This window comes from Hyla sarda, chromosome 4 (assembly GCF_029499605.1).
Source record: "Hyla sarda isolate aHylSar1 chromosome 4, aHylSar1.hap1, whole genome shotgun sequence".
Taxonomy (NCBI): domain Eukaryota; kingdom Metazoa; phylum Chordata; class Amphibia; order Anura; family Hylidae; genus Hyla; species Hyla sarda.
The window spans coordinates 150,462,009-150,534,097 of record NC_079192.1 but is presented as its reverse complement, the minus strand read 5'-3'; the positions used below and the strand labels follow the sequence as shown (position 1 = coordinate 150,534,097).

At 43.7% G+C, this 72,089-nt stretch overlaps 2 protein-coding genes across 3 annotated transcripts; one reads left to right on the top strand and one right to left on the bottom strand.

Annotated features, from left to right (window-relative positions):
* Window positions 1–29,372: 29,372 nt before the first annotated feature.
* On the bottom strand, window positions 29,373–36,299 carry LOC130368566 (zinc finger protein 140-like). Its single transcript, XM_056572387.1, has 2 exons — window positions 36,163–36,299; window positions 29,373–30,019 (listed from the first exon to the last, which is right to left on the bottom strand). The coding sequence occupies exon 2, from the start codon at window positions 29,959–29,961 to the stop codon at window positions 29,542–29,544; it is 420 nt and encodes a 139-aa protein (XP_056428362.1). The 5' UTR covers window positions 29,962–30,019; window positions 36,163–36,299; the 3' UTR covers window positions 29,373–29,541.
* A 117-nt stretch (window positions 36,300–36,416) lies between these two features.
* Window positions 36,417–69,412, top strand: MNS1 (meiosis specific nuclear structural 1). 2 transcript variants are annotated; one of them, XM_056572386.1, is made up of 10 exons: window positions 36,417–36,553; window positions 42,339–42,554; window positions 51,761–51,888; window positions 55,746–55,848; window positions 56,763–56,992; window positions 62,447–62,663; window positions 63,945–64,052; window positions 66,725–66,982; window positions 68,165–68,290; window positions 69,088–69,412. In XM_056572386.1, exons 1-10 carry the CDS (start codon window positions 36,548–36,550, stop codon window positions 69,193–69,195), a joined length of 1,500 nt encoding a protein of 499 aa, XP_056428361.1. In that variant the 5' UTR covers window positions 36,417–36,547; the 3' UTR covers window positions 69,196–69,412. The 2 variants fall into 2 exon arrangements, with proteins under 2 accessions (XP_056428361.1, XP_056428360.1); XM_056572385.1 differs by lacking the exon at window positions 36,417–36,553 and adding an exon at window positions 41,753–41,868.
* Window positions 69,413–72,089: the final 2,677 nt, after the last annotated feature.

The following is a 72,089-nucleotide window of genomic DNA, read 5'->3' as shown; positions in this document are numbered from 1 at the left end:
CTGATATAGGTTAATATACCTTAATTTAGCGTATTGTAAACATGGCCAAGTTCTAGAAGTTCTGTAACAATATGACATATACACCATGAAGATCATCATATATCTGCATGCTTAAAATCAATGTATAATATTCAAAACTGCTAGGAGAGACAGTGTAAATATTGAGTTATGGCGCCCTCTGCTGTAAGGCCCTCAGAACTACATTTCTAAGCATCATGTTTTACATTAATTTAATCTAGTACAAGTTTGTACTAAAGCCACGTTCACACAAAGTATTTTGGTCAGAAGTGGTAAATAAACAGAACACTATATTGTAAATATCTGTAGCTGGATATATGTGTTCTGCATCCACTTTTGGTTGACTAACAAAAACTTAGGGGGATAAAAAAGTAGCCATAAAAAACTCTACAAGTGTGAATGAGCCCTAAATTTCTGTTCCTTTACGTTTGAAAGGAAATGATTTTGTGTTTCGGTGCACTGCACTGGTGGATTATGGTAATCTCACATATGACGTTATTACATTAGTATTCAAATATAGATTAACCCCTCAACGACGCCGGACGTAAATGTACGTCCTGGTGAGCTGGTACTTAACACACCAGGACGAACATTTACGCCCTAGGCATAACTGCGAGCATCGGAGTGATGCTCAGGTCATGCACGGCAGGTCCCAGCTGCTGATAGCAGCCAGGGACCCGCCGGTAATGGCGGACATCCCCGATCACGCGGATGTCCGCCATTAACCCCTCAGATGCCGTGATCAATACAGATCACATCATCTGCAGCATCGCGGTCACTAAAATGGATGATCGGATCACCCGCAGCGATCCGATCATCCAGAACGGCAGATGGAGGTCCCCTCACCTGCCTCCGCTGCCTTCCACAGGTCTTCTGCTCTGATCTGCTATCGAAAAGACCAGAGCAGAAGATGACCGATAACACTGATCAGTGCTATGTCCTATGCATAGCACTGTACAGTACTAGCAATTGAATGATTGCTATAATAGTCCCCTATGGGGACATTTAAAGTGTAAAAAAAAAAAAGTTAATAAAAAAGAAGTAAAAAATAAAAAATTTGAAAAGCCCCCTCCCCCAATAAAAATGTTAATTGTCCCATTTTCCCTATTTCACCCCCAGAAAGTGTAAATAAATTTTTTTATATACATATTTGGTATCGTCGCGTGCGTAAATATCCGAACTATTAAAATAAAATGTTAATGATACCGTACGGTGAACGGCGTGAAATAAAAAAAAAAAAGTCAAAAATTGCTGCTTTTTTATAACATTTTATTCCCCAAAAAATGTATAAAAAAAGTATTTAAAAAGTTTTATATAAGCAAATATGGTATCAATAAAAAGTACAGATCTCCACGCAAAAAATTAGCCCTCATACCGCCGCTTATACAGAAAAATGAAATAGTTATAGGTCTTCAAAATAGGGGGATTTTAAACTTACTAATTTGGTTTAAAAGTTTGCTATTTTTTTAAGCGCAACAGTAATAGAAAAGTATATTATCATGGGTATCATTTTAATCGTATTGACCCAAAGAATAAAGAACACGTCATTGTAACTGTAAATTGTACGAAGTGAAAACATTGTAACTGTAAATTGTACGGAGTTGCGCCATACATTTTATGGTAAAGTGAGTGATGGCATTACAACGGACAACTCGTCGCGCAACAAACAAGCCCTCATACTAGTCTGTGGATGAAAATATAAAAGTTATGATTTTTTGAAGGCAAGGAGGAAAAAAACAAAAACGTAAAAATAAAATTGTCCTTAAGGCCCAAATGGGCTGCATCCTTAAGGGGTTAAAGAATGTTAGGATGAAAGATTGCATAAGAAAGGCTCTGTCTTAAAGGGGTATTCTGGAGAATTTATTTGTCCTTAGTCACTGATTGGCTGAGTGGAAAGTTCCCTATGCAGACACTGACACAAGGAAATGCTTGCAGTGAGGACCGAGACAGTAGTGGTGGCAGGGGAGTGGGGAAGGTAAGTATAGTTTTTTTTCTATTTAAAGTGTACCTGTCCTCATCAAAAACTTTTGATATAATGTATGTAATAACATTATATGTATATTTGTAATATGCATTGATTAAAAATTGTATATATTTTTGGATGAAAAAAATGCTGTCCCTGCGGCTGTTGCATGTGTGTCTCCATGATGAGTCCAAAAACAGGAAGTGAGGGAAGACAAGCAGGGATCTGTGCAGACTCCTGGCTTGTCTATCATCCTGAAGTATGAGCTAGGAGCATGTTATAGAGCCTCATTGCACACTGTCCTGCTTTTTCTTAGTGTACAGAGTCCTGCTTGTCCACCCTCACTTCCTGTATTTGGACTCCTCAGAGAGACACACATGCAATAGCTGCAGGGACAAAAATATACACATTTTTTAACCAATGTATATTACAAATAAACATATAATGGTATTATCTACATTATATGAAAAGTTTTTGTTGCCGACAGGTACACTTTAACTGCACCATTAGTACAGGTATTTAAAAAACCCACATAAGACCAACATCAGACAAACCCATTAATTTTGGTGGGACCTACAAAACATCTAAAGTGCATGGTGGTGTCCCATATTTCCCTCATTGGTGATAGAAGGAGCAGGCAAGTGTCTGGCAGTGGCTTACTCCCCTCTCCTCATTTAGGAAACATGTATGGGCAACCAAGTGTGTAATGCAGTGTTTTCAAAACAGTATGCCTCCAGCTTTTGTAAAACTACAACTTCCAGCATGACCGTACAATGTGTTATTCAGCCTGTGCAGGTTATTGATGAGTCTTAAATGTGAGTTCTGCAGTTCTGCAATGAACCAGAGGCTCTAAAAAAAAATGTAGCTAAGGCTCTGTTTACACCGACATTGTGGCTTCCATTAGTACGAAGGCCATAATGGCAGTGCCAAATCTGTTAAACAATGGACATCAGCATCATGCTGCACTTTTTCCCCCCATCAAGTCTGACAGAACTACCAATGGCGGCTGTAAATGGAGCCTCTTATAGTATCATTAAAGAAGATGTCTCATGCCCTATCAGTACAGAAAAACGTATCCCCTATCTGCAGTATTAGATTGTGGGGGGGCCGAGCACTGTAGCCCCCTGCGATAGTCTTTACGGACCCACGGCTTTCCCATAGAGCTATATGGAGGGTGCATGGTGGCCCCCGCTTTGGGCGGGGGTCGTGAGGCGCCACTCTGTATGAGAGCCAGGGCTCCGTACAGATGATCATGAGGGACCACAGTGCTCGGACCCCCCCCCCCCCCCGCCCCCTGCGGATAGGGGATACGTTTTTCTGTACTGATTAGGCATGAGACTTATCCTTTAATGAAGCCTTGGACAGGATATGCAGTGCATGATGAACACATCCCACTTTCTGGTGTAACTTGTGGAGAAGGATCACACAGACTGTACCCCCCCCCCCCCCCCCCAGGGGAGAGATTCAAACGTGTGTTTTTCTTTTCTTCTCATTTCAGATCAGTGTATGCCATTTATGTGTTTTTTTGGGGGGAAAATGCAAAAAAAAAAAAAAAAAAAAACAAGTGGAAACCTAACCTTAACTACACAACTCTTGAATGCTTTTTAGTAATATTTTCTTATTTGGAGACGCAGCAATTATCTGGCTTCTGCTTTCATCTGCATTTATACCTTTTTTCCATTACAATGAGTGCTCTGCTGTTGCTGTCTACATTTAATTACCAATTGCTAACTTCCTGTTTTAAAATGAGTGTCATGTAGATTTTGCAATTACTACCTGTAAACACCAGGGGACCTTATTTGTTATGTGTTCAGATTGCATTGCTACTTAGTAATATAACACAACTTTCATACAGAATGAATGAAAATGTTCTAATTTCCTGGATAGAAAACACATCTTTACACATACCCAAAAAAAAACCACAGTATTTCCTCTATATATATATATATATATATATATATATATATATATATATATATATCTAAAACTCAATGGCCCTCATTTACTATTGCAAACCCGACATGCTTTGTCGGGTTGTGTGCCACATTCTGTCGCATTGCGGCAGAAATTCTGTCTGCGCCATATTTTGCGCCAGAATTGAAAAAACCCAGACTAACTCTCCATTTTGCTAAGAAAACCCAAAAAAAGGGTGTGGCCACCGGGAAAGGGGGCGTGGGCTCCGAAAAGGGTCGGGTTCCTGACATTTTCACAAAAAACCAACATATTTACTAAGGTTTCCACATAAAATGTGGTGGATTTGAGCTGAGGAAAACCAGACAGATCAGAGCATGTGTAAAAAAAAATAAAAAAAAATAAAGTGTAGGGAAAGTGGAAAATATAGGGAAACCTTAGTAAATACCGTGGAAATTTTTTTTAGGGAATTAAAACCCCCAAAGAAACCTACACTCCACTCTTAGGAAATGAGGGCCAATGTGTCTGTGTGTGTATGTTCCAGCATCACGTCCAAACGGCTAAAGATATTAACATGAAACTTAGCACACGTTACTTATATGTCAACAACAAACATAGGATAGATGATTTAACCCTTACTCACCCCCATTTGCCAGGGTCGGGGTTTTTGTTTAAAGTCCCATACAAGGCTATGGGAAATATATGTTACTGCATAACTTCCAAACTGCATAACTTCCAACGACTACTTGGTCACATGTTACTTATATGTCCACTTAAAATATAGGATAATTAATTTAACCCTTAACTACCCCCATTTCTGAGGGTTGGGGTTTTTATTTAAAGTCCCATGCAAATCAATGGGAAATGTATGTTCCCACATAACTTCCGTACGGCTGGAGATATTTCAATACCTGGTACACATATTATGGGTCGGGATATGAGGATGGGATAGGAGGTCGGGATAGGAGGACGGGACAGGAGGTTGAGATAGGAGGAGGGGATAGGAGGTCGAGATAGGAGGTTGGCATAGGAGGTTGGGATAGGAGGACGGGATATGAGGTCAGGATAGGAGGTTGAGATAGGAGGACAGGATAGGAGGTCGAGATAGGAGGACGGGATAGGAGGTCGGCATAGGAGGTTGGGATAGAAGGACGGGATATGAGGTCAGGATAGGAGGTTGAGATAGGAGTACAGGATAGGAGGTCGGGATATGAAGTAAAAAGCTTCCTCTGTTGATTTTCCACCACAACAAGGATTAGGAAGTAAAAACCGTGAAACGCCGGGTACTCAGCTATTGCAGTATAAAGGACAACTGTGAACAAATTTACTAAAATCTTCAAAAAGGGCTCTAGGTCTTCCCCAGGAAACTATAGACCGGTAAGTTTAACGTGCATTGTGGGTAAATTGTTTGAAGGACTTATAAGGGATTACATACAGGAATACATAGAGGATAATAGTATTATAAGTGATAGCCAGCATGGGTTTACTAAGGATAGAAGTTGTCAAACCAATCTAATTTGCTTTTATGAAGAGGTGAGTAGAAGCCTTGACAGAGGAATGGCTGTGGATATAGTGTTTCTGGATTTTGCTAAAGCGTTTGATACTGTCCCTCACAGACGTCTGACAGGTAAGTTAAGGTCTTTGGGTTTGGAAATTTTAGTTTGTAACTGGATTGAACACTGGCTCATGGATCGTACCCAGAGAGTGGTGGTCAATGATTCGTACTCTGATTGGTCCCCGGTTATTAGTGGTGTACCCCAAGGTTCAGTACTGGGCCCGCTGTTGTTTAATTTATTTATCAATGATATAGAGGATGGTATTAACAGCTCTGTTTCTATCTTTGCAGATGACACCAAGCTTTGTAGCACGGTACAGTCTATAGAGGATGTGTATAGGTTACAAGATGACTTGGATAGACTAAGTGTCTGGGCATCCACTTGGCAAATGAGGTTCAATGTGGATAAATGTAAAGTTATGCATCTGGGTACTAATAACACGCATGCCTCGTATGTCTTAGGGGGGATTAAACTGGCAGAGTCACTGGTAGAGAAGAATCTGGGTGTACTTGTAGATCACAGACTACAGAATAGCATGCAATGTCAGGCTGCTGCTTCCAAAGCCAGCAGGATATTGTCATGTATAAAAAGAGGCATGGACTCAAGGGACAGGGACATAATACTCCCCCTTTATAAAGCATTGGTACGGCCTCACCTGGAATATGCTGTTCAGTTTTGGGAACCTGTCCATAAAAGGGACACTGCGGAGTTGGAAAGGGTGCAGAGACGCGCAACTAAACTAATATGGGGCATGGAACATCTTAGCTATGAGGAGCGATTAAAGGAATTACAATTGTTTAGTCTTGAGAAGAGACGTTTAAGGGGGGATATGATAAACGTATATAAGTATATAAATGGCCCATACAAAAAATATGGAGAAAAACTGTTCCAGGTTAAACCCCCGCAAAGGACGAGGGGGCACTCCCTCCGTCTGGAGAAGAAAAAGTTTAGTCTCAAGGGGCGACACGCCTTCTTTACCGTGAGGACTGTGAATTTATGGAACGGTCTACCTCAGGAACTGGTCACAGCAGGAACAATTAACAGCTTTAAAACAGGATTAGATACATTCCTGGAACAAAATAACATTAATGCTTATGAAGAAATATAAAATCTCATCCCTTCCCCAATATCGCGCCACACCCCTACCCCTTAATTCCCTGGTTGAACTTGATGGACATATGTCTTTTTTCGACCGTACTAACTATGTAACTATGTAACTATGTAAAACTGTCAAATACTACAATGTTAACTTAGGGAAGAATTTAACAATGGCAAGTTATCCTGGAACATATACCACTAAACTACACTGCTCAAAAAACATAAAGGGAACACTTAAACAACACAATGTAACTCCAAGTCAATCGCACTTCTGTGAAATCACACTGTCCACTCAGGAAGCAACACTGATTGACAATCAATTTCACATTATATTAAAGTTGGATCAGCCTGTAAAGTGGTTTTCCATTTTGATTTTGAGTGTGACTCCATATCCAGACCTCCATGGGTTGATAAATTTGATTTCCATTGATAACTTTTGTGTGATTTTGTTGTCAGCTCATTCAACTATGTAAAGACGAAAGTATTTCATACGATTATTTAGTTCATTCATTCAGATCTAGGATGTTTTATCTTAGTGTTCCCTTTATTTTTTTGAGCAGTGTATATATAAGTCTGCTCAGCTATTCCTGCTCTATAACATGTTGCCTGCAGTTTGGACTGCATTTACCGACTGGACCTTAACGGACCAGGGCGTACCTGTATCAATAGCCAGAGACTCACTTCAAATGGCGGGCAGTGGCGATCTCCTTAACCCTTTAGATGCTGTGATCAATGTCAATCACAGCCTCTAAAGTAGAATTAAAAGTTGCTGGTAGCTCAGTGAAGCTTATCATAAAACTGAGCCATGGGTCTAGGTGAAGTGTCTGGCAGGCGGTCTCCAAAGCTCCTCCCCACTTCTCTTCCCATACACAAACAGCCCTAATGTCAATGCTAGTCTCAATATGCAGCTACTGATCTGTTTAGTTGGAAATCTTATATTTTCTGCTTTATTTAATATATCATTTCCTACCTTGAGTGCAAACAAAAGTCCACTTGGTAGACATACTTAGGCTACCGTTATGTAGTACACATCTATGGCAGCAGTAACTTTTAAAGGCAATTTACATTTTGCCATCACTTGCAGACTTGAATTAAATATATGTGGTTCATGCTCTGTGTCAGCTAAGTGTAACACAGAAGATTAATGGCCTACCAAACTCCCAAGGCTACTTTATCTACAGACTGACACAATGTTATCTCGGTTGGGGCAGAACCTGTAAAATAGTGCATTATCCTCAACAACATTTAATTATTCATCAACTGCCGCAAATTAAAACTTTGCAATGGTAATCCATTGTTTTGCCAGGGAGAGAAGACATAGTAATAATAATGAGGTCTGGACTATTTAGCTCATTATTCTACCAGTGACAAATTCATTAAGGGACGTTTCCAGATCCACATCAATAGGTGGTAAATAAGTAATGTATATTACATTGTATCGATAATTTGATGCAGTTGTGTGAGCCAAACCATGAAATTATACAAATAGAAGGAAAAGTATAAAGGAAAGCCTGATATGTCTCCTCTCTTTAGAATCCACTCATCTGTTTGTTACAGAAAGCTGCATTTCTGCATCGGTTTCACGGTGGCCAGTCCCGACCTGACCCAAATGGATGGTCTTAAAGAGGTTGTCTCATAGCTATGTTTTTGTGGCTGCGATAGGACCCCACTGGGGCCAATGACTGGCTGAGGGACCACTTCCCTGTGTCAAGCCAGGAGGTGCTGAGCCGCATCAACGGACACCATCGGAATGACAGTGGTGGGGGATTGGGGCAGATGAGTACACAGTTCTTAATTTTTTAGCTCTGCCTGGTCACATTTACACAAAAATTAGTCAAAAATAGACTCGTACAATCAGGAGTCAATTATTGTTTTTTTCCCCCTGCAATTAATGTATAGGATGTAAAACATATAGGACACTACTTTGAACAGAATGAGATCCTTTATGTAAACTTTTTAAAATAAGAACAGGTTAAAGGGGTACTCCACTGCCCGAGCTTTCAGACCATTTAGTTCCCAAAGCTCGGTGCGTGGTCGTGATGTCACGACCACGCCACCTCAATGCAAGTCTATGGGAGGGGGCGTAGGCCCCCTCCCATAGACTTGCATTGAGGGGGCGTGGCGGAACTAAATGGGCTTTTGGAACCAAATGTTCTGAACACTGGGGCAGTGGAGTACCCCTTTAAGGTTATATACACATGTCCCAAATCTGTTGTAGAGATTCTTGCAGCCAAAACCCACCCCCAGCTGGGGTTGTTTTAGGACATGCAAACCCATTTCTGAAAGCCCCATGTTGAAAAATGGGCCAGTCACAAACTTTTCTACAAAAATATCTGCTACATTGGATTCTATCCATTCCTATCCAGGACAAGCCGCCGATTGTTATGGTTGCGCAGCATCTTTGCTTCCTCAGTTATTTTTATACAAATTGTAATAAGCAACTGCAAATAAACAGCAGCATTGCAATAGCACAAAAAGATATGTCTCTCTGCATCACTTGCAATAGCCTAATCTAAATAACAGAATAAAGAGAATGTTCCCTACAAGTACGTAATGAAATAACATTCAAGTGTGTTCTTGACAAATAGCAAATACGCATTTTAAATTGCAAAAATTCTGGTGCAGCTGTTGAAGCGAAAATTATTTTATACACGTATAAAAAGATCGAACATAGAATTAAAATCATCAAAGAGAAAGCATCTCCTATAATAAAACGCTGATATTTACGTGCCACAAGGAAGGCGATGCTCCACAAACTTCAGGAGAGTTGACTACTGAACTAAGGGAATCAGGATGCAGGAAACAGCACATCCTGACAGATCTCCTCCTAAAGGCAGCCATTAATATAAATCCACAGTAGCAATTTGGTTTGATCATTTATTTGCAAGAATCATTAGAGTTTATTAGCATAATTATTCCCTGTGGGGATTCATGTCACTTAAGTGAAAAATGGTGTTATCAATATTTTAAAGATATTATGCAATGCTCATAGCGTGCTTAAAGAGTCCTCTGTAGGTGGGGTCCAGCTGGAGAAAATCACATGATAGGGTTCATTTAGTAAATTAAATGTTAAGATATTTTTCTGCTTATAATAAACTTCTATCACTTAATAAAAGCTGCTTTTGGAGACGACGGACATTAGCACATTCATTCTTTCTGACTTCTGTATACTGCAAAGCAAGTATGGGCTGAGCTACTAAGCAATGTTTGCTCCCACTGTCTGTATTACAGAATACAACGTAAGACGATGGGCCATATAAACTCGGAACCGGCCCTATGTCATGTCTGAACTGTAACGCTCTGAATCCTCCATTACAATGTAGAAGGGGCTGGACCTGATGCATATGGCTGTGGTTTGCGTGATACATGCACCCTTAGGCCATGTTCACACTGCATATTTTGTGCAAAACGTCCACACATTGGAAGAATCCGGACGGCGCTAGGACTGCTCGGAAATGTGTTGTCTCACTTCTGAGCTAAAAATCGCTAGAACAATAGACATATCTATTCTTATTGAGGATGCCGGAATTGGGATTTCCGCGATAAAAAAATTTGCTTTAAGAAATACTACCATGTGAACAGTGCAGCAGATTTAAATTGAATTCAATGGGACTCTGCTGCAGAGGAATGCCTGTGCAGAATATTCCTGTGGAATTCCACACGAACATTCTGCCGAGTGAACATAGCCTTAGATGGAACATACACAGACCAGCCGCATTATTGAAGTAGGATGTAGTTACCGTATTTTTCGCCCTATAAGACGTACCCAATTTATAGGTGCAAAATCTAAAGAAATTAAGATTTTGAACGCAATAGTGGTCTTCAACCTGCGGACCTCCAGATGTTGCAAACATCTGGAGGTCCGCAGATTGAAGACCACTGCATAAGAGGTAATACTCACGTGTCCCCGCCGCTCCGGACCCGTCACCGCTGCCCTGGATGTCGCTCCATCGCTGTCGCCGTGTACCCGTCGCTCCGGAACGTCTCTGCTGCCGGCCGGGTATCCTTGCTCTCCGTCGTCGCCATCACATCGTTATGCACGCCGACGCACATACACGACGACGTGATGACGAGGAAGGAGAGCGCCGGCCATACAGGGGATCCCTGAACGGAGAAGACACCGAGGAGGCAGGTAAGGTCCCTCCCGGTGTCCTGTAAGCACTAACCCGGCTATTCAGTCGGGCTGTTCGGGACCGCCACGGTGAAATCACGGTGGTCCCGAACAGCCCGACTGAACAGCCGGGTTAGTGTCACTTTCCCTTCAGATGCGGTGGTCAGCTTTGATCGCCGTGTCTGAAGGATTATGTCAGTGATGTCCTGTATTAGCCGCGGGTCCCGGCCGCTGATGGCCGTAGGGACCGCCGCGATAGGGGTGTATTCGCCGTATAAGACGCACCGACTTTTTTGAAAAATACGGTACATTGCCACAAATCTGGCAAATATTATTGTTGAGCAGAAGAGGACCACTTTATGTTTAGGTATTAGTATCTATAGTCCCCTGATGATAAATGGATAAATAGTCCCCTTGTTCCAGAGATACCTGTTGCTAATAGTTGCCTTTGCGCACTGAAAGCTGGACCCGGCATGTGAAAAAAAACGTGATAAAATCGACTATTTAAAAAAAGTTACAGCAACAAATTCAGAGCAAAAATATAGTCTACAAACAATAATAAATTACCCACGCCTGCAAAATATCCACAAGTGGAATTTCCGCTGCAAAAAAACTGCATCGGATTAATAGGAGATGTTCCTGACACGTACCAATGCTTTATTCATCAACAAAAAGGTTAAGAGGGAAGAACCTAGTAACTATAGACCAGTTAGTGTGACATCTGTAAAAGTGAAAATTATGAAATGCCACACGGGTGCCAGTCTCCCTGTAGCCTTGACTGAATGGGAACATTGAAAGGATGGAGCGGCAATCCCCAAATACTGGCCATTATTGTGACAGCATTCTTCTCTATCCTTCCCACCTCTGGGTTTCAGTCTGCTAGTGGTACTACATATGAAGCCTGGATTTTGGGGGTCAGCAACTGACTGTCTCACTGAAGTTAATATTGCCCCTCAACCTACTAAATGCACAATAACTAATAGTCTGCTGGTGGCTCTGTATTTGCAAGTATCATAACTCCATTCTGCACTGGCCTTTTAGTCTCCCTTTCTCATCCTTGACTTGTTGGTCATTTACATAAGCACCTGAACTCTGTACTGGATTCATTTGCATAAACCTCTGCTGCCATCTAGTGCTGTCGGTGCACATAGCACTTCACATCTGGACAATTTTCAGTGCTGCTGTGGAGGACCCTCCCTGCCCACAATTCTCTTTAGGACTTCTGCTGTTATATACTTATAGGAGTACTCCAGTAGTTTACAACATACCCCCTAGCCACTGGATAGGGAATAGGTGTCTGATTACGGGGATTGGGAGGTGTAGGTGCTAGCCCGCTGGGACCCCCATAATCTCCTGCCTGATGCTCATGTATCTCCGGCTCTCCCATAGAGATGCATCATACATCACTTCAAGAGTACCCCTTTAAGTGATATCTGAGTGAGGCACTGTTTCTAGCCCCGGTGACAAGTGATTATATGCAAGTGACCTTTCTGCTCTATGTAGCGGTTCTTTCTCTCTCCCAAAACCCATCATTTCTGCATGATATGCAGAGCCAAAAAGAAAAAAATCTCAGGCCTTGCTCACCCCTGAGACTTATCACCCCAGGTCACACTCCTCGGAGGATATTTATCAAAACATGTGTAAAGGAAGAGTGGTGTAGTTGCCCATAGCTACCAATCAGATTGCTTCTTTCATTTCTCAGAGGCCTTTTTTTAAATTAAAGAAGCAATCTGTTTGGTTGCTATGGGCAACTGCACCACGTTTTGCTAAATCTCCCCCCCCCCCTAGTCTCTACATCTTATCAACCTTTTCCTGAACGGCTATGCTCTGTGCCTCCTTATCTGGCAAGTCCACCTTTACTAACACAGAGCCCACACGCTAACCTTTGAGCAGTAGCCCTCTCCCCAGTCTTCTATGGACCAGGCGATAGTTATGTCCTCACCATCCTAAGCAATCAAGCTACTCAGTGGACAAAAGTCCTGATAGCCCATTTTGTCCAACTGCTTCAGCTGGAACTGGGTAACATCTGTGCAACTTTGATATCCAAAATGAATTCCAAATTCCTGACCTTGAGACGAAGGTTCCACTCAGTGGAGAATAAGCGGGATTTCACAGTGGCGAAGGACAAGCAAACGTAAGATGTCTTTTGCATTTCGTAGGGTGGTGTATGTGGGTCTGAAAAGTAGACTTTTACCACATGCATTTTCAGTATAACTGATTTGGGGATTTAGTTTTAAGGTTTTCTAAATGGAGTTATTATAGCTCTGTTTGGGAGGGTTTTTGGATGCTTCAGGATGGATCTAGTTAGACAAGGTTTAATATTTTCCTTATGGTGTAATACCTGTAAGAAACGGGTTAATTATTTACTGATTCTTGATCATTATTTACTTGTTCTCTTGTCTTTAGATGATGAGCTTTTAATTTAACCTGTTAGGGGTTCTCCCACTGTCTCCTCTTCCAGCTTCTAGTGAATGAGCACTAAGCATGCAAGTGTATGTTCTTGGTTATCTTTACAGATGAGCGAACTTACATTAATTCGATTCATCACGAACTTCTCAGCTCAGCAGTTGCTGACTTTAGCCTGCATAAATTAGTTCAGCTTTCAGGTGCTTCGGTGGGATGGAAAAGATGGATAGTCCTAGGAGAGTCTCCAGCCCACCAGAGCACCTGAAAGCTGAACTAATTTATGTAGGCTAAAGTCAGAAACTGCCGAGCCGAGAAGTTCATGACGAATCAAATCACTGTAAGTTCACTCATCTCGTTATCTTTGTGTGTTTCGTGTCTTGTATCTCTTCCTCTTATCCATGTGATTCGTCTTGCTTTCTTACGCCATCAGTCATGATTTTCACTCCTGGGTGGGTATTTATGTCAGGCTTAGGCTGGGTTCCCATTCCGTTTTCCCCCATATGCTCTATCCCAAGATAGAAGATCCCTGTTGGTACCTAGACCAAGAGTAATTGAAAACAGTTTTACTCGAATTATAGGTACATTTGACAATATGTCCCAGGAGGTTAAAAACATCATCCAGCGGCACTGGGACATATTGAAAATGGACCCGGATCTAAGGGAGGTGGTAGGATCTAGACCACTTTGCCCCTTGCAATAGGTGATGAGTATTGGGGACAGACTAGTACATAGCCACCTACAAACCAAGGCTCCACAAACGTGGTTGGGTATGAGCACTACAGTAGGTAGTTATCATTGTGGCCACTGCCGGGCCTGCGGCCACATTCTAAAAACTAAAAATATTGATGACCCCCTGTCAGATGCCACAATTCCCATTACACATTTCATAAATTGCAGCTCCAAGGGGGTTATCTATTTGGCCCTTTGTAGCTGCGGAAGGAGGTATGTAGGGAAGATGATACGAGAATTTCGATGACGGATACTTGAACATGTAGGAGATGTTCGTAATAGCAGAAATACCCCTGTTGCTACCCACATTAATACAGTACATAATGGTGACATTTCTTATACATGTTTCATCTGAATTATTTCTAAACGGGGGTTTGTTTCTTGGGATCACTATCCTGAGGGTGGCTCTGTGAGGTAGTTAGTGGAGATCCCAGTGGATCTTTGTCTAGATGGCCGCCCTTTTAGACAGGGTGCTATAGGGCAACCATAGGAGGTTCCTGTCTATCCGGTACCGCCCTTATTAGGGCGTCCATGCCGCTTAGGGCTAGGCAAAAATGGATAGGTTTTTACAGGGAACGAGTAGGACTCCCTAGGCCCCTGCTATTTTTCCTCCATCCTCACACCCTCTAGGGCACCCGGTCCACACTTGATCCCAAGAAATTCCCCCCCCCCCATACTTATTAATTCCTTGTGCCTCTCCCCTCCCTGGAATTTTTGTTCACCCAGTAGGGATATCTTATTAATATTAACGCTGTGGTTCCAGTAACACATCTAGGCATTATGGGAATCTGAAGATTTTACCTTGTTTAATATCCATTAAGGTTATGAATATAAACCACCAATACCGGCGGGACCTGTATCTAATATTCTGCTATTTCTCCTAAGTGTTCTTACTGTATACCGTGAATTACGGGCTAATGACGTTGATTCTCCCCTACATGCCTCCCTCCATAATTATCTTCTGGACATCACAATTGGTATTGGACAAAATTCTTCCATGGGCTCTATATGCCTTTCTTATGGTTGTTGCTAGGGGTGACGGCAGATACTAATCCCGGTCACACCTATCAGAACAACTGAGCAAGTGTAAGGTGGCTTTATGCTACATATGGCAATGACGAGATAAGCATATAGTGATTTTGCTGATAATGTATTATGTTTTGAATGTCCCTATGTTTAGCCTAAGTCAGGAGTCTATTGGTTTAACATTATGCATACTAGTAACCGGTATCGCATCCGCCGTCTTACCTATCATGGGCCGGACCAATGTCAGTTTTCTATCCGGCTCCGTGTGGAGGCCGCGCCCCCAGCCGCGGCGTCATGGGGACGGGCCTCCGATGACGTAAATAGGATGCGCGCCGGTGTTAGTGAGACGCCGGCGTGTTCACCAAACACGCTCACAACCTGGACACCGTTCCGGGACCCCCAGCCACTGCAGGGACAGCTTATTGCTTTGTTCGCCGACACGGTATGTACGCCTTCTAGGATTATCTTATTAAGTGCTTACTATTTAGGTAATACCTTGCGGCTTGTTTGTACAAATAAATTGAGCACGGGTATATTGTTATTTCAGTATTCGGTTCCCCTGGGTCTCTCCTACCTATCCAGCAGTCCGTGAGTAAATATTTCTAATTTCCCTGAGGGGCGACATAGGGGGTAAGTGAACCCAGTGTTGCTAAGGGAAATTTTTGTCTGTTTTTTGTCTCCACAGGTCTGTTTTACCCAGAAGCATGGGGTTATTATATCAGATGGCTGGATAGATAAGTTTTACTTGGGGATCAGTTTCTTTGGGGGTGATTTAATCTGCCCATTGATGTATCCATATGCGACTGTATACCTTGTTGATATGATGATGGGCCCCTCCCTCCAATTTTATCATTTCTTGGTTATTGCTCCAATATCTTTATGCTAGATTCTATAACCCCTGAAGAAGTGCGGGGAATAGCAACTTACATCGATTGCCCGCATGGAAACGCGTTGGGAATAGGGACTTAGTAGAGTGTGTTTTGTGACTAGCGAGCACTGTCTTTAAATAGTCAGTGGAGTATGGTGTACTCTATTAAATCAATACTCCACTGTGATGACAAGTAGGAGCATATTTATCATATACCATCTGTGTGAACACACAGCTATATTAACTGCTACATAACCGATAGTAATTTTCGTTTTCTACCACTTTTGTGCACTATTATTTGTTGTTTTTCATCTATTTTAATCATTTCTAGTAAAACCTATGTTTTAACAAGGCGCCTCTGTCCAAGATTGGACATTAGTTTTTTCCCCATACGGAAGCGAAAGTGAAACGTTTGGTCCGGTCAGCTAATTTTTGCCCCGTATGCGCTTTTCCCCCGCACCTAAAACCGTGGTCGACCACGGTTTTAGGTCCGGTTGTAAAAGCGCATACGGGGCAAAAATGAGCCGACCGGACCAAATGTTTCGCTGCGGTCGGCTCATTGAAATGAATTAAATATGGGAGCACATAGAAAAGCATACGGGAGCGCAAGTTTTTAGCTCTCCCCTGCCGTATGCGCTCCCGTATGGGGGAAAACGTAATGGGAACCCAGCAAAACTCATATAGTTCCTTTACAGTGTATGTACAGTGTCTTTCTTGCATTATGGATGCTAACATCACATCCAGACAAGGAGAATCCCTAGTATACCGGTTCATACTGAATACCAAAATTTTTGTCCTGCACGATATGAATTTTTCCCATACCGCAATACCGGTTGGGCCCCTCCCCCTCGGGAATTAATGAATTATCAACCCAGCGCTGCACTGTCCCAACTTCGGGGAACCAATTATGTGACCCGCGAGCGCTGTTCTGCTTCTCCCCCCCCCAATTAATTATCAGCCCAGTGCTGCACTGTCCCCATCAGGGAACTAATAATCACATGTCACCCACAAGCGCTGCCCTCCTCGTCCGGGCTGCAAAAGATAAACAAAATAAACTTTAACGCACCTTGCTACGTTCCCACGTTGGTACAGACCTGCTTCCTGGGGATGGGAATGTCGGAGAGCCGTCAGCCTATCACCGGCCACAGCGATGTTCGGCCGGTGATAGGTTAAGCGCACTGTCATGTATGAAGCCGGCCTCTTACATGACAGTGCGCTCAAGCTATCACGGGCCGAGGCGGAACATCACTGCGGACGGTGATATGCTGTATTCCTATGCAGCTGTCAGCCTAGGGATACAGTGTACAGTACAGAGTTCCAGCGCTGGCGGAGCACGCATCGCTGGGCTGATAATTAATTTGGGGGGAGAAGCAGAACAGCGCTCGCGGGTCACATATGATTAGTTCCCTGGGTTGATAATTAAATTGGGGGGGGGGGAGCAGAACAGCACATGATTTGGGGGGGGGTGTTGGGGGGAGAGAAATACAGTTATATACTGTGGAACAGCCATAAGTTACAAAAATACTGCGATACACATTTTTGGTCATACCGCCCAGCTCTAAGAATCCCCTCTAAAGGTTCTTAGCCATGATGTACAGAAGTTTAATTCCCTGGTTAGGGGGACAGAAGGCCTCCAGACAGTATCATGCCCTAGGGGTTGATATTCTTTTTCTACAGGTGACTAATTTTTTTTTTTTTTATTCTACTTTGTCTTATCTACATAGGTGGTTTTCCACATTTTACTTGGCCTAGGAGAAGAAGAGAATGTGGTGATCTGTATTCCCAAAATGGTGCCCTTTAGTTATCATCAATACATTTGTGTCCTCCTTGTGTCAAGTCAGGGTTGGGCACCCCCCAAGGTGGGACTTTGGTCAAATTACTTTTTTAAGCATGGATTTGACACCTGGTGTAATCACAATCCCATAAAGAGAGGTTACACTTATCACTCCTCTGCCCACAATGCTTATTCAAGAATTGATATGTATATTATTTTAGTCCCTGCAATCTTATTTATCCCTAGCTCATTTAGCCAATATTTAGCCCTGTGCTTGGTCGTACCACAGTATTCAAATAAGATAATGTAGTAAACTGCGCTCATGGGAGTGCAGCTAAATATGGCCTTGACGGTTAGAGTTGAAACTAGTATTGTTTCTCTACAATCTACATAAAGATGACCTAGGCTATAAGATGATTGCCAAGACCCTTAACCCCTTAAATGGGCACTGTCATGAAGTAAAAAATTCATATGTTGTAGTTCTTAAAAGGGGTACTCCGGTGAAAACCTTTTTTCTTTTAAATCATCTGGTGCCAGAAAGTTAAACATATTTGTAAATTACTTCTATTAAAAAATATTAATCCTTCCAGTACTTATTAGCTGCTGAATGCTACAGAGGAAATTCCTTTCTTTTTGGAACACTGATGACATCACGAGCACAGTGCTCTCTGCTGACATATCTGTCCATTTTAGCAACCATGCATAGCAGCTGCATGCTAAGGGCAGCATGGTGGCTCAGTGGTTAGCACTGCTGCCTTGCAGTGCTGGGGACTTGTGTTCAAATCCCACTAAGGACAACAACAAATAAAGTGTTATTATAATAACGTCAGCAGAGAGAACTGTGCTCGTGATGTCATCAGAGAGCGTTCCAAAAAGAAAAGAATTTCCTCTGTAGTATTCAGCAGCTAATAAGTACAGGAAGGATTAAGATTTTTTTTAATAGAAGTAATTTACAAATATGTTTAACTTTCTGCCACCAGTTGATTTAAAAGAAAAAGGTTTTCACCGGAGTACCCCTTTAAGCCTGGCAATGAGTTGAAATTCAGGCACTTTGGTGCTCGCTCCCGCCTGTCAATCAAACAGGCGAGAGCGAGCACGCTGATAGCTGGCGCTGCGCGCATTGGCCAGCTCCACTGGCCTCGCGCACGGCCCCGCCCACCCGCCCCCACTAGTGTCACATGTGCCCCCCGCGAGCGCTACCATCACCGCTAGCGGGGTCCGTGCCCACTAGCGGTGTCACAAGAACGCAGAGCACGGCTCTGTTCCCCGTCAGCTCTCGGGGTACGGGAACAGATTTAAAAGCCTTGCGCGCAGTACTACGTTAGCCACGCGCGAGGCTTTTAAATCTATTCCCGTAACCTGAGACTCTCAGGGTACGGGAATAGATTTAAAAGCCTCGCGCGCAGCACTACGCAAATAGCTAAGGGATAAGGTAGGCAGCGCTAGGAGCCTGGCGTTAGCCCTACGCTGTTTGCGTAGTACTGCGCATGCGCAGTACTACGTTAGCTGCGCATGAGGCTTTTAAATCTGTTTCCGTACCCGAGAGCTCACAGGGACGGGGAACAGAGCCGTGCTCGGCATTCTTGTGACACAGCTAGTGGGCACAGGGACCCCGCTAGCGGTGATGGTAGCGCTCGCGGGGGGGCACATTTGACACCGCTAGTGGGCACAGGGACCCCGCTAGCGGTGATGGTAGCGCTCACGGGGGGGCACATTTGACACCACTAGTGGGCACAGGACCCCGCTAGCGGTAATGGTAGCGCTCGCGGGAGGCATTCTTGGGACACTATGACATTAGACAATAGGGTGCCTCCAGCTGCTTCACAACTACAATTCTCAGCACGGCCTGACAGCTAATAGCAATCATGGCATGCTGGGAGTTGTAGTTGGGAAACAGCTGGAGGCACCCTATTAGATAAATAAAACACTCGTGCATAGAAGATGTGAGGGCGGAAGCAAGCGCCCAGCAAGGCATCAGTGACGTCACACCTGCTGGGAAGCGCTGCTTCCTGCCCTGCTTTATAGAGCAGATTCAGAAGCACTAAATCTGCTCTATTAAAGCGATTAAAAAATGTTTTTGAAGCCAGGTAGGGGGTTAGGGCTAGATTACTACTAGGTAGGGACATATTAGATTATATAGTACTTGGTGGGAGCTACCCTTTAAGGACTCAGGGTTTTTCAATTTTTGCACTTTCATTTTTTCCTCCTTCCCTTTAAAAACTCATAATTCTTTAAATTTTGCACCTAAAAATCCATATGATGTCTTATTTTTTGCGCCACGATTTCTACTTTGTAATGACAATCATTTTACTTAAAAACAAAATTGAAGAAAAAAATGCCATTTTGTAACTTTTGGGGGCTTCTGTTTCTACACAGTACATTTTTCGGCACAAATGACACCTCTTAATTCTGTAGGTCCATGATACCCTACTTATATAGGTTTGATTTTGTGGTACTTCTGGAAAAATCATAACTACAAGCACGAAAATTAATACGTTTAAAATTGTCATCTTCTGACCCCTATAACATTTTTATTTTTCTGCGTACGGGGCAGTATGAGGGCTCATTTTTTGTATTGTATGAGGGCTCATTTTTTGATAGCTTTTTATTAATTTTTTCATAATATAAAAAGTGACCAAAAATACGCTATTTTGGACTTTTGAATTTTTTTGCGCGTGCGCCATTGACCGTGCGGCTGAATTAATGTTATATTTTTATAATTCAGACATCTTCGCACCCCGCGATACCACATCTGTAAATAAACATGTTTTTTTTTTTAATGGGAAAAGGGGGGTGGATTCAAACTTTTATTAGGGAAGGGGTTAAATGAGCTTTATTAACTTTTCTTTTTGCAGTGTTATTGCCCCCATAGGGGGCTATAACACTGAACACACTGATCTTTTACATTGATCATTGTCATCCCATAGGATAACATTGATCAATGATTCTGCCACTTGACTGCTCATGCCTGAATCTCAGGCACGGAAAAGTCGTTCAGCGATTGGACACGCAGGAGGCAGGTAGGGGCCCTCCTTGTGTGTTCCAGTTTTTCAGGACGCCGCGATTTCGCCGCAGCAGTCCCGAATAGCCGACTGAGCTAGCCGGGAGTAGTTTACTTTCACTTTAGACGCAGCAATCAACTTTGAATGCCGCGTGTAAAGGGTTAATATCGCGTGGTACCGCAATCAGTGCCGCGTGCTATTAGCCACGTGTCCCGGCAGGGCCCAAACCGCTATGACATAGAAAGGGAGCAGACTCAGGGCTAACAGGTACACCCTGAGTCCTTAATTGGTTAAACTGAGCTGGACACAGTGGACAAGACCATACAGTGGTTTGACAGGGCTGGTTCCACTCAGAACAGCCTCGGCATGGTTGGCCAAAGAAGTTAAAGGAGAACTCCGGAATATAAAAATTGTCGCCCATACTGCCGGCAGTAAAAATATAAAGATGTACATACCTTCCTCCGCTCCCCCGGGGCCTCCGGTAACTGGCTCCGGTCTCCGCCGCGATCCACTTCCTGGTTGCCGGTGGTCGGATGAATCATACTGCGCTCAGCCAATCACCAGCCGCAAAGAAGTCAGACTCGCACGGTGATAGGCTGAGCGGCAGTGTCAGAACGCTTCAGGACAGCCTGTCAGTGCTCAAACCATACGCTGCACACTGCATCAAATTGGTCTGCATGTCATTCCAGAAGGATGATGCTAAAGATGATGCACAAGAAAAATATGTACAAAAATGTGAGGGGTATACTCACTAATGGGGATACTGTACAGCTAAAAAGCAGTTTTTGTACCCATACAAGGCCTCAGGCACAACAAAACAAAAAAAACGCCAGTTTTTCGTCAGACAACGTCTCCAAAAAGGAACATAACGCACACAAAAAAAGTTTTTAGCCATTTACTGCAATAAAAAAAAGCTGATAAATATATTTAGATATTGTATATTTAGCGCTATTTAGATAATGCTAGCAAAGTTGACAGCAGCGTTTAAATGATGACAGCTGTCATTGATGACGATTTACTGTTTGGCAGGTGGAGGACTTCCTCTTTTTTTTTTTTACTGTAAATTTTTATTAAAGTTTTTCCAATACAAAAGGTAGCACAACACAAGATACATATTAGGGCAATGTGTAAGTCAAAATAAAATACCTAGGAAATAAAATACAAAAACAGGTAGTAAAGATAACAAGAAAATCAAGTGCAAAAATATCGCTTACATTATACTTAACTATCAGTTATTGCGTATACATGAAAAATCTCCTGGGTTAATCCCAAAGGGCCCTTCATTGGACTCCTACAAAACAGAGAAGTACGAATCTCCCCCAGACATAACAAACGAGGACAACAAGATGACAGAGAGAGGGCATGGGGGGGTGGGGGTAGAGAAGGAGGGTTGGGGGAGAAGGGGTTGGGCTTAAAGATGGGACGAAAAAGGTAGTGTCACAGGAAGTGGGAGATCTAAAGAGGTTGCCTGTCCAGAAACCTATCCCAGGGCTCCCATACAGATAGGAAGAGAGGTAGAGAGTTATTAAGAGAGACAGTAAGATATTCAAGAGAACTTATTTCCCTAATTCTCGCCACCAGTCCAGTCTCTGATGGGGGGAGGGTTAGTTTCCAGCATTTCGCAATTAGGGTCTTGGCCATTTAAATTGTTCATGGCACATGGTCTTAGCAGCTGTTTGGGTAAGGTTGGAGTGGAGAGGTATAATAAATAGACCCAGGGATCCAAACACCCAGGACTTCCAGTATCAGTTGCTTTACCATGTCCCAATACGGAGCAACGATAGGACAGGACCAGAATATGTGAAAGACCGTGTCCAGCCCCACCCCACAACGCCAGCATTGGGGAGAAATATTCGGGTTCAGTTTGTTAAGAAGCGCAGGGGTGTGGTACCAGCCCATTAACATCTTAAATTGGGTTTCCTTCTATGCTGTACAAATGGAAGCCTTAGAAGCTCCTTGCCAAATTATCCGCCATACGGGTAGGGCGATAGGGGTGTTCAAGTCCTCCTCCCAACTGCTCATGTAGCGATGTGATGGGGCAGGACCGTCCAGGGGGGGCAGTAATAATAGAGTAGCTGTCAGAGAGGAGCCCTTTTATCTGCGGCCCCGATCAGCATAACCACTCAAAGGCCGTAGGTAGGGAGACTACATGAGTGCCAAGCACAGACAACATGAGGTGCCGGAGTTGGAGATAATGAAGCCATTCGGAGGAGGGAAGACCATACCGGGAAACTAAGTCCTCAAAAGGATAACAGTGTTCGGGATAGGAGTCCAACTACATCGGCCCAACAGAAGAGCCCCCTACCTCCCCACTCCCTGAACATGCTGGAAGAGAGGCTCAGAGGGAAAGCAGGATCGTAAAGAAAAGACTGCAAGGGGGAAACACAGGAAAAGAGCTGGAATTTCCTGGAGCAGTACCCCCCCTCCCCCCCCAAACATACTTAGAGAAGGAGATAGGTCCCAGCAGAGGGTGGGGGGGGGGGGGGGGGTGACAGGAGGGGTGGCCCTCCAGAGGAATGTTTTCGGGTGGACCGGAACCAACCACAGTTTCTCGAGCTCCATCTAACAGTTTTAGGCATGGTAAGAGGACAAAGAAGCTAGGTGGCGCAGATGGGCAGCCCAGTAGTATTTAGCAACATCCGGTTCCGACAAACCCCCCATATGCCTACTCGCCATCATCACCGACATCGGGAGGCGATGCCTCCTACCATCCCAGATAAGATGAAAAATGGCTGATTGGAACACTCGTAAAGCAGACAAACGGGACACGCACTGGCAGCATTTCAAAAAAGTATAGCAGTTTAGGAAGGATGGTCATTTTAAATCACCGCTATGCGCCCCAAAAAAGGAAATATATTGGGACCCCCACTTATGACTTCCTCTCTTACTGATAGAGCCAGACTGGAACAAGCTCTATGAATAGAGCGCAACATCACACAGATCCAAGTCCCCATTAGCTATGTTCACATGGCAGAATTCCGACACAGAATATAATCCCACAGGAATGAATTGCATATTCACTTTAATGGAGCAGAAACGTTGCTGTGTGAATGGGACAGTGGAATCCCATAGAAATATTAGCTATAAATTCATGCAGAATTCCGGTATGTGAATATAGCCTTAAAGATGTTCTCCGGTGCTTACACATTTTCTCCCCTATCCAAAGGATAGGGGATAAGATGCCTGATCGCGGGGGTCCCACCGCTGGGGACGCACGTGATCATGCACGTGGCACACCGTTTGTAATCAGTCCCCGCAGCGTGTTCGCTCCGGGTCCGATTATGGGAGACTACAGGGCCGGCGGCGTGACTTCACGCTCCGCCCCTCAATGCAAGCCGACGGGAGAGGGAGTGATAGCTATCACGCCCCCTCCCGTCGGCTTGCATTGAGGGGCGGAGCGTGACGTCACACGCCACTGGCGCTGTAGTCACCGTAATCAGACCCGGAGTGAACACGCTCCGGGGACTGATTACAAACGGGGTGCCGCGCGCATGATCGCGGGTGTCCCCAGCTGCGGGACTCCCGCGATCAGGCATCTTATCCCCTATCCTTTGGATAGGGGAGAAGATGTGTAAGCACCGGAGAACTCCTTTAAAGGGGTATTCCAGCTTAACCCCTTAACGACGCAGGACGTATATTTACGTCCTGCGCCGGCTCCCGCGATATGAAGCGGGATCGCGCCGCGATCCCGCATCATATCGCGTCGGTCCCGGCGCTAATCAACGGCCGGGACCCGCGGCTAATACCACACATCGCCGATCGCGGCGATGTGCGGTATTAACCCTTTAGAAGCGGCGGTCAAAGCTGACCGCCGCTTCTAAAGTGAAAGTGAAAGTGACCCGGCTGCTCAGTCGGGCTGTTCGGGACCGCCGCGGTGAAATCGCGGCGTCTCGAACAGCTGATCGGACACCGGGAGGGCTCTTACCTGCCTCCTCGGTGTTCGATCGACGAATGACTGCTCCGTGCCTGAGATCCAGGCAGGAGCAGTCAAGCGCCGATAATGCTGATCACAGGCGTGTTAATGCACGCCAGTGATCAGCATTAGAGATCAGTGTGTGCAGTGTTATAGGTCCCTATGGGACCTATAACACTGCAAAAAAAATGTAAAAAAAAAGTGTTAATAAAAGGTCATTTAACCCCTTCCCTAATAAAAGTTTGAATCACCCCCCTTTTCCCATAAAAAAAAATAAAACAGTGTAAAAAAAATAAAAATAAACATATGTGGTATCGCCGCGTGCGTAAATGTCCGAACTATAAAAATATATAATTAATTAAGCCGTACGGTCAATGGCGTACGCGCAAAAAAATTCCAAAGTCCAAAAAAGCGTATTTTGGTCACTTTTTATATCATTAAAAAATGAATAAAAAGTGATCAAAAAGTCCGATCAAAACAAAAATCATACCGATAAAAACTTCAGATCACGGCGCAAAAAATGAGTCCTCATACCACCCCATACGTGGAAAAATAAAAAAGTTATAGGGGTCAGAAGATGACATTTTTAAACGTATACATTTTCCTGCATGTAGTTATGATTTTTTCCAGAAGTGCGACAAAATCAAACCTATATAAGTAGGGTATCATTTTAACCGTATGGACCTACAGAATAATTATAAGGTGTAATTTTTACCGAAATATGCACTGCGTAGAAACGAAAGCCCCCAAAAGTTACAAAATGGCGTTTTTTTTTTCGATTTTGTCGCACAATGATTTTTTTTTCCGTTTCGCCGTGCATTTTTGGGTAAAATGACTAATGTCACTGCAAAGTAGAATTGGCGACGCAAAAAATAAGCCATAATATGGATTTTTAGGTGGAAAATTGAAAGGGTTATGATTTTTTAAAAGGTAAGGAGGAAAAAACGAAAGTGCAAAAACGGAAAAACCCTGAGTCCTTAAGGGGTTAATACATCTTATTCCCTATCCTGCGATCTTGGTGCAGCCCCCTGCATTCTGTGCCGGGCTCTGCCTCCGAGATGGGAACGTGACATCATATCCCCTCCATGTCTATGGGAAGGGGCATGACAGCCGTATAAAGCCAGCATACCCCTTTAACCCTTATCCCGTTTTGACCAAGACAATAACTTTGGAACGCTTTTACTAATGAAAGTGATTGAGATGTTTTTTCGTGACATATTGTACTTTACATTAGTGGTAAATTTTGATAGATTTAGCCATTTTTATTTAAAAATATAAAAAAAAGCAAGCATTTTCTGCTTGTACGATAGTCATGCCGCACCAAATTCATGATTAATTCACATCTACAATATGTCTACATTATGTTCCCATCATTTGATAAACATTCTTTTACTTTTTCAGAATGTTAGAGGGTTTAAAGTTTAGCAGCAATTTTCTAGATTTTCAAGAACATTTCAAAATCTGATGTTTCAGGGACCAGTTCAGTTCTGAAGTAGAATTGAGGGACCTGTATGTTAGATACCCCCATTTATCACCCCATTTTATAAACTGAACCCCTTAAAGTAGTCAGAATGACATTAAGGAAGTTTCTAAACCCTTAAAGTGTCCCTGTCAAACTTTTATATAACATAGATATTATATGTATATTTGTAATTGGTTAAAAAAATTCTATATTTTTGGGTGAAAAAATGGTGTCCCTGCAGCTATTGCATGTGTGTCTCTGTGAGGAGTCCAAATACAGGAAGTGAGGGCAGGAGAAGCAGGGCGCTGTTCAGGCTCCTGGCTTGTCAATTATCCTCTTGTGTGAGCCCATAGCATGTCACAGAGCCTCACTGCACAATGCCCTGCTTGTCCACCCTCACTTCCTGTATTTGGACTCCTCATAGAGACACACAGGCAATAGCTACAGGGACAAAAATATATTTTAACCAATGTATATTACAAATGTACATATAATGTTAATTATCTACATTATATAAAAAGTTTTTCTCTAGATGACAGTTACATTAAGGAGTTTCACAGAAATGAAAGCAAAGTGGAGGCAACCTTTTTCTTTTTTTTTTTGTAGATTTTTAAATTTTTTCTGTAACACAGTAGGTGCTTACATGGAAATACAACTCAAGATTTATTCCCTGAATTCTGACACATGCAGAAATATCCCATATGTAGCCTTTGTGCGCTAAGTGTCTCACACAGGCCTCCGACATGAAGGAATACTGTGTGGATTTTGGGGCCTCCTTTTAGTTTAGGATATTTTGCGGTCATCATATAAAGTTGCTAAGGTCTTGGGGGGGGGGGGGGGGGTTTATGAGGTGGTATACATAAAATCTATTCTGCGGTTGGTTTTTTTGTAAATTTTTTTAGGTTGTTCGTCATGCAGTATAAAGGACATGTTAACCTTACGCTACAGGTTGACAATTATGGCGATACAAAATTTATATGTTTACACATGTTGACATTTTGAGGGGGGGGGGGGAAAGAACTATTTTTGGGGTGTATTATATATGTATAATTTATTTTCTCTTTTCCCGCATATTTCCTCTTTTCTTCACTTTTTAAAATTTTTTTTTTAACTATTAAACACAATTCAATTGAGTACACATCTGTAGTCCATTGAATCATACCTGTGACTGTCAGTTTTACACTGACAGACATAGGATAGATCAGTTTCTACCATAGGTAGTGACTGATGCTCCTGTTGCCATAACAATGGAGGGCCACTATATATATATATATATATATATATATATATATATATATATATATATATATATATATATATATATATATACACACACACTCGGATTTGTCCCTGGCCGGCTCAGCAGCCAGGACCCATGGTTAATGCTGGGCTTCGCCAATCGGACTGAGGCCTGGCAATAACACTTTAGACGCCAAGATCAAAGTTGATTGAGCTCAGTGCAGGTCCGGCGAGTGGACGGCGGGTGGGCCCTTACCTGCCTTCTTGCTGTCTGATCGATGCTCTGAGGCTCTGGCCAACCATGGCAGGCTAGAGCAGCAGAGCACCGATAACACTAAACAAGGATATGCTATGGCATTGAACACACTCTATAGGGACAAAAAAATTTTTTAATTGAGTAAAAAAAGTGAATAAAAGTGAATAAACCCATTCCTGATAAAGGTATGATACGCATCCCCCCCCCCTTCCCATTTTTTTAAATAAAATAATTTAATCAAAAATAAACAAATCATGAAACCGCTGCATGCGTAAAATGTCCGAACTTTTAAAACAAAGGTTAGTTAAACTGGGTGGCAGATTGCGTACATGTAAAAAAAGAAGTCCAAAACTGCACATTTTTGATCACTATACCATAAAAAAAATAAAAAATTATGTATTTTTTTTTTTTTTTTATAAAAAGCGATCAAAAAGTCCCATCAAAACAAAAACTGTACCGATAAAAACTACAGACCATGGCGTAAAAAAAATAAAAATAAAAAAAAGCCCTCATATTGCCCCATATGCGTAAAAAAAAAGTTATGGTGTCAGAAGATTACAATTTTAATCGTACAAATTTTGGTGCATGTAGTTAAAAAATTGTTTTTAAAGCAGTAAAATAAAACCTACATAAAATTGGGTATCTTAGTGACTTTATGGACGTACAGAAGATAAGGTGTCTTTTTTTGTTTCGCTGTGGATTTTGTTATGGAACGATTGAAGTCATTAGAAAGTACAATTGGTGATTCGAAAATAAAGCCCTTATATGGGTTTGTAGGTGCAAAATTAAAAACGTTACGATTTTTAAAAGAGGAAAAAACTAAACTGCAAAAATAAAAATTGGCCTGGTTCTGAAGACCAAAATGGTCTTGGTCCTTAAGGGGTTAATCACCCCCATTTTCCATATAAAAAATATATATAAAAACAAACATTTTGTATCACAGCACACTGAATTGTCCGAACTATTAAATATATACTATGGTGAATAGTATAAATATAAAAAATTCCAAACCTCAGAATTGCGTTTTTTTTTTAATCACATTGGCCCTCATTTACTATTCTAAACCCGACCTCTTTTGTCGGGTTTTTTTGGCGCATCTTTGTCTGCGCCATGTCGCAGACATCGTGCGCCAGTCTGCGACACTATGCGACATTTTTTCCCGACAGACCCGATGTGGATTCTCCCAAACCCGAAAAAGGGGCGTTTCCCGACATTTCTGAGCTTTCCCACGTATTTATTAAGGTTTCCAACCCGAATTTGTTGAATTGTTGTGGATTTTTTCCCGACAGCTCAGAGGAGTTGGAAACCAAAACCTACAAAACCCACGTGCGACAAACAGGATGCGACATAATAAATACCAGGGGAAAAAAGCAGTCGGGTAAGAAAGCAACATAGACTTACAACCCGATTTTCTTAGTAAATGAGGGCCATTGTGTACATTATACATGTGCTTGTATTCATTAGGTTATTTTGCATAAATATTTTTTCGCTGACCATGTGTTTATTGGTTTGCGTGAGAACCAAACTATTAAAGGGATACTCCGCCCCTAGACATCTTATGCCCTATCCAAAGGATAGGGGATAAGGTGTCAGATCGCGGTGGTCCCGCTGCTGGGGACTCCTGGGATCTACCACTCAGCACCCACCTTTAGTGGCTTCCGGAACCGCTGGAGGTCCTCAGGCTGAGTCCACCTCGACCACGAGGACGGAGCATAGCGACTTCACAGCTCTGCCCCCTGGTGACGTCACGCTCCGCCCCCTCAATGCAAGTCTATTGGAGGGGCGTGACAGCTGTCACACCCCCTCCAATAGGCTTGCATTGAGGGGGCGGAGTGTGACATCACATGGGGCGGAGCCATGACTGATTCTAACGGAGTGCGGCGTGGAAGATCACTGGGTCCCCAGCGGTGGGACCCCCGCGATCGGGCATCTTATCCCCTATGCTTTGGATAGGGAATAAGATGTCTTTGCGCCAGACTACCCCTTTAAGATCATCCCTAGCTTCAACAAGCAATTTTACCACATATATAACCCTGGAAAAACCATTTGAGACAGTTCTTTATTTCCATGACTAGTGATGACAATCCAATGTAAATATTCCGATAGGACAGGCTTGCAGATATAACTTTATATATTTTAGCAAAAAAAAAAAAAAAATGACTACAACTGTTCTTTTTAGGAAACTTTCTTCAACACCTCAGTCTCCCCATTACAACATTTTCAGAATTTTCTTTCCATTCTTTCTGCACTTTATGGCTTTCACTGAAACAGTTTTGGGGCTGTTATGCTGGCGTAGATGCAGCTCTTGGTGTTTCTTTAATGAAGAGCGTTTTAACTGTTTTCCACATTCATAGCAGGTCACTGTGGTTTGAATGCCCAGGTGCCTTTGCTCATGTTTCTCAAAGGATGGGCCATCAGAAAGCCGTTTCCCGCATTCCTTACAGATAAACTGCTTCTTCTTTTTGATATATTTTAACCAATCTTTATTTCCACGTATGGAGGACTCATTATCGACACCTGTTTTTCTCTTGTGTTCATCACTTCCATTCTGTTTAGGTATTTTGGCAGATGTGTTACCATCTTCCATTTCTTCATCAATATCGGAAGAAGGTTGGCTCTCCGTATCCATAATACACAGCTTGAAGCTTTTTTGTGGACTGAGGTTATGAACTTGCAATATTTGTATTCTGAGAAACAAGACAACAAAACATATTAAAAAGTCTTCAAAATTCTTAGACATGTAATTCTTAAAGTGTTATCTAACCAAAGCTATGTCTACATTTCCTTTATGGTAATGCATTAAAGGGGTACTCCGCCCTAGACATCTTATCCCCTATTCAAAGGATGAGGGGGATAAGATGTCTGATCGAGGGGTTCCCACCAATGGGGTCTCCAGCAATCTCTCCTGCAGCACTCACTTGTCATCAGCCTCAGAGCGAAGAACGCTCTCTGTCTGATGACTCACGATATAGGGGCCAGAGTATCATGATGTCACTTCCCGCCCCCTCAATGCAAACCTATGAGAGGGGGCGTGACAGGAGAGATTGCTGGGATCCTCAGCGGCGGGACCCCCACCATCAGACCTTTGGATAAGGGATAAGATGTCTAGAGCCAGAGTACCCCTTGAAGGGCGCCCACTACGGGTATGCATGTAGAATTGGCCTACATATTCTTGTACAGGGCCCTCCCATAGGCACACAGAAGTCAATACAGGTCTGTATAACGTGGGATTGTAGGGTAGATTTATCAAGTTGTTGTAGGAGTGCAGGTGACAGCTCTTTAAAATTTTCTAGGGGTGTCTCTAGCCGAGTACAAATTAGTTAAGAGGTTTATTAAGGGTGTCCGTGTCAAACAAGATCTAGACTTTGTGTGCCAAGTTGGGTCCATCCAGGACACAGGGCGTTCAAGTACACCCTGACGTCCTGGTACTTAAGGACCCAGGACGTACCCGTGCACCCTGGTCCAGTTTACCAGGTTTAAACCAAGCGGAAATTCAGTGTGAATGGGAGTGTGGCCTCCCATAGAAGTGTATTAAGCTTTCATTTGAAGAGGAATTCCTCAAGTGGAATTCCGCTTGAGGAAACACTGCCGTGTGAATATGGCCTAACGCTTGCATCTGGGTACGTCCCTATGCAAATCCCTAGTTTAGGCCTCAAATGCACATGACACTCACACTTCTGAGCGCTGTTGTATGTCAAGGAAACCGTTTAGGGCCACATATGGTGCATTTCCGTACTCGGGAGCAATTGTGTTACAAATTTTGTTGGGCTTTTTCTCCTTTTACCCCGTATGAAAAGGAAAGGTTTAAGTCTACACCAGCCTGTGCGTGTAAAAAAAGTTAACATTTTTACACTAACATGCTGGTATTGCACCATACTTTTCATTTTCACAAGAGCTAAAAGGAAAAAAAACGCAATTTCTCCTGAGTACGGAAATACCCCATATGTGGACGTAAAATGCTCTGCGGGTGCACAACATGGCTCAGGAGTGAGCATGCACTATGTACATTTGAGGCCTAAATTGGTGATGTGCAAAGGGGTGGCAGATTTTTACAGTGGTTCTGAGAAATGCAAAAAATTAAGTAAAAAAATAAAAATACCCATATATGACCCCATTTTGGAAACTACACCCCTAACGGAACTTAACAAGTGGTATAGTGAGCCTTAACACCCCACAGGTGTTTGACGAATTTTCATTAAAGTTGGATGGGGAAAATACAAATTCTCACCAAAATGCTGGTGTTACCCTAAATTTTTCATTTTCACAAGGGAAAATAGGAAAAAAAAAAAGCCACCCAAAAAGTGTAACCCCATGTGTGGATGTAAAGTGCTCTGCGGGCGCACTACAATGCCCAGAAGAGGAGCGCCATTGGGCTTTTGGAGAGACAAATTTGTCCGGAATTGAAGGCCATGTGTTTTTACAAAGCCCCCATGGTGCCAGAACAATGGACACACACACGACCCCATTTTGGAAATTACACCCCTCACGTAATGTAATAAGAGGTACAGAGAGCATTTACACCCCCACAGGGGTCTGACAGATTTTTGGTAAAATGGTCTGTGAAAAAGAAAAAATGTAATTTCATTTGCACAGCCTTCACTCTCCAAAATCCAATTGTCACTCCTTCCCTTCTGAGCCCTCTACTGCGCCTGCAGAACACTTTACATCCACATATGAGGTATTTCCTTACTCGAGAGAAATTGGGTTACACATTTTTTGAGGGATTTCTCTCCTTTTACCCCTTCAAAAACTGGGTCTATAAGAACATGAGTGTAAAAAAAATTAAGATAGAATTTTCTCCTTCACTTTGCTGCTATTCCTTTGAAACACCTAAAGGGTTAACAGACTTTCTGAAGGTCATTTTGAATACTTTGAGAGATGCAGTTTCTATAATGGGGAATTTCTCACAGAAAGGCCCCTCAAATCCACTTCAAACTTAACTGGTCCCTGAAAAATTCAGATTTTGAAAATTGTTGCTATACTTTGAAGCCCTCTAATGTCTTCAAAACGTATTAAACGTCAACTTTATGATACAAACATAAAGTAGACATATTGTATATGTGAATCAATATATAATGTATTTGGAATGTCCATTTTCCTTACAAGCAGAGAGCTTCAAAGTTACAAAAATGCTAAATTTTCATGACATTTTTGGGATTTTTCACCAAGAAAGGATGCAAGTAACGACGAAAATTTACCACTATGTTAAATTAGAATATGTCACGAAAAAAAACATCTTGGAACCAGAATAAAAGCATCTCAGAGTTATTAATGCATAAGAATTGCAAAAAAAGGCCGAGTCACTAATGGGTTAAACTTTTTTCTTTTTTAACAAAGTACATCAGAAAGATTTTTTTATTTACCATAAGGAGTGCAATAGCAAAAAAAATTTTTCCATAAGTTCCATGCAAACACTATGTGAATTACTAAAATTCTGCCTCCGATTGCTTCTGTCTGACTAGGAGTTTGTCCTGGATCTTTAAACATATGCTGCTGACGGAGAGCATGACCGGTTCCCTTTAACATGAGAAACAGGGAGAAGAGTCCTGGGTTGTGGTTTTAAAGGAAAACTGTCAGCTTGCAACCCCTGCACTAACCGGCGGTACTGGCTGGTAGTGCAGGGGACACTGATCAGTTTGATGCTTACCGTGCCCGGATCTGCCTCGCCGTTCAGCCGTAATCTTCTGTTTTCGGAATATGCTAGTTAGGTGCTAACTTGCACCGGCCGGGCACTCTGATGCCAGCGTTATTGGCCGCAGCACCGCCCAGCTCATCAATATTCCTCCCCTCCCTCTTCTCCCCGCTCTATAATGAAGAGGGAGGGGAGGAATATTGATGAGCTGGGCGGCGCTGTGGCCAATAACGCTGGCGTCAGAGTGCCAGTTAGCCCGGCCGATGCAAAAATAGAAGATTACGGCCGAACGGCGGGGCAGATCCAGGTATGGTAAGCATCGGGGTTCCCCGCACTACCAGCCAGTACCGCTGGTTAGTGCGGGGGGGGAGAAAGCCGTCAGGTTTCCTTTAAATCATTTTACATTTATGGAAAATGTCACACCCCCTCCCATAGGCTTGCATTGAGGGGGCGGAGCGTGATGTCACACAGAGGCGGAGCCGTGACTTCACAATACAGTGGTCCCTTAACATACGATGATAATTCGTTCCAAACGACCCATCGTTTGTCGAATCCATCGTATGTTGAGGGATTCGTGCAGAAATATGTAAAGTATAGGAAGTTATACTCACCTGTCCCCGCCGCTCCGGACCACGTCCTCACCGCTCCAAATGCTGTCCCAGGGGCTCCCGATGCTGTCCCGCTGCTCCGGAGTCTTCTTCGGGATCCTCCAGCTTTTTCCACATCTTCTCCGGTGTCCGGGCCTCACTTTCTGGTGACATTATTACGTTGCGGGGACGGCGTGTGCAGCGACGTAATAACGACGCCGGAAAGCGAGGCCCGGACCCCGGAGAAGATGCAGAAAACGCCGGAGGATCGCGAAGTGGACCCGGAGCAGCGGGGATAGGTTAGTGAACCTGTCCGGGATGCTTAAACTGCTATCCGACAGCAGCTTAAGCATTTTGCGCTGTCAGATAGCAGTTAATGCGATGGCCCTGATATATAAAAGAATCGTATGTCGATGCCGACATTGACATGTGATGGCCTCTGAGAGGCCATCGTATGTCGATTTGATCATATGTCGGGGCAATCGCATGTCAGGGGGTTACTGTACTCCGGCCCCGTGATCGGCATTCATCAGACCCGGAGCGAACATGCTCCGGGGGCTGATGGTAACAGGGTGCTGCGTGAAAGTGAAAGTAAAGTGATCTTTGCTGTGGCAACCACTAGGAAGACCAAACTGCAACTCCCAGCATGCCCAGACAGCCAAAGGCTGTTCTGGAGCCATAGGGGCTTCCTAAATGCGACATGCCCCCCAAAAACCATTTCAGCAAAATTCACTCTCCAAAAATACCATTGTCGATCCTTCCCTTCTGAGCCCTCTACTGCGCCCGCCTAACACTTGACATACACATATGAGGTATTTCCTTACTCAGGAGAAAAAGCCCCCCAAAATTTGTAACCAGATTTCTCTCATTACTCCTTGTAAAAATTCCAAAACGGGGTCTACAAGAACATGAGTGTAAAAAAATGAAGATTTTGAATTTTCTCCTTCACTTTGCTGCTATTCCAGTGAAACACCTAAAGGGTTAACACACTTACTGAATGTCATTTTGAATACTTTGAGGGGTGCAGTTTTTATTAGGGATCAACCGATATTTTTTTAGGGCCGATACCGATAATCTGTGGAGGTTAGGGCCGATAGCCGATAACTTATACCGATATTCCGGTATAAGTTATCGGCTATTTATCCCCCCACGACACCACTGCAGATCATTGATTTAAAGCGGGTGCTTTAAAACAATGAACTGCAGCAGCTTTTGCGGTACCATAGACCGCTGCCGCCACCTGCTTCTTTCCCCCTGCCTGTCCGGGGGTCCTATCACCGCCACCGCCCCCCACCGCACCGCGTCGCACCCCCCCCCCCCCCCCCGGCCCCATTGCCTCCCCCATCCCCGGTTTTATAATTACCTGTTCCCGGGGTCCACTCTACATCTGGCTCCGGTGGCGTCCTCCTGAGCCGTTACTGTGCGCACTGACGGTGACGTCACGTCACTCGTCATTGCGCACAGCATAACGCAGGACGCAGCAGGAGCCAGAAGTAGCGTGGACCCCGGGAACAGGTAATTATAAAACCAGGGATGGGGGAGGCAATGGGGCCAGGGCGGTGGGGGGGCGGTCGCATTATCGGATTATCGGCAAGGTAATTGCCGATACCGATAATGCCCAAAATCGTGATTATCGGCCAAACCGATAATCGGTCGATCCCTAGTTTTTATAATGGGGTCATTTATGGGGTATTTCTAATAAGAAGGCCCTTCAAATCCACTTCAAAACTGAAGTGGTCCCTGAAAAATTCCGATTTTGAAAATTTTGAGAAAAATTGGAAAATTGCTGCTGAACTTTGAAGCCCTCTGAGGTCTTCCAAAAGTAAAAACATGTCAACTTTATGATGAAAATATAAAGTAGACATATTTAAGGAGATTTATCAAAACCTGTCCAGAGGAAAAGTTGCCTATAGCAACCAATCAGCTCGCTTCTTTCATTTTTAACAAGGCACCTGCAAACTGAAAGAAGCGAGCTGATTGGTTGCTATGGGCAAAAACGTACCACTAACAAAAGTAGAATATGTCACAAAAAAAACAATTTCGGAATCAGAATGAAAAGTAAAAGCATCCCAGAGTTATTAATGCTTAAAGTGACAGTGGTCAGGTGTGCAAAAAATGGGCAGGTCCTTAAAGGGGTTGTGCGCTGCCCTGGCTTTCGGAGCTCCGCTCGCAGCGTCTGGAAGTTCATTACTCCGAACGCTGTGTGCAGGCTTCCGTGTTCGAGGCCGCCGCGTATGACGTCACGCCCGGCCCCCTCAACGAAAGTCTATGGGAAGGGGGCACGACCACTGTCACACCCCCATCCCATAGACTTTGGTAGAGGGGGCAGGCGTGACATCACAAGGGGGCTGCAAACACAGAAGCCTGCACACAGCGTTCAGAGTAATGAACTTCCAGACGCTGCGAGCGGAGCTCCGAAAGCCAGGGCAGCACACAACCCCTTTAAGGGGGTAAAAGGAAAAACACCAGTCACTCATAATAACCAATCACAGTGCAGATTTCATACAGAGCTCTTGAAAAATGAAACAGCATTGTGAATGGTTGCTATAGGCAACGTAGCTTCTCATTTACACAGATTTATTTTTGTTTACAGCTGCCCTCCTAGACATACTTGCATAAAACCCACGCGATCAGCTACTTCCGCAAACTCTTCTGGAAACCCAGAGGCATGCTGGGAACTGCCCGTCTGTTATAGGATGGCCCGAGGTGTCACGTGATCTTGAATGCGAAGTAGAGCGCGGCGCACTCTAGGTGGCGCTCGTACAATAATGTAACGTTAAATGTAATGTTATTTTGATGATGTTTGATCTCGCTCGCCGGGAAACCAAAATCATGGCGGCCTGTGTCGCTTCAAAGCGAAAATGGGACGAGTAACAGTAGGTCACGTGTGATAAAGGGGGCGTGGAAAAGCCTTGGAGACTCGGTTACCTGAGTAACGTACGCAAACAGGATCCGTGAAGTGGCGGAACCGAGAGAAGCGCGGGCAGTCAGCAGCAATGATGGTAAATGAAAACCTATGGGGGGGTCGGTTAGTGGATCCTGTGAGGAGTGATGTATTGTCTGTAATACAGAATGCTCCGTGTATAATGTAACTGGGGGTATAGCAGTGTATACAGTAGTATTAGATACAATAATAAAAGGGACTGAAATTAAAGGCGGTATGCAGTATTAGGCTGGGTTCACGCCACGTTTTTCAAATACGGTTTTCCGCTAAAAAAACGTATGGCAAAAACCTTATGCAACTTTATACAACCGTATGACTCCAAATTAAAACGTATAAGGTTTTCCCTGTACTGTTCTATCCGTTTGCATCAGTTTTTGCCAACGTTTTTGCTTTTTTTGTTGGAATTAGTTTTCCAGCAATTTAATAAAGTTACTATTGTTCTATTGAAATTCCTTCTGCGCATGTGTCAACTCCAAAAACGGATTAGAAAAACCGTGTGCAACTGTATTCTGAAATTCTGTGTACGGTTCTCATAGACAACAATGTTAAAAGAACCGCATACGGTTCGCATACGGTTTTCCAACCGGAGGCAAAAACGTGGTCGACAGCGTTTTTGCCTACGGTTGAAAAATCGGCAAAACCGTATCCGAGGCAAAACGGATGCAACCGTACACAACATTTGGAATACGGTTTACAATGCATTCTCTATGCATACGGTTTCGGATATGGTCGTATAAGTTTTTTTGCAGAAAACCGTATACGGTTACCGTATTTGAAAAACGTGGTGTGAACCCAGCCTTAGGCTGCATTCACACTACTTTTTTGCAAAACAGTTCCCGTCTCAGGTTTTTCATGAAAAACGGATTCCTCAAAACCTGACTTTAGGGTGCATTCACACCACGGACCTAAAACCGTAGTACTATCAAAACGTGTGTACAAATTTCAACCCGTATACAATTAAAAACCATATACGGTTTGAAAAATGATGTCCGGTTGCATCCGTTTTTTTAAAGAAAAAAAAAACTTATAAGTTTTTAACTTTTCACTCCATTTTGAATAAAGTTTCACTTGTTTGATTGAAATTCCAAGAAAAAAAAAACTGTGCAAAGTCATAAACCGGATGGAACCGTATGCAAATACGGTTCTGTACGGTTCCCATTGACTCCCATGTTTAAAAAAATTTATACGGTTTAATACAGTTTTTTACCCGGACCAAAAACTGTGGTAGATTACGGTTTTGGGTACGGGGAAAAAAAAACAAAAAACGACAAAACCGTACAGGATGTAGAACGGACACAACCTGATGCATCTTTTGGCATACGGTTTTCAATGGAGAGTCAATGCATACGGTTTTCAATACGGTTCCGTACGGTTTTCACATTGAAAACTAATACGGGAACTGTATTGCAAAAATGTGGTGTGAATGCAGCCTTAAAAAGTATTTCTTGTAAAAACAGTGACACACCTGTCCTGGTTATGTGTAGCATTACAGCTGTGGCATTAAGCTGCAATACCGCAAACAACCTGAGAACAAAAGTGGCACTGTTTCTGGAAGAATACAGCTGTGTTTTCTAATCTTGGATTTTTTTTGATGTGTTCACATGCTCGTACAGGTCTAATCCACTATTCACACTGTGGTTATTTTATACATCGGAGGTATACATTTGGGGGGGTGCCCTGACATAGGCCTTTGTATAGCCATGTGTATGCTAGCCATTGGTCGCAATGCAAAAAAAAAAAAAAGTACCATACTATATTCTTTCCTATATGTAGGAGATATGCCAACCCATGCCACTTTGAGGACAAAAGGACCCGATCAGGTCAATAGGAGCCTATGGCTACATAGTGTTTCTGCCCTTGGCATATCCAAGACTTCTTCACCTGAAAACCTTTTCCAACCCATATGCCTCCAGCTGTTGCAAAACTACAACTCCCAGCATGCCCGGACAGCCAAAGGCTGTCCGGGCATGCTGGGAGTTGTAGTTTTGCAACAGCTGGGGGCAAACAGGTTGGGAAACACTGCCTTAGAAATATGCTTTCCTCCAGAAACAGCACTACTCTTATCTATTGCACTGGATGAGGCCTGAGATGCTGCACACATCTTGCGGACAGATGTGGCATGGTTTTAATCTCAGACTTAACTTTTATTATCATATAAATAGGACCCTCTGTGAAGAAGAGATTGCTGGGACCCCCCCCCATTCTCAGTAGGCCTGTTCCGCTGGTCAGATGTGTACTGCATAGCTTATTCATGTGACATAAATGGTTATGACTAGGGATCAACCGATATCGTTTTTTTAGGGCCGATACCGATAATCGGTGGAGGTTAGGGGCGATAGCCGATAACTTATACCGATATTCCGGTATAAGTTATCGGCTATTTATCCCCCCGCGACACCACTGCAGATCATTGATTTAAAGCGGGCACTTTAAATCAATGCACTGCAGTGGCTTTTGCGGTGCTATAGGCTGCCGCCGCCACCCGCTTCTCTCCCCCTGCCTGTCCGGGGGTCCTGAGACCTATCACCGCCACCGCTCCCCCCGCTGCACCTAGGGGTGCCTCCAGCTGTTGCAAAACTACTACTCCCAGCATGCCCGGACAGCCGTTGGCTGTCCGGGCATGCTGGGAGTTGTAGTTTTGCAACAGCTGGAGAGCCTCAACAGCTGGAGGGCCTACTGTAGGTATAGTATATTATACAGACCCCTGTCCATCCCAGAACCCTGACTCGCCTTCCCAGTTGCTGCAGGGACCGTCCGGGGAGGGTGGTCCGGGCCATCCATCCTTCCTGTAGTGTCGGCAAGGTAATTGCCGATACCGATAATGCCCAAAATCGTGATTATGGGCCATACCGATAATCGGTTGATCCCTAGTTATGACTAATAAAAAGTCCTTGAAAAAGCAGGACCCTACATACAGGGGTAGGCTGGGATCACACATGGTATTTTATAGGGTTTACATAGGGGATGTGTCTGATCATGGGGGACCCAGCAGTAAGACCCCCGCGATCTCCAGAACGGCGCCCCCTGGCTCTCTGTGCATCAGAGTGTGTGCTATAGACAACACATGCTTCTCTCACACCAAAGACACCCAGGTATCGCTTCTCCATTACTGAAATAAAAAACCATATCCGGACTGGTCCTGTGCAGCCAACTGTTGACCCTTTTACACACAACCTAAAAATATATACCTAAATGGGTGCTACCAGTGTTTAAGTTAAACAGGAACAACATTAGCATAGAAAAGCATGAACACATAATGGTGCGCACACCAAAACCATATACTGTAGGTTCTTTATTAGTACAAACACAATATGACAATATACAGCACTCTATTCATAAAAACAAGGGGGGGGGGGCAGGTGACCCACATCCCCCCTATTGCCATAGAGGGAATCCCTAAGCTAATGGGATATCCCCTCAGGGACACCTACAATACACAATGTAACACTGCCTCTGCACATGTAAACCCCTATGCTCAATAGCACACAAGGGAACACAGTATTGCACAAATTATCTAGCAGCTGCAAAAATATCCAAAATAAGTTATATAAAGTGCATGGTCAAGAGAGATATATTAAGAATACAGGTCCTGTTCCGTCACTACTCAGTGACTTGCTCAGAGGCGCATGGCTAAATGTGCACCTCAGAAACCTCTCCAAAATCTACTCATTAATATATGCAGCAGCCAGACTCCTCTTAAGGCCACTAAAACTTTCTGTTCTGATTCATTTTTGCCTTGACTATTGTAGCTCTTTAGTGATAGGCCTTCCCTTCTCTAAACTCCCCTCCCCAGTCCATCCTCAATGCTGCAGCCAGACTCCTCTTCCTCTCCAGCAGTTATACCGATGCCTCCCCCTGTGCCAGTCGCTACACTGGTTACCAATTCAGTCCAGAATACAGTAAAAAAAAACTCACTCTCACCAATAAATCTCTCCAGCTTGCTGCACCTCCCTACATAATACAGGAATTTAGGTGCACTACTGTAGTAGATGTAAACAATGACATTGGCTATCCCTCAACACTGATGTTAAAATTGAGACATTAGCGAGTATATCTTTGTATGAAGGACATACCTGAGCCCGCACACCAACGCCAAGGTTTCTCAAGTGGTACGGGACCTAACACTAAACCTACCTGTGCGTGATAAGCAAAACCAGGGGCCAGTGGGCAATTACAGCAGCATTAGGTGCTGACTTACAGGCAGACTATAAGCCCCACCCAAGTTGGCTGATATAGGTGCATGGCCTCACAGGTGAACCTTAATGCTGCCTAGAAAATGTTCAAGGCGCATTACATATGGAGTTTATACACCTCCAAGTATAAAGTTTAAACAACAACAAAAACGTGGTCTCAAATGGCTGGAGGTGCTCTACCCCAAATGCAGTTGTGCATTTATACTGGGGGAGCAGATCATGCCCTTGTAGTCTGTTGCTAAGGGCGATCCCCAGCATAAAAATGCATACAATGGAGGATGCCTGCAGCGGACTACAAGTGCCACAATAGAATCCTACACCAGATAAACGGTGTGGATGTGTAACAATTAGAATAATACAAAACAGGAATTTAGGTGCACTACTGTGGTAGATGTATACAATGTCATTGACTATCCCTCAACACTGATGTTAAAATTGAGACATTCGCCAGTGTATCCTTATATGAAGGACATACCTGAGGTTTCTCAAGTGGCATGGGACCTAACACTAACCTACCTGTGCATGATAAGCTAAACCAAGGGCTAGTGGGCAATTACAGAAGTATTAGGCCGACTTACTACATATCTTCCCTCACCTCTGTCTACCATCCTACACGTTCTCTCCGCTCTGCTAATGATCTCACACTAACATCTTTTAAAATCTGAACCTCTCATTTTCTATGCTCTATGTACTTTAGACTTTTGGTGACTGGTTTGCCCACCTTTATGTAGCCTACCTTATTTATAAAACATGGATGGACCATTGAATCAATGAAGCACTTTTCTGCCTTTTGTCTCAGTCCCGTTTCTCATAGTCTGTAAACTCTTGTGAACAAGGTCCTCACTACCCTTGTTTGGATATTTAGTGTGTAATATTGTAAGTCTCAATGTTTTACTTACCTCCACCTTACCTATGTTTGGGTGCTGATCCCCCATTCTGCCTGCAGTCGGCACTCCAGTGTTATAGGAGCAGCAGACGTCAGGTGACTGCAGAAGCCAAATAGCGGCCTCGTTGTGACCCTCCGGAGTGACTTGACGAGCCTGCTGATTGGCTGTGGCCGTCACGCGTCACACCAGAGTGCCTTCCGAAGACATCGGCTGCTTTACATTGGAGTGCTGGCTGATGACATCCGGTGTTCAGCATGGTAGAATGGGAGATCAGTGTTGGAACAGAGAAGAAAGTAAGTATAACAGTTTATTTAAGACTCTTATGACTTTGACACACACAGGGCGTGAGATTAATGGACAAAAAAAGGGTGGGGGGGGGGATGAGGGGACATTAGTGACTATGACACACGGGAAAAATGAGGGGACAGTAATGACTTTGACTAATGGAGGAGATGAAGAAACAATAATGACTGTGACATTCAGAAAGGTAAGGGGACACTAATGAATGTGACACACGGGCAGATGAGGGGACACTAATGACTGACACAGGAAGAGATAAGGGGACACTTATGATTGATCATATAACATCCCATTACGTGAGGTAAGTTACGTGACATTCAGCATCCTGGCTTCTAACTTTTTTTGCTGGCTCCTAGATTTTTTAACAAATTTGTCAAGCCCTGATTTTATGAATTTAGTACAATATAAGACATTTTCTGAGCCATACATCTCTGCATACAATAACATATGTTTATCCTGTAAGGTTTCAAAGAGAGGTGTGACTTATGGTCAGAGGGAGAAGATAATAGCAGAAGCTAGGCGCCAAGAATTTATTCGGGAAGACCAGATTAAGAAACTGAACCAAGAACAGAAGTTGGAAGCTTGCCTAAAGAGTGAGGAACGTGTGGAAAAAAAACGCTTTCTGAGGAGACTGCAGGATGAAGAACAGGAGAGAAGGATTGAGGAAACTCTCCAGCAAGTAAGAGATGTTAAAGGGTAACTAAAATAAAAAATCCCAGCAACATATCAGAACTTTTCATTGGTGGGTTCTGAGAACCTGGACCCCCACTGATGAAAGCTTTTCATATGTCACTAAGACATGTCAAATGTTTTTTTTTTTGTTGTTTTTTTTCTCACTTTAGATACCCTTTGAGTTCTTTGGTAGCATAAGAACCTAGAATCATGACATTTTATGTGTTTTTCTTTAGGTTTACATTAGAGCTGCAATGATTAATCGATAAAATCTATTTAATTCGATAACGGGATTCGTTGTCAACGAATCCCGTTATCGAATAATTGCCCGATTTGTTGTCCGGGGTCAAGAGGCTGCTGCGGGCGGTCAGACGCGAGTCCCAAAAATCCCGCAGCAGCCTCAGTGACAGTCTCAGGCTGAAACTCTCAGCTCCACCCTCCAATCAGTGTTACCAGTTAGAAGGCTGCTTCTCCTCCTAACTGTCTCCTCCCCCGCCACCATTTTACCTGTATTTCTCCCACTCAGCCCATGAGGATCAGTGACCCTCCATTTTCTGCCACCGTCCACTGCCACCTGCCGCCGTCTCCAGGGCCCCCGTACGGCAGGTTGAGGTTCCAATACAGCACACACTCACTGTGCTGCGGCCCTCCCAGGGCCTCCATCCGTGTGTGTCTGCAGTCTGCTCTGCACTGCACTGCTATACCCATGGGGGGGTTATGTGCAGAGCAGACTGCAGACAGAGCATTGCACCCTAGTGTCTTCTACAGACACAAGGGTGCAATGCTCTGCATATACCCCTATGTGTATAGCAGTATATGCAGAGCATTGCACCTTTTGTGTCTGTAGTACAGTGTGCAATGCACACCACTTTACCCATGGGGGTATGTGCAGAGCATTGCACCCTTGTGTCTGTAGTACAGACACTAGGATGCAATGCTCTGTACATACCCCCATGGGTATAGCGGTGTGTATGTAGTACATGGGTCTTTACTACAGACATGGGTCAGGTGCAATGCTCTGCAGTCTGCACATACCCCCATGTGTATAGGAGTGATATATAAAAAAGAGTAAAGTAAAAAAAAATTTTTAATTAACTGCTCCCCCTTTTCCTATTGCTATACAAAAAAAGTTAAATATATATATATATATATATATATATATATAATATTTTTTTTTTACATATTTGATACTACCGCATGGCTAACTGTCTGAACTATTAAAATATTAGTGAATCATTATCATTTTATTTTAATAGTTCAGACAGTTACCCATGCAGCAGTATCAAATTTACACTGGTTTCTGTACAGGATAATTAATAATGATCCTGTACCGTAAAAAAAATTCTCTATCGGCTCCATTGGGGGACACAGACCTTGGGTATATGCTGTTGTTGCTAGGAGACTTGACACTATGGAAACCAAAAAGTCGGCTCCTCCCAGCAGGATATACCCACCTACAGAGCCTGAGGTAATCAGTTTAAGCTTAGTGTCTGCAGGAGATGGACACTGGTCTGGGTTTTCCCCAGACTTGGTCTAACTTTTTTTTATTTTTCTAGATTAGGGACGTTTAGTTTCTTATTTCCTTTTATTTTCCTGTTTTCAGGTGGGGACTCAGGAACATAGCGTTCACTGTTTCCCCATTTGCGATTTGAGGGGGCACAGACATCATGGATGTACGGTCGGAGGACCGCTCGGATTCTGCCGACACGCTGAACTCATTGGTTTCGGCCATAAGAGACACCTTTCATCTAGAGGACCCAGGAACTTTGGACGTGTCTCCAGGAGTCTCGTTTCTTCGTGCCCGACCGACACCCAAGACATTCAGCTCTCACGCTGAAGGCTGAAGGCCTGAAGGCACCCTGACAAAAAGTTTCAGAAAACGAAGAAGGTTCAAGCACGGTATCCCTTCGCAAAGGCCTTCAAGGATCCAGCGGACAAGAAGGTGGAGACTTTGGCAAAATTTGCCTTTGAGACGGCAGGTTCTTCCTTTCTTCCTGCTTTTGCTTCTGCCTGGGTGTCAGATGCCTTTCAGTATGGTCTCCCAACTCCGCCAGGGTAGTATTCAGGATCCCTCCAGGGGATTTAGCTAGACTAGCTCTCCGATGCTCCTACGCCAGAGATTTTCTGGGTTCTGCTTCCATGCGCAGCCGCAGTGCTGCCTTTGCCACAGGCTACCTGGTCGCCCTCCTTCGCTCCATGGGGCTTATAGCCTGGAATGCGGACACTGCCTTCAAGAAGTGAGGCGACGGGCGGAAAGAGTTCCTTATACCTCTGGATAAGGCTCGCAGAACCACTTTCCATCGGAAGTCCTCCTCCTTCCGGTCCTGCGGACCTTTGGTACAAACAATGGTCCAGCCAGGCGCCTTTACGGGAAGAGGGCTCCCTCCTTCCTAACCCGTCCATCCCGGAGGTCGGCTAAGTGTCCCTGCCGTTTTGCGGCCCCATCAGGCACCCATAGGCCTACCTCGGCCTGAGGGGTCGCCCCCACCCGCCGACTTTTCTCGGGTGGTTGGTCGAATTTGCCTCCCTGCTTTTTTCTTTCCCGGACCCCCGGTCCTCCTCTCTAGCGGAGGCATTTCGGGGCGCGTTCCAGTTACCTTCATCCAGGGAGTAATTGTCCCGGTTCCTTCAGGGGAACATTTTCAAGGTTTTTTATTCCAACCTCTTTGTGGTCCCCAAGACGTGCATTGCTGTTCGCCCAATCTTGGTTCTCGAGCATCTCCACCAGCATCTTCTGCTTCCCATTCCGAATGGAGTATCTCCGTTCGGTGTTGGAGTCCATGGTTCAAGGGGAGTTTTTCTTCCCTCGGTGGATATCAAGGATGCCTGCCTCCACATTCCAAAATTTCCCAGTCATCAGCGGTACTTCCGCTTTGCAATTCCCGGAGAGCCATTTTCTATTGTGGCTTTCCCTTTCAGTCTGGCCACTACTCCGCGGGTCCTTACCAAGGACCTGACGCTTGTGATAGCCCTGTTTCGGACAAGAGTTGTTTCAGTGATTCCTTTCTTGGACGACCTCCTGATCAGTGCTCCAACCAGGGCCCAGACTCTGGGGAGTCTTAGTCTCAACCTCCAACCCTTGTTTTCTCTTCGGTTGGATGGTTAATCGTGACAAGTTCAACCTCCCCTGGGGCTCCAGTTCGACGCGGCCTCTTGTGAGGAGTCAGATAACTTCGGCATCCTGCTCCAGTTTCCATTCACTTTTGAATACTGTCTTGGGTCGGTTGTTGGCGGCCGTGGAGGCCGTGCCATTCGCCCAGTTTCATCACCGACCTCTTCAACTGGTGATTCTCTTCCGGTAGGACAGGTCCCCTTTGTCTCTCGACTGCAAGATCGTTCTCTCCCGACAGTCTTGTCGGTCCCTTCTATGGTGGCTTCATTTCCCCCCTGCCTTTCAGGGGCGCTCCTTCCTGCCGGCCTGTTGGACTGGGGAGGTGTTTTCAAGGACCAAGCGGTCTGGGGCATTGGTCCCCCCCAGAAGCCCTTCTCCCCATCAACATGCTGGGACTAGGGCAATTCTATCTTTTCTTGCTTCTTTGAAAAATTCCCTTCTGGACGGAACTCAAGTTTCCGACCATCTCAGCGATCTTCATTCTGGACATACTCAACTGGTAGGTGGGTCTGTCTCAGCTTGTCCTCTGCCATCCAAGGCGAGTGTTCCCTACATCCAGAGGTGTTTGCAGTGACCTGCAACCTCCAGGCGTGGACCTCTACTCGTCCCGCCACAATTGCAGTATTACTCCCTCTTGGTCGGGCTTTGCCCTAACTTATCTGTTTCTTAGTCGGGCCTCGCCCTACCTTATCTGTTTCCTCCCCTTACTCTCATTCCAGAGTCCTGAGGAAACTCACAGCAGAGGGTGTTCCCGCCATTCTAGTGGCCCAGCCTGGCTCCGGCAGGCGTGGTACGTCGTCGCGGTCATGCTCCTAACGAATTACCACTGTGCCTTCCCTCTCGCCCAGACCTCCTATCTTAGGTCCCCTGTGCAACCCCTATTTACCGCCTCGGCTTTTGACGGCGTGGAGGTTGAGACCACGGTTTCTCTTCCCAAGTGATTCGCACCATGCTGAGGGCTCGCAAGCCTTCCTCTGCGAAGATTTACCACCATACCTGGCGGTCTTATTTTCATTGGTGTGAATCTCAGCCTTTTTTCTCTGGTCGTGGTTTTCCTTCCCCGACCCCTTTTCCCTTTTCAGTCAGGGTTGGCCTGAGGGTTGGCTCTCTTCTCCCTTTAGGGTCAAAGTTCGGGCCTTTTCATTCCTTTTCAAAATCCTCTGGCGTTCAATTCTCATGTCCGGACCTGCTTCAGGGAGTGGCACACACTGCCCCTCCTTCTCAGTCCCCTTCTCCCCCTTGGGACTTACACTTGGTCTTAGGTGCCCTGCAAGGCGCTCCATTTGAACCTCTCAGGGACATTCCTCTTCGCCTCCTTCCCTGGAAGGTGGCTTTCCTTATTACTGTTACCTCTGTCAGGTGGGTGTCAGAGCTGGCAGTTTTCTCTTGCCGTTCTGCCTTCCTGGTTGTATACCAGGACAAGTTGTTTTCCGTCCAGGTCCGTCCTTTTTTACATGAGATGGTTTCGACTTTTTCATCTCAGTGAGGACATCGTCCTGCTGTCCTTTTGTCCGGCCCCTTCTCATCCCAGGGAGTTTGCTTCACAAACTGGTTGCGGAGAGGGCTGTTCGGACTTATCTCTGTCACTTCCTTTCGGCAGTGTGACTCCTTTTTTTGGTTTTTCCGCAAGGTCGTCTTACATGATTACCTGCTTCTACGGCACCATTTTTCGGTGGATACGGTCTGCTTACCGCTGCAAGGGGAAGATTCCCCCTTCCGGGTTTTGGCTCATTCCGCCCGTTTTTCGGGGCATCCTGGGCCTTTCACTTCGTGGCTTCGGCCTCGCAGTTCTGTACAGCGGCCACATGGCTGTCTTTGCTCTCTTTCACAAGGTTCTACCAGAGTCATACTTTTGCATCAGCTGATGCTACTCTGGGCCGTAAGGCGTTGCAGGCGACGGTGGTCCAGCCGTTCACCTGACTGATTCCTTACCCACCCAAGGGACGGCTTTAGTACGTCCCAAGATCTGTGTCCCCCAATGGAGCCGATAGAGAAAAAGGAATTTTTGTCTTACCGTAAAATCCATTTCTCGGAGGATCCATTGGGGACACAGCTCCTGCCCTTTCTTTGGTGTTCCTGTGTTTGGTTACCTGTCCGAGGATGTGTTCAGTTATTTTTTGTTCTGGTTGCCTCGGACTGGTCTTGGTTCTCTACCTCTCGGTCATCTCCTACTGCTTGGTGACTAAACTGATTACCTCAGGCTCTGTAGGCAGGTATATCCTGCTGGGAGGAGCCGACTTTTTGGTTTCTATAGTGTCAAGTCTCCTAGCAACAACAGCATATACCCAAGGTCTGTGTCCCCCAATGGATCCTCCGACAAAAGGATTTTACGGTAAGACAAAAATCCCTTTATTGCTGCTGTTTTGTCACATCACATGCTAGAAACTTTTAATATGGGCATTGTACACAATTTTTCGAGTAAAATCAGCTGAACCCCTTTCTTGGAATTTTTAAATTTTTCCGATTAATCGATAAAATCGACAACTAATCGATTATTAAAATAATCTTTAGCTGCAGCCCTAGTTTACATATCTAGGTTTGTTTCCTTGCTATAAGGAGGGACACTTCCTTGAATAGCAATATTGCACGTGTTAATGGATACATTTATTTCTAGAAGGAATCTTTTGTGTTTTGGATGAATAGAAATAAATAATAATTTGTGCCTGTATAAAAATAAATAAATAAAATGTACTTCTTAGTATAGACCTTTTAAATTCAGTTATGTTCCCCCACTCCCTAGTTTCTGTGTACTTGGGTTTGCTATATGTGTTGACCACTGTCATGTCACATGATTGTAGGGATCAATCTTTGTAAACTGCTATAATGTTGCATCTACTGTGTCATACCATGAAATATCTCTTTCTGTTGTTTAGACTTTTCACTTTTTTTTTTTTAAATCAATTGGTGCCAGAAAGTTAAATAGATTTGTAAATTACTTCTATTAAAAAAATCTTAATCCTTCCAGTACGTATTAGCTGCTGAATACTACAGAGGAAATTCTTTTCTTTTTGGAACACAGAGCTCTCTGCTGACATCATGACCACAGTGCTCTTTGCTGACACCTCTGTCCATTTTAAGAACTGTCCAGAGTAGGAGAAAATCCCCATAGAAAACATATGCTGCAGAGATGTCAGCAGAGAGCACTGTGTTCCAAAAAGAAAATAATTTCCTCTGTAGTATTCAGCTAATAAGTACTGGAAGGATTAAGATTTTTTTAATAGAAGTAATTTACAAATCTGTTTAAAGGAGTAGTCCGGTGCACACTTTTTTCATTGTATCCCGTCCGGGCTGCAAAATAAAAGAAAACACACTTTATCTTACCTGCCAACGAGCCCCCGGAGCTCCGGTACAGGTGTTCGGTCCCCGGGCTGTATTCTTCTTACTTCCTGTTAGCCCGGCACGTCACACGGAGCTTCAGCCTATCACTGGCCGAGGCGGGACATCGCTGCGGCCAGTGATAGGCTGAAGCTCCGTGTGACGTGCCGGGCTAACAGGAAGTAAGAAGAATACAGCCCGGGGACCGAACACCTGTACCGGAGCTCCGGGGGCTCGTTGGCAGGTAAGATAAAGTGTGTTTTCTTTTATTTTGATAAAAAAAAAAAAAAAAAATAAGTTTTCCACTGGAGTACCCCTTTAAAAACAAACCAATGCTTTTAAATATTAAAAAAAAAACTTACATTGGCCCTGTCACTGCTCTGGGCTACCAAAATGAAATGTTGGTCAGATGCTAGTCAGCTCAATAGCAGTGCTGACATCGGAGTTATGGTGCAAAAACAGCTCAGACTGGGAAAGAGCTCAGACTTCCGATTCTATGTTTCTGTGACTTGACTACTTCAACTATGCCAGTGGCTTTAGCTCCTGCACGGTCGTAGAATGGAGGAAAAAAAATGTCTGCCTATCACTTGTTTCCATGTAATTCACAGTCAGTCGCAGTGAATAAGATAAACCATACACTGCAAATACACATACATTGTGCCCATAGAAAGCTAGTATATGACATTATACACTGCTCAAATAAAAATAAAGGGAACACTAACATAACACAACTGAATGAATTAACTAATCGTATGAAATACTTTCGTCTTTACATAGTTGAATGTGCTGACAACAAATTACACAGAAATTATCAATGGAAATCAAATTGATCAACCCATGGAGGTCTGGATAAGGAGTCACCCTCAATATCAAAGGAAAATGGAAAACCACACTACAGGCTGATCCAACTTTGATGTAATGTCCTTAAAACAAGCCAAAATGAGGCTCAGTAGTGTGTGTGTGTGGCCTCCATGTGCCCGTATGACCTCCCTACAATGCCTGGGCAGGCTCTTGATGATGTGGCAGATGGTCTCCTGAGGGATGTCCTCCCAGAACTGGACTAAAGCATCCGCCAACTCCTGGACAGTCTGGTGCAACGTGGTGTTGGTGGATGGAGCGAGACATGATGTCCCAGATGTGCTCAATCGGATTCATGTCTGGGAAATGGGCGGGCCAGTCCATAGCATCAACGTCTTTCTCTTGCAGGAACTGCTGACACACTCCAGCCACATGAGGTCTAGCATTTTCTTGCATTAGGAGGAACCCATGGCCTACCGCACTAGCATATGGTCTCACAAGGGGTCTGAGGATCTCATCTCGGTACCTAATGGTGGTCAGGCTACCTCTGGCAAGCACACGGAGGGCTGTGCGCCCCCCCCCCCCCCAAAGAAATGCCACCCCGCACCATTACTGATCCACCGCCAAACCAGTCATGCTGGAGGATGTTGCAGGCAGCAGAACATTCTCCATGGCGTCTCCAGACTCTGTCACATATGCTCAGTGTGAACCTGCTTTCATCTGTGAAGAGCACAGGGCGCCAGTGGCGAATTTGCCAATCTTGGTGTTCTCCGGCAAATGTCCTGCACGGTGTTGGGCTGTAAACACAACCCCCGTTGGGCCCTCAAACCACCCTCATGGAGTCTGTTTCTGACCGTTTGAGTGGACACTTGCACATTTGTGGCTTGCTGAAGGTCATTTTGCAGGGCTCTGGCAGTGCTCCTCCTTGCACAAACGTGGAGGTCCTGCTGCTGGGTTGTTGCCCTCCTCTGGCCTCCTCCACATCTCCTGATGTACTGGCCTGTCTCCTGGTAGCGCCTCCATGCTCTGGACACTATGCTGACAGACACAGCAAACCTTCTTGCCACAGCTCGCATTGATGTGCCATCCTGGATGCGCTGCACTACCTGAGCCACTTGTGTGGGTTGTAGGCTCCATCTCATGCTACCACTAGAGTGAAAGCACCGCCAGCATTCAAAAGTGACCAAAACATCAGCTAGGAAGCATAGGAACTGATAAGTGGTCTGTGGTCACCACCTGCAGAACCACTCCTTTTATTGGGGGTGTCTTGCTAATTGCCTATATTTTCCACCTGCTGTCTGTTCCATTTGCACAACAGCATGTGAAATTGATTGTCAATCAGTGTTGCTTCCTGAGTGGACAGTGTGATTTCACAGAAGTGTGATTGACTTGGAGTTACATTCTGTTGTTTAAGCAGAACTGACTGGATTAGAAAAAAACAGTTCCATTGTTTTGTTCTTAAAGGGGTACTCCACTGGCCAGCGTTTGGGGTACTCCACTGGCCAGCCGTGACGCCCCCTTTTGATGTCACGGCCATGCCCCCTCAATGCAAGTCTATGGGAGGGAGCACACACTCTCCCATAGACTTGCATTGAGGGGGCATGGCCGTGACATCAAGAGGGGTGTGACCAACCCCAGCAGCATAAAAGCGGCGTTCGGAACATTTAGTTCTAAATGCTGGCCAGTGGAGTACCCCTTTAACTCCATTTAACTGACTGGGAATTTACTACAATTCCACACTAGACCAATGGACAAGTATGGGACTGATTTTGGAACTCACAAGCTTTTACAGAGAGGCAAAAAACATAGAAGAAATACAATCCCTAAATGGTTAATGCATAATTTTTTGTTGAACCTTTTTGAGATAAAGTAAAATAGGTTTAGTTCAGTCACTATATATATCTTTGATTTAGAGCCATTGTGTCGCCATCGAGATTCTTCTGAACCCAACTGTAGTTACTTATGAGTTTCCTTTTGTTTAAATGTAGGCTGAAGAAACCAAACGCCTCAAAGAGCTACAGCTGGAACAAGAAGAAAGAATGGCCCAAGAGCTGGCAAGAATAAAGCACGAGCAACTGAAAGATGAGAAAATGAGGCAGCAAATCCGAGAAAACAGGTAATGTGTTTCATATGTCTAATACTGACTTACCTAGTGTATGTAGCTCAGTACTAATACAAATTCTATGAACACAAGAGACATTGTAGACAATATTACTTTCCACTCGCAATAAGACACAAATAATAAAGGTGCTGCTTATGCTGGAGCTTTCGCTCTATTGTGGGAAATGGGGTAGATGAAACGGTAGATGTTTTGTTTAGTGCTTTACTAGGTGATACCCATATTGCTGAAGGGGTCAGACACTTGCTTCATTCTGTGCATGAGCTAGATGCTAAAATTCCTTGTGTCTGGCATGTGATGTGTTTTCATCAACTTTCATAAACTTCCATTGTGTACCTTAACCCCTTAAGGACCAAGCCCATTTTGGCCTTAAGGACCAGAGCACATCTGACCACTGTTTTTTGCACATCTGACCACTGTCACTTTAAACATTAATAACTCTGGAATGCTTTTAGTTATCATTCTGATTCCGAGATTGTTTTTTCGTGACATATTCTACTTTAACATAGTGGTAAAAATTTGTGGTAACTTGCATCCTTTCTTGGTGAAAAATCCCCAAATTTGATGAAAAATTGGAAAATTTTGCATTTTTCTAACTTTGAAGCTCTCTGCTTGTAAGGAAAATGTATATTATAAATAAAAAAAAATTTTATTCACACATACAATATGTCTACTTTATGTTTGCATCATAAAATTGATGAGTTTTTACTTTTGGAAGACACCAGAGGGCTTCAAAGTTCAGCAGCAATTTTTCACAAAATTTTCAAACTCACTATTTTTCAGGGATCAGTTCAGGTTTGAAGTGGATTTGAAGGGTCTTCATATTAGAAATATCCCATAAATTACCCCATTATAAAAACTACACCCCCCCAAAGTATTCAAAATGACATTCAGTCAGCGTTTTAACCCTTTAGGTGTTTCACAGGAATAGAAGCAAAGTGAAGGAGAAAATTCACAATCTTCATTTTTTACACTCATATGTTCTTGTAGACCCAATTTTAGAATTTTTACAAGGGGTAAAAGGAGAAAATGTATCCTTATATTTGTAGCCCAATTTCTCTTGAGTAAGCACATACCTCATATGTCTATGTAAAGTGTTCGGCGGGCGCAGTAGAGGGCTCAGAAGCAAAGGAGCGACGAGGGGATTTTGGAGAGTACGTTTTTCTGAAATGGTTTTTGGGGGCATGTTGCATTTAAGAAGCCCCTATGGTGCCAGAACAGCAAAAAACCCTCACATGGCATACCATTTTGGAAACTAGACCCCTTGAGGAACGTAACAAGGAATAAAGTGAGCCTTAATACCCCACAGGTGTTTCACGACTTTTGCATATGTAAAAAAAATATTTTTTTTTTTCACTAAAATGTGTGTTTCCCCCCAAATTTCACATTTTTCCAAGGGTTAATAGCAGGAAATGCCCCCCAATATTTGTAACCCCTTCTCTTCTGAGTATGGAGGTACACCATAAGTTGACCTGTAGTACACAACGGGCGAACTACAATGCTCAGAAGAGGAGGAGTCATATTTGGCTTTTTGAGAGCAAATTTTCCTCGGGGGGCATGTCGCATTTAGGAAGCCCCTATGGTGCCAGAACAGCAAAAAAAAAAACACATGGCATACCATTTTGGAAACTAGACCCCTTGAGGAACGTAATAAGGAATAAAGTGAGCCTTAATACCCCACAGGTGTTTCACGACTTTTGCATATGTAAAAAAAAAATTTTTTTTTCACTAAAATGTGTGTTTCCCCCCAAATTTCACATTTTTGCAAGGGTTAATAGCAGAAAATACCCCCCAAAATTTGTAACCCCATCTCTTCTCAGTATGGCGGTACCCCATAAGTTGACCTGAAGTGCACTATTGGCGAACTACAATGCTCAGAAGAGAAGGAGTCATATTTGGCTTTTTGAGAGCAAATTTTGCTCGGGGGGCATGTCGCACTTAGGAAGCCCCTAAGGTGCCAGAACAGCAAAAAAAAAAAAAACACATGGCATACCATTTTGGAAACTAGACCCCTTGAGGAACGTAACAAGGGGTACAGTGAGCATTTGCCCCCCACTGGTGTCTGACAGATCTTTGGAACAGTGGGCTGTATAAGTTTTCATTTTCACAGCCCACTGTTCCAAAGATCCGTCAGACACCTGTGGGGGGTAAATTCTCACTGCACCCCTCATTACATTCCGTGAGGGGTGTAGTTTCCGAAATGGGGGTCACATTTGGGTTTTTTGTTTTTTTTTGCGTTTGTCAAAACCGCTGTAACAATCAGCCACCCCTGTGCAAATCACCATGTACATGGTGCACTCTCCCTTCTGGGCCTTGTTGTGCGCCCCCAGAGCACTTTGTGCCCACATATGGGGTATCGCCGTACTCGGGAGAAATTGCGTTACAAGTTTTGGGGGGCTTTTTTCCCTTTTACCTCTTGTGAAAATGTAAAGTATAGGGCAACATCAGCATGTTAGTGTAAAAAAAGAGCTCTCAGAAGACCTACAGTTAAGAATTGTTGACTTGCATAAAGCTGGAAAGGGTAATAAAAGTATCTCCAAAAGCCTTGCTGTTCATTAGTCCACGGTAAGACAAATTGCCTATAAATGGAAAAAGTTCAGCACTACTGGTACTCTCCCTAGGAGTGGCCATCCTGTAAAGATGACTGCAAGAGCACAGCGCAGACTGCTCAATTAGGTGAAGACGAATCCTAGAGTGTCTGCTAAAGACTTGCAAAAGTCTCTGGTATATGCTAACATCCCTGTTAGTGAATCTACGATACGTAAAACACTAAACAAGAATGGATTTCATGGGAGGATACCACAGAGGAAGCCACTGCTGTCCAAAAAAAACATTGCTGCATGTTTACAGTTTGCACAAGAGCACCTGGATGTTCCACAGCAGTACTGGCAAAATATTCTGGTGACAGATGAAACCAAAGTAAAGTTGTTTGGAAGAAATGTGTGGAGAAAAAGAAGCACAGCACACCAACATCAAAACCTCTTCCCAACTGTGAAGTATGGTGGTGGGGGAATCATGATTTGGGGCTGCTTTGCTGCGTCAGGGCCTGGTCAGATTGCTATCATCGAAGGAAAAATGAATTCCCAAGTTTATCAAGACATTTTGCGGGAGAACTTAAGGCCATCTGTCCACCAACTGAAGCTCAACAGAAGTTGAGTGTTGAAACAGGAGAACGACCCAAAGCATAGAAGTAAATCAACAACAGAATGGCCTAAACAGAAAAAGAAAATACACCTGGATTGGCCCAATCCGAGTCCTGACCTGTACCCAATTGAGATGCTGTGGCATGACTTCAAGAAAGTGATTCACACCAGACATCCCAAGAATATTGCTGAACTGAAACTGTTCTGTAAAGAGGAATGGTCAAGAAATACTCCTGACCGTTGTGCATGTCTGATCTGCAACTACAGGTAACGTTTGGTTGAAGTTATTGCTGCCAAAGGAGGTTCAACCAGTTATTACATCCAAGGGTTCACATACTTTTTCTATGTGCACTGTGAATGTTTACATGGTGTGTTCAATAAAAACATGGTAAGAGTTAATTCTTTGTGTTATTAGTTTAAGCAGACTGATTGTCTATTGTCTATTGTTGTGATTTAGATGATCAGATCACATTTTATGACCAATTTGTGCAGAAATCCATATAATTCCAAAGGGTTCACATACTTTTTCTGTATGTTTGTTGTTCCTGCTGCTATGGCACGGTGAATGTAGCCCTAGTAGCTGCCTGTGTATGAGATATATGATATTATGTATCAGCAACCTGTATCACAGAGAGACAGGGTTAAATGTAGAAGTATGCTAGATATTTATTATGGCTTTTGTTTGTAATTTTCTTTTTTTTTTTCTCTTAGCCTTGAGCTTAGAGATCTGGAGCAAAAACTGAAGTCTGCCTACCTAGCAAGGGAGAGGGCTGCACAGGTTGCTGAAAAAGAACTTCTTAATTATGAGAACATGGTAAGGTGCTTTACCTAGTATAGATTAAGATACAGGTGTACATGAATATGACTTTGGCACTGCTGTGTCAGAAAATCTAACACATTATGGGAGTGTGGTAAGATAAATATAGGAGTCATTATCTGGTGGAGCAGTTCTTTTAAAGGGGTTATCCCACAATCCATAGTTATCCATTGAAAAAAAAAAAAAAAAAAAAAGTTTTCCTGGAATACCCCTTTAACTTTCTAATCCAAGGCTAAGTACAGCTTCATAATGTGGAGTATAAACAAAGCTTTTTCCAGTCTGTAATTTTAATATTTGTAGACTGGAAAAAGTTTTTTGTTTATTCTCCACATTATGAAGCTGTCCTAAGCACTTATCCTTGGATTAGAAAGTTAAAGAGGTATTCCAGGAAAACCTTCTTTTTTTTAAATTTTTTATATATATTTTTATTTTTCATATCAACTGGCTCCAGAAAGTTACAGATTTGTAAATTACTTCTACTATAAAAAATCGTAATCCATCCAGTAGTTATCAGCTGCTGAAGTTGAGTTGTTCTTTTTTGTCTGACCACCTCTGCTTGTCTCAGGAACTGTCTAGAGTAGGAGCTAATCCCCATAGCAAACCTCTAATGCTTCAGACAGTTCCTGAGACAAACAGAGATGTCAGCAGAGAGCACTGTGTTCAGACAGAAAAGAACTCCATTTCAGCAGCTGATAACTACTGGAAGGATTAAGATTTTTTTTAATAGGAGTAATTTACAAATCTGTTTAACTTTCTGAAGCCGGTTGATATATAAAAAAAAAAAAAAAAAAAAAAGTTTTTTCCTGGAATACCCCTTTAATAGCCTGTTATATTTTGGCGGCTCTTTCCATTTTAGTTACTGTTGCTTGATTTTTCTTAGCTGTTTTCACTTTTTTTTTTTTTTTTACTAGAAACGAGAATCTGAAATAGCTCAAAAAATGAAGGAAGAACTTGAAAGGGCTTCAGAAGAAGAGTTGGCCAAGGAGACAAGACGTTATCAGGAGAAGCTGTATTACCAGCGAGAGCTAGAAACCCAGCTGGAAGACAAAGAGAAGAAGAGGCAGGAGGCTTATCAGGAATTCCTAAGGGAGAAGATCCTGGTTGATGAAATTGTGAGGAAGATTTATGAAGAAGATCAAACGTAAGCTCGTTTGCAATTCTCTGTCAATAACATGTACAGTGATATGTAGCAGATATGTAGACAGTTAGTCCTGTAGGTTCGTTAAGAACCCTATAGTAGGTGCTCTTTGATGTTGAAGAACTTTTTTAGCTTGACTACTTTAAAAGTGTATTCGGGTGTCCCCAAAAACCTAATACACAGTTTTCAATGACCATATATAGTCTAATTTTCACAAATAACCTGTGCTGTGATTGCCTTTGCTAATATCTTATCATCAGGGTTCGGCTAGATGTTAGCAATGAGCTTTCTTTTACAGGAAAGATTTAAAAGAGACCAACAGATGGCAGCAGCATACTCACTTATATACAAGTACACCACATCTGATCAGTAAGGTTATCCTGGAGTCATACGAAGCATCTAAGTAGCAGTGTTCTTATAATGATAAAGGGATTTACACATTTAGAAAACCTTGCACATTAAACTTTAATGTTAATAGTTAGTAAAAGCCCATGTTAGGGAAGCCATTCTTTATTTGTGCTCAGGGCTTTCATTCGTTCATGTGGTTGCAAGGGTTGACTACCGATTTATATATAAACACATATTGAATTACCAAGAGGTTAGAGTTCTTCCCTACCTGAAATTGCACCTTACAGACAGACCTAACCTATACCAATGAGAATGCCTAACTCAGCGGTTGAATTGTGCCCATATCCGCGTATTGGGGCACGTCTGAAGAGGGCAAAAAACTCAGACATAGGATTGATAACATTAGACATATCTATCTACCCCTAACTGTACTACCTAACCTCGAGCAACCAAGAGAGAGTTGAGCCTGCCGGCTCGCGCCCCCACATTAGGCAGTACCTGACCCTGAGAAGTAACTGTAGAGACACCTACTACGGATGGCCTGACGCTGGAACCGGACCTGACTACATACTGGCTGATTCGAGCCTATTGACGTACTTACTGTGGCAAATGCAGCAAGATGGAAACGATAAACTTACCAGACATAACATACTTCAGTCCCTGCTAATAAGTGGCAATGTTTCAACTGTTAGTTAAGTGATACACAACCTGACACAATGACCGACCTTTGGTGACAATGACCTTCCATTGGCATGACGCCTATACCAATTAAGCCTCGATAAGCAACCTACCTGAAGAGTTGACTCGACTGAACAGTGAGCCATACCCACACCTGCCCAACATGTCGTCATGACTAAGATCTGAGGAGTGAAGACCTGCAGCGAATGATGGGTCTCCTTGTCATGCACCTTGTCATGCACATTCCTATAGATTTGACAGAACTCGTGTAACAATTGCATGAACATGAACGCGTGACAGGTATAAACAGAAGCATTGTGTCTGTAGACATGATCGGTTTCTGCGTGCCTATCGTACCTGTAGTTTAGACAGGTCCTGCGTATCCTCCTGCCTATAGATGTGGCAGGACTTGCGTAATCATCGTGCCCGTAACAAGACAATCTAACTCAAACCTCGTACCTGTAGGCGTGACAGATCTTGAGTAACCCTGTGGACGTGATGTACGTACGCGTGATGTTGACATCACTGGACTAAACTGATTAATGCTGACCACGAACTACACACGTAAGCACCATGGACTGCTACCACCGTATATTCAGTGCAAGTTTAAACGTATGCGAAGTATGGCACAGAGGTATGTGCGGTGTAACTATTGGTGATTGTAGAGTACAAACTATGACCATCTGTACAGTATGAAAGCTATGAACGTATGTGTAGTATACTCCGTATGCATCCATGAGCGTATGACCAGTGCGAGCTATGTGTATAGTAAGACAGTACGAAGCTAGATACGACAACAGTTATGAGCATATGTTTCTGGATAGCGACCCACGTATGCATGAAAGGACAGCACACGTGAGTGCAATATGACCATGACAAGCACACGAACAGTGCTCAAGGCCTGAGTGTTTAACCCTGTCTGTACACATTGCATATAACACAATGAGCGCATGAACAGTGCGAGCTATGTGTATGGTAAGACAGTATAAAGCTAGATACGAGAACAGTTATGAGCATATGTTCTGAATAGCGACCCGCGTATGTATGGAAAGGACGACCCACGTGAGTGCAAGATGACCAAGACAAGCAGACGAACAGTGCTCAAGGCCTGAGTGTCTAACACTCTGTACATATTGCATATAGCACAACGAGTGCGTAAATGTACACAACAGTAACTGTACCTGCTGCCTAAGATACTATGAGTGCATGTACTGTATGCAGCACTAACTGTGACTCCTGCATGTGACACTATGAGTGTACGTACTGTAAACAAAACACTAACTGTACCTGCTGTATTTAACACAAGCACTGTGTCCGTAGACATGAACGGTCTCCGTGTTCCTATCGTACCTGTAGTTTAGACAGGTCCTGCGTATCCTCGTGCCTGTAGATGTCACAGGTCTTTGCGTAATCATCGTGCCTGTAACAAGACAATCTAACTCAAACCTCGTACCTGTAGACGTGACAGGTCTTTGAATAAAGCTGTGGACGTGATGGACGCTCGCGTAATGTTGACCTGAATGGACTAAACAGATTAATGCTGACCCCAAACTGCAACGTACGCACCGTGGAATGCTACAAACATCTGTTCAGTGCAAACTAACGTATGTGAAGTATACTGGCACCGAGGTATGTTCAGTGTACCTATCAATGATTGTAGAGAACAAGCTATGCGCATCTGTAAGTATGAAGCTACGAACGTATGTATAGTATATTCCGTGTGAATCCATGGGCGTATGAACAGTGCAAGCTATGAGCGTGAGTATGGTAAGACAGTATGAAGCTAGACACAACAATAGTTATGAGCATATGTTCTGGACAGCGTCCTGAGAATGTATGGAAAGGACGGCACACGAAAGTGCAATATGACCACGACAAGCACACGAACAGTGCTCAAGGTCTGAGTGTATGACCCTATGTCTGTACACTTAGCGTGTGACACAACGAGCGTATGAACTATACACTACAGTAACTGTACCTGCTGCATGAGACACTATGGGTGCATGTACTGTATGCAACACTGTGGGTTCTGCATATGACACTATGAGTATACGTGCTGTAACAAAAACACTAACTGTACCTGCTGCATATGCCACTGAGCATAAGCACTGTATGCCACCTAACTGTGCCTACCGCCTATAACACTATGAGCGTATGCACTGTGTACCATACCAGTGTGACTGTACCCACTGCATATGACACTGCGCATATATACTGCGAACTACCCTAACTGTACCTACTGCATGTGACACTATGACTGTAACCCCTACAAATAACACTATATAAGCATGTATGCTGGTATACAAACTAACTATACCCACTGCAACGACACTATGAGCGCATGGACTGTATACAATACTAACTACCCACTGCAATATAACACTACGAGCGTGTGTACTGTATCCGATACCACCATGTACCCACTGCAAGTATGCCACGAGCGTATGTGCTTTCCCCAACCCTGTAACCTACTGCATGCTACTATGACCTTGTGTACTGTATACAACACTGTAACTGCACCTTCTGCATATAAGCTACAACGCATGCATGTACTATATATACTTATTTATTTATTTAGTGACTGTACGGAATGAATGTTATGAACGACTGCAGGAAACGCTATGAGTGACTGCACGGTATTAAACACTATGAGTGACTACGCGCACCGTGACCTACGTGCAGTATGGAAACTGCCATGTGTCGCAAAAGCAGTACGCAAATGAGTGTAGGTACTGTGTATGTGTTACGTGTGGAGCGAAGGTATGAGCGTAGGCCGTGTAGCAACGTGCGGTGTGGATGCTACAAGTGACTGCCCGGTATGGACGCTGTGAGTGACTGCACGGTATGGACGCTGTGAGTAACTGCACGGTACAAGCTAGAAGTGACTGCACAGTGAACAACAAGTGACTGCACGGTGTGAAAGTTGTGAGTGACTGCACGATGTGAAAGCTATTAGTGACTGCACGGTGTGAAAGCTATGAGCGACTGCACGGTGTGAATTCTATGAGTGGCTGTACGGTGTGAAATGCTATAAGTGACTGCAAGGTGTAAAAACTGCTATGAATGACTGTACGTGTAAAAAGCTATGAGTTTCTGTGCGGTGTGAATGCTATAAGTGACTGCCCGGTATGAATGCTGAGAGCGTCTGTACAGTATGAATGCTACGAGTGACTGCATGGGATGAGTGCTGGGCAACTGCACGGTATGACTGCTAAATGACTGTACGGTATGAAATACTATGAGCGACCGTACGGTATGGATGTTACAAGTAACTGCATGGCCCAAACGTTGTGAGTGGCTGTGTGGCATGGACGCTACGTGAACGTTTGCCACCACTGACGCGGTCCGTGGTGGGCCTGAGTCTGGCAGGGAAATCTGGGGCGCGAAAACTGGGGAGGGAAATTGCACGAGAAACTCTGCCCCCTTGGCATACACGCGGTCCGGTGGCTGCGGGGAGCCGAGCCCTTGCATGTGATAGGGCTGCGCCATTCCCCCGTGTGTCGGGGCCGGTGTGTTGAACCCGGCCGCCCTGGTTATTTACAAATTTTTTATTTTATTTTTTAAAATTAATTACATTTTTTTTTTTGTGGCTCCGCCCCTTCGCACGCCACGTGGCCCGGCGGCGCCGCCCCGGCAACCGGGGAGGACGCTGCTCCAGCCGCCCGGAACCACGGGGAGCGAGGAGGAGGAGAGCCCGGCGCACGGATCAGGCTGGGCACCGTGAGAACGTTCAAGCCGCCCGGAGCAAAGGGGAGTAGGGAGGAGGAGACCCGCGATGAGCGGGGAGGAACCGATCACGCCGCTCGACTACGGGTAAGGAGAGGCCAGGATCTCCTCCGGCAGGCCGGCCGCGGCCGAGCACCCCCCATGCATCGCCGGGCCCAGCAGAGATTAACACAGCAACGGGGGGCTCGAAGGCCGCCACGGAGAGAGCGGAGGAGAGTCCGGGACAGTGGAAACCGGGACCGGGTGCTCCGATCCTCCGCCCGAGACCCCGTGCAACGGAGTGTGGTGGGGAGGAACGGTCAGACCCCCGGACCTGGAGCGTAGATGGGTACATAGTAAAAGACTGGAGGCCGGAAAACCGGGTTTACCGTGGGAAGTCTGCACCCTGGACAACTGCCTTCCGCAAACATCACGTACGCCCCGCCTACATGATGCAGGGACATTTTATACTCCCTCCCCTAACACTGCTCCACGTAGAGGTGTGAGGGGTGTGGGAATTCCCGCCCCCTCGCACAAATTCAGCCTGATAGGCTTCCCACATATGTGGCATAATTCAGTACACAAAATATTTTTCATAGTCTGTCTTTTTTTTTTTCTTCCTATTATTGCCCTTGTGGAAATACAATTAATTTAATTTAGTTACAAAAGGTAAATTAGTAATGGTCAATAACTTGTGATACTTTCTGTACATTTACTCATTTACAGAGAAAGGCGATTAAAACTAGAAAAAATGAATGCCACAAGGAGATATATAGAGGAATTTAAAGAACAGCAGGACACCTGGAGAAAAATGGAGAAGGAGAAGATGGAGGAAGAGAACAGAATGATCTTGGCTTTTGCTAATATGCAGCAGAGAAGAGAGGAAGACCGGATGGCACAAGTTAGAGAGCGGGAGGAAAAGAAAAAGGCCCTTCAGAACATGGTAATGAGGGTCAACTTGAGCAGAATCCCCAACTTTGTTGTACAATTCATAAAATACAGAAGATGTAATAGTGATGGGAAAATTGGAGTATATCTTGTAATATGTGTTTTTTTTTTTTTTTTTTTATTCAAATGTTATTTTATTTTCAAATAACATACAAAACTTAGCATAAACAAATAGAGCCATCATACAAATGCGGACAAAAAGCAACACAAGGTGAGCAACCCGTATAGGGTACGTAGGTACTCATAGCAGGGGGTAATGTGTTTTTCATTGCTCCGCTATGAAATTGCCTTTCGAAATGTAGCCCCAAAGCTATAAATTTAATTAAGGTAAATGAATGGAAAATAGTTGATTAATCCCTTTATGTACTTACTGCATAGTGGGATGAATAAATTAAGATGTCTGACATTCTTGAGGGTGGGTTTGCGCAAACATTTTGGCGCATTGGGCCAAACTGACAGACATTTTTCATTTATTGCCCCCCAGTATACCTTATTTCATAATCTGCAATGAGATGCTACTTCACGCCTTAAAGGGTTGTCTCCTAAGACATTTATTGTGTGTATGCCCTATAGTTATCATTCTGTGACAGATTTCTGATGTCCTTTTGGTTATAACTGCTGTAGAAAATGCCTGTCTGGCTGGGACTTAACTTGGCAAATCAGTTGGATTCCAGGAGTAGGACCCAGTACAATCAGCTGATCCCCTGGGACCACATTGTGTGTTTATGCTAGCACTTTAAGGGTACGTTCACACGAGCGGATCCACAGCGTACTTTACGCCTTGGATCCGTCGCTGAAGGACTCTCTGCATTCTGCCTTCACATGTGCCTGCTCGTAGTGGCAATATACCGCTACGTGCAGACACACTGAAATGATGTTCGAGTTGCCTCGCATGCGCGGTGTAATAGCACGCATCGCGGCCGCTCCCCCTGCTCAATGGGCTAGGCCGCGATGCGGCCGCAATGTGCAAGTATACTGTGCATGCGCGCGGTGACTTGCACATCGCACTGTATCTGCTCGTAGCGGCGTATTGCCGCTCGGAGCAGGCACATGTAAAGGCAGGATACAGAGGGTCCTTCAGGGGCGGATCCGCATAGAAATCCTACCCTAAAACAATTGTCATGTACCTTTTTCCCCTCCCTAGAACTTTAAAAACAAATACTATTGATGCAAAGCGTTACACCTGTTTTTTTAGAAAAGCTTTTAGAGGAACAGATGAATTACTGTAGGTTTTGTTTTCTATATATAAATAATACATACAGTATTTTGATATTAGCTTGCAGAACATATCCAAAGAGAACAGCAACAGAGAGAAGAACTTGAACAGATGCGTGAAGAGCTGTACCTGGAAGAACAAGCCGAAGAGGCCAGACAACGAGAAATTGTAAGTGACAGGAAGTGTAACCATCTTATTTCTCGCTCCTTTTCTCACTCTCTCTATATTTTAATCCTTACCATCATGGCTTCCCAATATAACAGGTTACAATGTTGATCTTGACAGGAACATGGAGTGTGACCCATGGCACCCATTATAGAGCATTTTTCTGATACTGTACATCTATAGGATTTCCTATTGAATAATTAGATGGGAAAATCTGTCACTTTACAGCAGTTTTCCTTTAAATATCAATGACCTATTTCCCAAGAAGAAAACAACTTTTTGAAGGTGAAGGCATATTCATGTAAGGCAGTGTTTCCCAACCAGAGTGCCTCCAGTTGTTGCAAAACTACAACTCCCAGAATGCCTGGACAGCCGAAGGCTGTCCAGGCATACTGGGAGTTGTAGTTTTGCAACATCTGGAGGCACCCTGGTTGGGAAACTCTGATGTAAGGAGTACAGGCACTGAACATTGTCCCTGCTACTGTTCCTAAATGACACATGCTTTTTAATTTGGAAAATCAGACCCAAAATCAATACCTGCCTGGAATTTCTTTGGTTAAATGTCATTCTGATGCATTGATTTTTTTTTTTTTAAAACAATAGGTTGTATTAGCAATCTGTTACATTTAAGAATCCAACTGGTTAACAACCAGGTGGAGATTTTTGAGATTAGTGAGGCCTAATAGGGGATTAAAGCATTTATTGTTCGGAGATGTTTGCCTTGAGGGAGGTAATGCCGACATTAAGAGGATAGTTCAGCTGCTGCTCTCATGCCTAGTAACAAGACAGCATTCTGTTTACCTTCTTACTCATTCATGTCATGCCACACCATTTCTTTTATTCTACAGTTAGTTAATAAGATAAATTATTTAAACCAGTTTGATCATATGAAGCTGTGAGTTTGAACATGCAGATTTATCTTTTTACATTACAAAATTATTTTTAAAAAGAAAGGAAAAAAAAAAACATTCCCTGCAGAATAATTTGCAATGCATTGTGTCCCTAGTTCTCATCTAGTCAGTCTGGGGATGCCAGGCAGAAGAACCCTCACATATATATATACCGTATTTTTCGCCGTATAAGACGCACTTTTTCTTCCCAAAACGGGGGGGGGGGGGGGGGAGTTGGTGCATCTTATATGGCAAATATATGCCCGAGGCTGCTGCGGGCGAGAGCGGGAAGCCAGCGGTAAGTACAGAGGCTGCGGCGGTGCGGTACAGCGCTGACTACCCGCTCCCCACCCGCAGCAGCCTCATGACCGCCGGTGAATTTTTCACCTCACACCGGCTATGTTTATTGCCCTACGCCTGGAACATACAGTTCCGGGCGCCGGGCAGGTGAATTACTAATAACTGTATACTAAAAACCAGGGTGCCTCCAGCTGTTGTGAAACTACAACTCCCAGCATGCCCGGACCGGCAAAGGCTGTCCGGGCATGCTGGTAGTTGTAGTTTCACAACAGCTGGAGGCACCCTGGTTTTTAGTATACATGAATTAGTTTTTACCTGCTCTGGCCGGCCCCCGCCTGCAGCCGCACACAGGAGCCGGCCCGGGCAGATAATCATAGGTTTTCCTATGCCGGATATCCCTGTGTCCCGAAAAATCTTTTCGGGACATAAGGATGTCCGCGGGTCACTAACCATTCCCCGGCCGATGCGCGTCCTCCTCCGGTCTTCCTGCGATCCTCCGCCTCTCTATGGTTGTACGCACAGGACCTCAGTGACGTCCCGTGCGTACAAGCATAGAGGCGCAGGAGGACCGGAGGAAGACGCGCACCGGCCGGGGCCTGGTGAGTGACCGGCGGCGCGTAATCTTCAGTGTTCCGGTCACCGCTCCTCCGGTCCCGGAACCTACTGCTATGGTCCATAGGCCATAGCAGTAGATTGTGACATCGGGCCAGAGGAGCGGTGACCGGAACACTGTGGGGGCAGCACACAGACATACAGCCTCCAGCCGTACACTGTATATGGCTGTAAGCTGTATGTCTGTGGGGGGAGCTGCCAACTATTGTGGGGGAACTATACTGCCAACTATTGTGGGGGAACTATACTGCCAACTATTGTGGGGGAACTATACTGCCAACTATTGTGGGGGAACTATACTGCCAACCATTGTGGGGGGGGGGGGGGGAGCTGCCTACCATTGTGAGGGAACTATACTGCCAACTATTGTGGGGGAACTATACTGCCAACCATTGTGTGTGTGTGTGGGGGATGGGGGGGGGGGAACTATACTGATATAAAATATTTTACTACAGTATTTGGTTCAGAATCTTTTTTTTCTCTAGATTTTCCTCCTTTAAAATTGGTTGCATCTTATATGCCGGAGTGTCTTATATGGCGAAAAATACGGGTGTGTATGTATATATATATATATATATAAATATATATATATAATATATCGCCCTGTCTTTGCACAAAAAATGCTGCAAAAGCTCTTCCTATGCACAAAAAAAATGTGCAAAGACAGAGCTTGAACAAAATACTACACAATTTTTCCACTCTGCGCCGGCGCAGGGAAGGATTGTCACCGCTAAATGTTTTTCAAATTTTTTTACAGGTGTAAAATAGAACTATACAGAATTTTTGTAAAGATATAGCTTATTTGGAGTTTGGACAGTCCTGAACTTGGTTTGTGCACCTTGGTAGTAATATGATTTTCTTGGACTTCTTCAGGCAGAGATGGAGAAGAAAATTCGCCAGCGGCTTGAATTACAACATACTTTTGAAGAACAAATGGCTTTTAAGAAAATTGTCCAACAAGCTGCTAAAGAGGAAGAAGAAGCTTTCAGACAAGCCATGCTTGCAAAGTTTGCAGAGGATGATAGGATTGAGCAGATGAATGCTCAGAAGAGGAGAATGAAACAGCTTGAGCACAAGCGAGCAGTGGAGAAACTACTGGAAGATCGACGCAAACAGTTTATTGCTGATAAAGTGAATCGTTATTTTGATTCTATGCACATAAGAACAATGGGGGCGATAATCAAAAAATGTCTAATTCTTAGAAAGTGTAAACTTAGATTAGTCTGTCTATGGCTGTCTGCCTATGTTCACACAGGAGAATGTCTGCATGGGAAATTTACGTGTGGACGTTCCCCTGGATATGCACAGACGGCAATGCATTTCCGTGCGGACTCTGCAGAAAGAATAGACATGTCTATTCTTTCTGCAGACTTCGAAATCGGGATTTTTGCAGAACAATCTGCTGCGGAAATTCCGCTGTGTGCACAGCGTAGCAGAATCCCATTGAAATCAATGATACTCTGCTGCTGCAGAACCTTTGTGCAGAATTCCGCACGGAAATTCCATCGTGTGAACATAGCCTAAGAATACACCAGATTTTTAACAATGGCTGTTTGAAAATCTGGCACATCTTTAGAATGCCTTAAAGTGAGTCTACCACTATTTCTGCAGATATCAAATCCCTTGCACTGTTATAGAAGATGTTACTGGTTATTTAACTATATCTTTAGCTTGTTGTGCTGCATGTCCCAAAAAAAACTTTTTTTTATCCCATATTCAAATGAAGTAGTCGGTGCACTAGGGGTCTTGCAACAGATGTTTGAGCACTGCAATTGTTGCCCAGACCCCTCCTCTCTCCTAAGGCCACCCCTGTTATAGAAGAATGAGCTGCCCCTTAGAGCAAATGGCTGGAGGAGGCCACTGTGAAATCTGAGCATGTGCAGTAACTTAAAACAGGAATGCAGATACAATAGAGCTACTGTGCATGCGGCCTCTGACATTAGCACTAAAGGGTATCTTGTTCTACTATGACGTGTGGTGTAAGGTGGAGAGGTGGGGGGAGGTGTCTGGGCAGCTATAGTGGAACTCCAATATCTGCAGCAACAACCCAAGTGCAAAAACTACCAATTTGCACATGGGGTAAAAAGCATCTTTCAGGCCATTGAGGCAGCAAGCTAAGAAAGTATGATTAATTCCATAGTAATGTCTTCTATAACAAAGTTTGATATGCTCAGAAATGGTGGCAGACTCCTTCTATGTTTGCACCTTCTACAAGTTGGCTTAGTTTAATGGCAAAAATGTATGCCAAAAAGGGTTGAGACAGACTAATGAATCGTGTAAATGGAATGTACTAACAATTTTAATTGTCAATAGGAGCGTGAACTCCAAGAAAGGCAGGAGGAAGAGAAGAGAGAAGCATTTCGTAGAGCTATCATTGAAGAAGAGAGACAGAAACTTCTCAAGGAACATGCCTCACGGTTATTGGGCTATCTCCCAAAAGTAAGTATTTGCCCTGTACCATAACTACTGTTTTTTTGTTCTTTTAAATCTTTCCTTTGTGTTGATGCTGTGACATCTTGTTCACCATTGTAGTGAAGGCAGCATCTTTAAATACCACAAAAGTGGGATTGGATCTCCACAGTGGCAGTAAGGAAGGTCTGTTCATGTACAGTCCTGTTTTTGAATGGAAAACAACAAGCCCCAAGCAGTGGATGAAAATAAGACAATAAACTACATTAATATAATGTTATACTAGTTTCCAAATAGCACAAACTATGTCTGGTACAATCTGGCATAGTTCAGCAGTTGGGCCCTATTCTTAAAGGGGTTATCCAGGAATAGAAAAACAGAGCTTCTTTCTTTCAAAAACAGTTCCCTATCTGTCTCCAGGTTGGGTGTGGTTCTGCAGCTCAGTTACATTGAAGTAAATGGAGCCAAGTTATAAAACCACACCCAACCTGGAGACAGGCATGGAGCTGTTTTTGAAAGTTATTAGCTGTGTTTTTCTATTCCTGGATAACCCCTTTAAATCTTCACTTGCTATCTTGAAGAATAGAGCACTTCCTAAACTGTAACTAATACTGGCATACTGCTAGGCAGGAGATGTTAATTACAGATACTGGTAAAACCTTGTCTTCTGTAAATAAAAAAAAAACACAAATAGGGTATTACAGGCACATGTATATTCATGGCTGGACAAATACATCTGTTAGCCTGCTATTTGGTTTAGTTTTTAATCAATCTTCTGTATTATGTTACTGTTTTAATATTCTTAACTTTTTTTTTGTACATTTCAGGGTATATTTAAAAATGAAGAGGACCTTGGTATGTTTGATGAGGAGTTTCAAAAAACTTTTCAGAAACGTCGTGCGGACCAATTCTCTGAAGAGGGCTGGAATTTCTAAATTTACTGTTTTACTTCGAGGTGGCATGGTGTCTTATTGTCAGCCTTAAGTTACCTGGAAATATTTAACTTATGAATGTATAGTACTGGTATCAGTTCAGTTGTATACTATTAATTATAATACATTTTAAAGTTGGTAACATCAGATATTTAAAAATGTTGGCTGTTATTTTTTTAAACTTGAGAAAGTAATAAAAAATATAGTTGTAAGAAAACAGTTTTCCTCTGTTAATGCAATACAGAAAATGTTTTTTTTATTTATTTTTATTTTTTTATCTGACAGGTCCTTTTTAAGATTTCAGCCTAGTGATGATAATTTAGTTAAGATACAAGAAAGTAACTTAGAGAAAGTTTGTGTAAAACTATAAACAAACCGTGGATGCATATAAAAGGTATAATAGTATGGTAGGCTGTACTGCTGGGACCTTAAATACATTTTTGAGACAACATATTCCACTTCATATGAACTGAAATTGATCAAGTTTACAATGGATAACATATTTAGAATTTACAGAATCATCATTGTGTTCAGTAAGGCCAAACTAGGTGTCGCATGACTGTCCTGTCCCACAGCAACCACCGCCGGTCACTGTTCTTGAGTGGCCATGGCCCATGTTGGCTGCCAGGACTTCTGACACGTGATACCCCTGGCGCTGAAGAAGGGGGGTGAAGAGGGGTGAGGAAATGGCACAGGGGGATAGCGAACACATTTGTAATTTTAATACTCTTATCACCTTGTAGGACACGTAACGTAATACATGCAATTGGCGGTACAAGGTGTGTGTCACCAAACTATGCACGTCTATAAAGGGTGTTGCCAACATTTGGAAAGCTTTACCATGTTGAATTCCTATTGTATCTACTGTTGTATCTACTGTTGTATGTACAGCCAGTGTTTTAAACATATCAACTGTGTCTGTACTCCAGAGTACCCTGTGTGTGCTGACAAATCTTGGATCCACTTGTCACCCCTATAAGAATATCAGTTAAAGGGAACCTGTCCTCACGCTATATAAGGTAAAATAGTCTGCCTTACCATGCTTGGCAGACATTCCTGTGGGCAAGGAGCAGCAGAAAAAAGAAACCTTATCTAGGCGCTGTTCGTAATTGCAGGACTATCAAACACAAATGTGTAAGAAAAAAATGCCAAAAGCACTGTGTTTATTTCCATTGACGTGTTTCACAATATGCTAGATACAATAGTAAAGTGGAAACGGCTATATATTATACAGCATAACATGATGGATACAATTGTATAATGAAACGGCTATGTGTGGTAACTTAATACCCCTAATAGTACTGCATATTCAATATACGTTAATGTGTGCAGACCATTACGGGCAGAGGGACATCATGATCAGCAGAAACATATATAGTGGCAGCATATGTACCTAGGGTAGCAACACTACTAAAAAGCAGCAGACCAAGAGGATTGTAAATAACAATAGCAGTAATGTAGGATTAATAAATTGTATATTATAAGGTAATGTGGTGACTATTGTAGACAAAGGACATTAAAATTAGCAGTATGAAGGCTAGCAGCATATATAATAGCAGCACAAAAGGCATCTACCTAAAATACATAGAAAATAGCAGCAGTAGCAGTTGTTAAAAATTGTTAAATATACAGTGCGGGATAGCAGCAATATTAGTAGCAGCAGGACAGGGTTAGCACAGGTAGTAGCCATATTAATAAATAAAACCAATTAGGTGCGTATTACATACAGTTATAAGCCAGGCTGGCTCGTTGGTATTCTGATTAGAGATGAGCGAACTTACAGTAAATTCGATTCGTCACAAACTTCTCGGCTCGGCAGTTGATGACTTATCCTGCGTAAATGAGTTCAGCCTTTAGGTGCTCCAGTGGGCTGGAAAAGGTGGATACAGTCCTAGGAAAGAGTCTCCTAGGACTGTATCCACCTTTTCCAGCCCACGGGAGCACCTGAAAGCTGAACTAATTTATGCAGGAAAAGTCATCAACTGCCGAGCCGAGAAGTTCGTGACGAATCGAATTTACTGTAAGTTCGCTCATCTCTAATTCTGATGTATAGGACAAAAAAAAATGAATGTTAGGGAACAGATATAAGTTAAATTAAATACAATTACATACAAATCAGGACTGTCAAACACGAATGACTGTGATCAACACTATTTATTATGTATATACCTCTATAGCGGTACCACTAAATTACATTATTAAAATGATCTAAAAAGTGTCTGAAATGAATGGTATAAAACCTAAGATTATAATTTGGTGGTACTGCTATAGAGGTATATACATAATAAATAGTGTTGATCACTGCCATTTGTGATTGACAGTCCTGTTTGTATGTAATTATATTTGGTTTAACTTGATCATCTCCTGTTGGACCCTGGGCTTTGCAGTTCGTTCTTGGCTCCGCAATAAGTACCCCTGAGGGGTGATATGATTGTTTTACTGTCTATTTGGTGAGCAGCCATCTTGAAGAGACGTTGCCTTCTTAGTCCCTCCTGGGACTCTGGTGTCTTGGTTAATACACGAGGCGCTGTCCTTTCACCCCTTTTTTTTTTCTTTTTTCACAGTTCCTGTGGGCAGTGATGGTGAGGATATGAACTTTAAAAGGTGCCCCCCTGCCTGCCCACAAGCAGACCCCTGGGCAGGAGCCATCCTCTTTTAGTCCAGTCTGCTCGGGCTGTAATCATACCCCCTTGGCATTATTGACAGCTCGGGCACGGCCTGCATCTGCTCTGGTCTGTCTGCTTTGGGAGCAAAGCTGTGAAGCAAGCTGTCAATCATGCTGGGGGGGGGGGGGGACTAGAAGAGGATAGCTCCTTCCCAGGGCACTACTAACGGACCGGGGGAGGACAACTTTCGAACTTTATATCTGCACCATCGCTGCTTAGATTTTACCATAT

What these genes read in the sequence shown, in the direction of transcription:
- LOC130368566 (XM_056572387.1), bottom strand. Translation starts at nt 29,961, where the DNA reads ATGGATACGGAGAGCCAACCTTCTTCCGATATTGATGAAGAAATGGAA.
- MNS1 (XM_056572385.1), top strand. Translation starts at nt 41,830, where the DNA reads ATGGTAGAATGGGAGATCAGTGTTGGAACAGAGAAGAAA. An exon ending in GTGTTGGAACAGAGAAGAAA is followed by an intron (nt 41,869 to 42,338) that starts GTAAGTATAACA and finishes TTATCCTGTAAG; the next exon opens with GTTTCAAAGAGAGGTGTGAC. An exon ending in AGGCCAGACAACGAGAAATT is followed by an intron (nt 64,053 to 66,724) that starts GTAAGTGACAGG and finishes GGACTTCTTCAG; the next exon opens with GCAGAGATGGAGAAGAAAAT.